This window comes from Crassostrea angulata, chromosome 4 (assembly GCF_025612915.1).
Source record: "Crassostrea angulata isolate pt1a10 chromosome 4, ASM2561291v2, whole genome shotgun sequence".
NCBI classification, from domain to species: domain Eukaryota; kingdom Metazoa; phylum Mollusca; class Bivalvia; order Ostreida; family Ostreidae; genus Magallana; species Magallana angulata.
In genome coordinates, this window is record NC_069114.1 from 43,694,029 (window position 1) to 43,766,117 (window position 72,089).

The 72,089-nt window shown below is 32.1% G+C and overlaps 1 protein-coding gene across 1 annotated transcript; it reads left to right on the forward strand.

Annotated features, from left to right (window-relative positions):
* The first annotated feature begins 25,204 nt into the window (after nucleotides 1-25,204).
* LOC128182282 (uncharacterized) lies at nucleotides 25,205-30,078 on the forward strand. Its single transcript, XM_052850870.1, has 2 exons — nucleotides 25,205-25,514; nucleotides 29,804-30,078. Exons 1-2 carry the CDS (start codon nucleotides 25,205-25,207, stop codon nucleotides 29,893-29,895), a joined length of 402 nt encoding a protein of 133 aa, XP_052706830.1. The 3' UTR covers nucleotides 29,896-30,078.
* Nucleotides 30,079-72,089: the final 42,011 nt, after the last annotated feature.

A 72,089-nucleotide genomic window follows, 5' to 3' on the forward strand; every position in this document is an offset into this window, starting at 1 on the left:
GTCAGTCAATTTTTGGGAATCTCAGTGGATTTTGAATTCAGTAGTGCTACAATGGCATTTCTGGATGAATTTACACCTTTTCTAGAAGAGATAATACATGTAACAACCCATCGCACAGTTATCATTTGTGGAGACTTTAAAATTCATTACAATAATGTTAATTATTTAGATACGATTGCATTAAATGACATGTGTGATGTCATGGGGTTGTGTCAGCTTGTTAACTGCCAATCACATCGATCCAGAAACACAATTGATCTAATCATGATATGAAACAACGATAAAATTGTTTTGTCCGAACCAATCGAAAATTTTCAGATTAGTGACCATAGTTTCAATAAAACCTATATATCTCTACCCATAGAAAACATATCAAATACAACAAATACAAGAACATCAACTCAAACATTAATGCACTTAAAATGTATAAATTTGTGTTTGGATTGATAGGTAAAACTAATAGTAATCCCATGCCGCCAAGCACAAGCGACGAATCACTAGCAGACGAATTTAGTTCATTTTTTATGGATAAAGTTTTAGCTATTCGCAAAACTTAAGATTATTTTGAAAAACTTGACCCAAATCTTGGATCTAAGTGCACAAACGACTTTCAACATTTTGATTTAGTATCTGACGAAAATGTATTAGATGTGATCAAAAACTCAAAGTCCACTACCTGCCCAACTGACCCAATCCCATCAAAACTAATCAACCAATTTTCCGAGGTGTTATTGCCAACAATTACTTCCATAGTTAATCAATCCCTAACATCGGGTGTTTTCGCAAATGAACGGAACACAGCAATTATTAGACCCTTATTGAAAAAGAACGGTTTGGATGTAATTTTGAAAAATTATCGTCCGGTGAGTAATTTAATTTACCTCTTAAAAATTGTCAACAAGTGTGCTTTAAACCAGTTTGTGAAATTGCTCGAATCGAATAAGCTACTGCCTGATTATCAAAGTGCATATAATAGGGGGTTCAGTACAAAACAGCTCTACTAAAATTATCATCAGACATTCTGTAGAAAATGGAGAGGAGGGAAGTCACTGCCTCAGTCGCATGACATTTTTCTGCTGCATTCGATGTGGTTGACCATTCTATACTTAGTAAAGTATTACAAAGTACCTTCAGAGTGTCCGAGTCAGCACTTGATTGGTTTTAATCTTACCTTTACTCAATGAGGGCGGAAGTGCACATTAATACCTCTAAATCTCAGCCTAGATGCCTGGACTTTTCAGTACCACAAGGCAGTATATGTGGAACTGTGTTCTACACTCTATACCAGGCTTGGGGTAATGCTAAATGTAATGGTAATGCATTACGATGCATTACATGTTTTCAAAGTAATGCTGGTAATGTGTAATGCCACAAAATTAGCATTACAAGTAATGGTAATGTAATTCATTACTTTCCAAAATCTAGTCTAATGCTAGCTTTACATGGCATTACTTTGCATTACTATGCATATTTATATGCATGTTCACTTTAAAAAATGTGATAAATAAATGAATAGATAAAATTGTATTTGATTAAAATTATTTTAGAGAAGAAAGAAATAATTCTTGAGATAAAATTGTTTTAGTTGGATTATAAAAAAAGATTTTTAAAAAGTTCATTTTATTAAATTGTAATATTACCAGATATAACAACACAATTCCATAACATTTGTAAGAGTGTTGTTAATAAGAGTTTAAAATCATTTAAAAAACTTTACTCCAATTAGTTTTTACTTCCATAAAGAATGTTTCAACAACACACTTTTCCCCCAGGATAATCTAACTATTAAAACAATCTATTGTTATAAGAAGCGCTATACCGCAATCCCCTTCCTTTGGCTATGTCACAATAAAAAAGAGGATAGCACTGTCCATCCATGATGGAAATCAAAATCACTACCAATATTATAACCCATTTGAAAATAAGTTTTTTCTCTCTCTCTCTCTCTCTCTCTCTCTCTCTCTCTCTTGTATATTAAGTACATAAGTTTGCCCTGATAGAAATTACAAGATTCATGTAATTTTCTATAATTGCACTTAACATATATCCTAAGATAAAGATTGCCATAAAGTCTCTCAGTCACAACTTCCACTGCTCCTGTAGAACAATTATTTAGTATACATGTAGCTGGAAAGATTTTTTAACCTAACAGGATGCAGTTCAAAGATGAACCCTTTGAAAATTTGATGATCATAAAGTGCAACAGCAATCTTTTGTCTTAAAATGTCCTCTGTAGAAAAAAAATTGATTACAATATATTAAGAAATATTACTGGGAAAACCCCTCTGTTTATAAATTAATACAATTAAGTGTTCAAAATTATAAAGATTTGTGTAATATGGGGAAATATCTTTATTTAGATATTAATAACCTCAACGTTACTTCCATAATTTGTTTTCTGTTATGCATGTACTTCTGTGTCTCTATTTCATACCTAACATTGTACCATGCCAATGTCTATAAATATCAATTTACTAACTATGTTGTCCATAATGCCATAAGATGATTACATATTGAGCAAATAAAGAATGTATCTTAAGTCATTAAATTTGAACATGATACTAAACATGAACCTGTAGATGTGTTAAAGAGTGTTTTATATTTGAAAAATTTGCAAAAACTCTTTATTTAGCTTTACTTTTTTAAAACAAAGTAATGGTAATGGTAGTGCATTACTTTACTCATGTAAAGGTAATGTAATGCATTACGTCAAGAAAATCAAGTAATGGTAATTTAATGACCAAATTCATGAAGTCATGGTAATGTAATGCATTACTTTTCAATGTAATTCGCCCCAAGCCTGCTGCATACGCAAGTACTCTACAACAGTCCCTCAACGACTCAAGGGACTTATTACTAAGTTATGCCAATGACCACTCCGTATATGATAGTTTCAATCCAAAGGCAATCGTAGATGAACGGTGTGTAATAACAAATTTAGAGAACGTCTTAGTTAATATAAATGACTGGATGAATCTAAACAGACTGAAACTTAACCAAAGTAAAATTGAATTTGTGTTATTTGGAAGTCCGCAGATGTTATATTTGTCTTCTTCCACTTCCATAAATGTTGTGGGTGCTAGTGTAAATTCATCTGTGTGTATCAAGTATCTCGGTTGTTATCTAGATGAACATTTAACTTTCAAGAAATTGTCAGCGAAAAATGCAAAACAATATCCTTGAAATTGTTCTTGATCAATAATATTCGCCAATAACTCACTGACGACTCGTGCAAGCAAATAGTACAGTCCTTCGTTACTAGCCATCTGGACTATGCCAACAGTGTCCTGTACGGATTGCCGGAATGTACCATCAACAGGCTGCAGTTATTGCAAAATCGCGCAGCTAAACTTGTGCTAAAAAAGAAGTCGACATAAAAGGACTACAGAAGCTCTTAAGCGATTACACTTGTTACCCGTCTATTTTCGAATTAGATTAACAATCGCGTGTGTTCTTTTTCAGTGCCTCAACGATAGTGAAAGCCCAATATACCTCAGAGAAATGCTAAGTATACGAGAATCACCATATAGCATTCGCTCCATAAGTAGTGTCACAAAAACACTAAATGTTCCTGCCGTCAAACGCAAAACCTTTGCTGCCAGGTCATTTGAAATATCAGGACCGACCGTTTTGAAAGAATTGCAGAGAGACTTGAGAACCATTTGTGATTTTACTTCTATTAAGCGCCAGATAAACTCTTCTGAGACATTTTTGAATTCTGCATGTATAGCAAATCTATGTATTTTATTTGTGAGGTACAGCGCCATTGATTGCATTTTTATTCGTAAAATTGTGCGCTTTATAAATTATAATAATAATAATAATAATAATAATCAATTAATCAATTAATTCGTGGAGGATGTAAATTGGTGGTAAAGAGGTATCTGGGAATTTCACGAAAATTGAGCCACCACGAAATCTAATGATTCCACAGTATCTAAAAACTGCTTTAAATTACATTTGTTTTGTGCACCCAATTAAAAAAATTAGTACTTAGTTATTCAATAATTTAACGAATGCAATGATCTAAACAGAATAAAAATTTCTATCAACCAAACTTAGAACAATTGAAACATTTCGACTGCTTTTGTCTCTGATAAATGTTTGTCATAACAGACCTTAAGATAGTCTTTAATGTGTCTGAATGTCAATTTTATCTGCAATGTTGGGGGTTTAAGTAATAAATGATAAACATTCGATTTTATTTCTTGCACATCCGATGAGATTCTTTAATGTATCTGATTATCGAAGGGTGTCATATTTATCTGCATATACAATGTAGAAGGTTTAAGCAATAAATGATTAACATTTGATTTTATTTCTTGCACATCCGATGAGTTCTATTCATTTTCGCATCTACATGTGTATTAATACAAACAAATGATCTATAAAAATGCAGCACTCTCTATTGATACATGCCAGCACCACTTAGATATCAATCTTACACTCATTCTCATCTGTTCCCTACTTGTCATTGCAGTGATGTATATCCAATGTGATTTGATGTTATGAAAACAAGAAACAAAAATGAGGAGTTATGTTTTTCAGTTATATTTTATTTTATCAAATTAAAAGTCCTGAAACATTCCACGTATATTCGCAAAAAGGCATCATCTTTATTATGCTGAAAAGCGGAAAAATCATGTTTACGTGATGACCATTTTATTTTTCATCTTATAAAATACAAAAGTGTGCAGTACTGTGGAATGTTCGTTTTTCGTCTGTGGCTTTCGTGGGATACCCTTGCGAGCGATTTTGTATCCCAACAAACCTATACATAATCACTTGTTTAATATTTATTAAAATTATCCAGAATACACAACCATCGAAATTACGTTCCCTTGATCGAGGAAAAATTTGGTTACCCACAATCATTGACACCCCCGAATAAAAATGATTCGACAGTTATTAATAATTTATAATCAAGGAGGTAAATGCAATAATGTCCATGGGAAAAAGCTACAGTTTAATAATGCCGGAAGCATTCTTGAAAAAGATATTCACTACTACCAAATTATATTCCAAGAACCCATATTAGTACAGTTAACGTTTATAGAAAACTTAAATTACATACAAAGTTTCTTTAATCTACTTATACTAAAATTTGACAATGAACCTCAGCATAAGTATAATATTTCAACTTAATTCTATTTTTTTCCACTTTTTTAAACCTTGCAATATCAGAAATATTGTTTATAAATGATTACGGTCATCAGAAGTCTATGATCAGGCTACTTCTGTAATGTAAATTTTATAAAAAATAATTGACGTATGGAATTTCTTTTAAAGTTTTTACTGTTTTTAAATACATTTATTCAAGTTTTGAGTCAAGAATTTTTACCTTTATGAGGAATCAGTATGTATGCAAAGTTGCGAGTAGTTTCAACCTTCCTAGTCCCTAATAGTAATGCAAACAAAACTAGGTCCATTTAGCGCAGGAATTGAAGCGACTTTTTGAAGCGGACTACCTACTTCACAGTAGTTTTTTTTTCAAGATTCAAACAGTCAAAAAAAGCGTAAATTTTATTTTTACACTCCTAAAATATTTTGTAGATCTAAGAAGGGTTGTAGTGACATGTACAACCTCTCAATATCAAAGAAAAGAACTTATCCAAAATCTGAAATAAAATGGATGTCAGAAATCGAATTAACTAAAAATCAATGGAGGACAATTTATACTCTATCCCTTTAGTGCACAAAGGATTCAAAATTACTATGGCTTCAATACCAACTATTACATAGGATCTAGCCAATCAATTATTTTTAATATAGAGCAGGGAAATTAAATTCTTCGTTGTGTTACTTTTGACAACAGACCCCTGGGACAATAGAACATATTTTTGTTGACTGTAATTTAGTAAAAGAAATTTGGATTGAATTGAAGAAATGGATGACAGATATCTTTGGTTTGCAAACAAAGTTTGATAAACATTAAATCCTTTTTAGAAAAATATGATAACAGAGCTATTCATAGGTTAGACAATTTAATCAATTTTTTTTTTACAAAACAATATATTTTGCAAAAGTAAAATGATAACATCATCAAGGCTAAATGTTAATATGATTAAAAACATTTTACTCACAATTTTCTTAGATGTGACAGCCCTTGAAATGCATTATTGTTAATCTGACTAATCTGGTTGGAATTTAAATACCTATCAATGAATACAATGCAATATATCAACGTTCGGGATAATAACACTGTTAAATTGAATGACTGGTAATGGAAAAACCAAAGAAACAAATACGTTCATGCAAATGAATTTTAAATCAATGCAGAAAATTAAAAAAAAATCTTAAATTTCAAGCTTTCATTTGTTTTCAAGCATATTTTATAAGAATTTTAAGATTTCTTAAAATATTTTATCCATAAATTAAAAATTTCTGTTAGAACCGCGAGGGTTATCTTTCCTGCGGTATCATCAAAATTTATACAGCATCTTCATATATGGACACAAAATCAACTTCGCCGGTTGTAACTAATAGATTTATTTCGGTAAAATTATGGGAGCGTCATTTCAATAGCATGGGTTCTTACTACCTTCAGAACACCGATTGCTAAGCATCGACAATTTTCAAAGCGATTTTTAAACCAGCCCCAACCCCAGCTTTCTATTTCTTGAACATGTATATAAAAAAGAGAAAATGTTATGTATTTTCATTTTTTTTAGCTTGGCGCTTTCAGACCACAAGGATTCTGTTTTTCATAAATTATCTAATCAATTACATCATTGAATAAATGAGTAATGGGAGTTATTGATGGCTTAGTTGTAAAAACTAATGGCATAAAGAATTAAATATTCATAACTTTATTATTTATATTATTTCAAGTTAATTAGTATTGTAATATAATCATATATTGTCATTTTCCTAATTATTTCGTTATATAATATAGTCACAAAAGTGGTAGAGTGAAACATACCTATCTGTTTTGTGACGTTTTACTTTAAAAAGGTGAGGGGCTAAGCGGGTTCAATTTCGAGCAGATAGAGATTCCATGGGAATATGAGTGAAATAATGCTATATGCAAGGTCAAGTTTGAACATTATCATTTATGGACAAATGTATTTTGTACAATTCTCGTGCACAAAGTTACTAAACAAAATATTACGAAACGCAAATCATAATTGGCTACTTAACTCAAACATTTTCTTCAATTTAGTATGTGAATCATATACATTCAGTATATCAAACCCTTAAAGCAAAACATTTTCTGCAATGCCTTACCAAAATATTGTTTCCCACTTATCTGTTTGCAACAAAACAATCCTGGTTTACTGTTTTACAATTTCGTGTTGTGAAAATCCGCTTTTTAATCTTATCTCACGTAGAAAAGAACATATACTTTTTTTAGTTATTGTCCATCCTCAACAGTAAAGTATATATTCACACGATGAATAATACAGTAACACTTTCTGTATACAAATATCATAGCAAGTAAGCTCGATTTAAATATAAAGAACTATCTTCCTGACGAGCTGTATTTCCATATTTCCAGTTTATACAAGTTAAGCATTCTTCACCCTGCTACTTACGTTTAAGAAATGTTTCATTTATTTAAATTCAGTAATTGGTAAAGTCACTGAAGAAAATTTGTTCTTAAATGAAATATCATTTATAATAGTATGACTACTATGTCTGGTCAATGAACCTTCAGTGCCCGATAAAGGTATAATAATGACGGATTCGAGTCAGCGTCTCCCAATCTTTAGGTATTGACATTTCGGGTCAAATATCAGAAATTAGACGCTTTTCATAATTAATCAGTGAAAATATTCTGTTTTACATGCTTAAATCTTAACAATTTTTAATACATTAGATAATTTAGTACATTAGATAATTATATATAATACTGATTAGCATTTGCATTCCTGTACACAGAGATAAAACACATATTCTCATCAATTACATACACAATGTTACATCTTATTGATGGGTCACCAGTAAAACAAATGGTTTACATTTTGAAGTCTATAATATTTACTTTACTTATTGTTACAGCCTTGTTTGAATGTATAATACAAGTTATACAACTTTGCTTCTTTACTTTGCTTTAATTGAGGAATAAAATGTAGTACGTAACCAATTGTTCTGCCCCTGTTTGGTTAATATATTATTTTTCATTTCTAATTTTATACATATTAACAAACGCCAAGAAAAATTCAATTACATTCGACGAGAAAGAAAAGGTCACCATTCGTATGAACGCATCACATGGTTTGGTATAAATCCGGTTTCCATAAACTAACAACTCTTGATAAAGTCACAATATCAACTATTAGTTCTGGACAATGACTCTCATTCTTCACTCACTATATGTATGTCATTTTAATTAAATTTCAACTCAAAGATACTTTACTGATGTTGAATTAAACATAATTTTAATGATTAAATGGAGACAAAAAACTATATACACACCTCAGTTGCGTTTTCTAATTTTGCACCAGGGCAGACAGAAACACGACGTTAGAATGAGGGAATAAACTCTCCTAGCAGGGAAGGGGTCAATTACAATGGAAAGTAATTGATTTAATTACAATTACTTGCTTAAATTTTTCAATTAAATTACCATTACCATTACAAGAGTTTTCAAATGTAATTAATTAAATTACAATTACTTTGCAGAAGTAATTAATTAAATTACAAATTACATTTTCATCAAAATTTACTAAAACCATGATTTATCTACAACACATAAACATTTCAGGAGGTATGTCTATAATATGAATAAAAGTTTCTCATAATCACAGAAATTTTACTGTTTGAGAATTTGCTAACTACTCTGATAAGTTACAATTTTTGGAAAGAAAAAATATGGTTTAATTGTTTATTTCAATAAGCAGGTACTGGTAGTCACAATATGGAGGTGTCCCATGCACCCTGATATTCAATAAACATTTAACAGTCATATCCCTTAACCTACACCTATCATGTCAACTAAAATATTTTCTGCATGCAAAACTATTATATGAAAACTTTCTCCTTTGCATTTTTAAACACTATTTTTTCTCTTTGTAAATAGAATGCCAAAGTACAAGTTAATCTCAGGTAGAGGGCAGACTATAATTGTTATCAAAACACAATTCACACCTGTTGTTCTCTATCTAATTATCAAAATGTTAGAAATAAGGGAACATGTCCCTGTGGACATGTTAGGCACCAAAAACTTAACACCCATTTGAAGCCATTCATTTTAGCTCTGTGTATTTAAGGCTATCAATTACAAAGCATGACTTGATAGTTATATAATTTTGATAACACTGATTTTGTTTGTAAATTAAACAGTATGTTTTAAACTAACTCAGTGACAATTGGCACACCAATTATTCTAATAAGAAGGAAAATAAGGTTTTTTTAAGCAAAAAGGGATCAAACCAATCATCAAATACATGTACTTAATTAAATTTTGGAAACTTATCATTAAATACTGAATCACTGAAAAAATCCATTTTGAAAAATATTTGGTATGATATATATAATAATAGTTCAATGCTTTTTAACTACTCTTCGAACTTGACCTTGTACCATTGTTAATGTGGGGAAAAATGTGTAGTGGACAGTTTTATATTAATGTGTACATCAGGGTGTAATTAAAAGTAATTGAGAAGTAATTGGAATTACATGCCTTTTTTGAAAGTAATTAATTAAATTACCATTACATGTAATTGAAAATTTGGTCAATTACACATTACTTCCAATTACATCAAAATTTGTAATTAATTACACTCAATTACCATTACAAATTACCATTACCCCATCCCTGTCTCCTAGGCTGGACAACCTTTTGAGACAATTTATGAATTATAATGCCTGTAAAAATGAACTCCATGTTCATACATGTACATGGAATCAACGTTTGACAAACAAGTACCATACCAGCAAATGCTTATTTTAAAGGAAATTGTTGCAATATTGAATGCGTAAACGCATATCGTTGTGATTAATGTACAGACAGTTACAAATCTTTTGCGCCTGGTACCCATCGCTTTACGACTCACTCATTATGAAACTACGATAGGACAAACAATCAATCAAGATAACAACAAATTAACACAAAGATGATATAGCGCAAAATCAATCAAAGAACCCACAACACACCATTATAACAATACACAAGTCCTTTGCATGGTCGGTTATCCCCCCCCCCCTTTTACACCATAGTCATACCCCTGGTATCTGACAAAAATATCCACGTTGACCTCATACACCTTTATAATGGCAACATTCTTTGACACTGTTCTTTGAAAAGTTAATAAAATCAGAATAGATAGAATTCTTGCTAAAATAGCTATTGAAATTTCATGTCATGTGCTGTGTGTATGTGGGATTTTGAACTTTAAATATTTTTTGTTTCGAAAGGGAATAAAACGTAGTATCTGTATGTTGTTTGCATAATATCGTGCAACACATTTTGATGAATTCTTCAATGTTTGGTTGCCAGTGTACGACAATAGTTTTAAATCTCTTATTTTGATTAGATAATACTAATAACTTATATAATAGTTTCAAATCTATTTTTCCGCATTATTCTTCATATGCATATTATAGTCTTTATTATTTGTAAGCATTGGCTGCAGTTTTCTCAATCGTCCATTTCGCCTGCCTCCATTTTCTATTATTTAAAGTTTCATGGGATGATAGGACAGGTTACGCAACATCTTGTATTTTTTCTTAGTCATGTTTAATATTCATACATTTACTTGAACGTTTGCTTTTTTTTTATCTTAGTATATTTAAAATTTGAATTAGGGAATATTTCTCTATTTTCGGTGTTTTGTCAGTTTATGTACCAACATTAAATTGATGTTTTCTAGTCAAGAACTGCTATTTCAAACTCAACAAAATTTGAGAATCAACTTCTAACCAGTCCTTAAAAGCGATAATACCGCTGTAAAAGTACGATGCACAGTTATACAATAAAACAAGTTAATGCTTAAGTTTGAAGTAAAAGCCTAGGGTTAAAAAACGCCTAATAAGCAGTCAAATTTTCGAAATCCTATTCTCGCAAATTCATGGTATTGAAATATTATCATTTGATTATATAGACATTACTTTTTTGATAGAAATATTGAAAATACTGTGATGCATTGTTAGAAATCACCATGGTCACTAGAGGGTTATGACCATTCTTACTGGAATGTGCAGTGACTGTTATTCTATCATGAGATGTGTTCCGAAATGGTTGACAATAACACATTCGGTGTATTGATAGCAAATGTTTAACAGCCATAATACAATTTATTGCATGTTCATTATTCCTTATTGAAAGACAAAATATATCAGTAAAGCATTCATCAGACCGTATTCATATCTTACTTGCTAACATGTTAAAGTCGACTATTACAAAATCAATTTATATTTCTTATTCAAAAAAATATTTCATCATCAATGAAAATTCATTAAAAGTTTTTTTTGTTTTTTATAATTTATTCACAAACTATGCATGTACAATCGTAACAAAAAGATGAATGAAATTTGAAACTCAAGTAACTAATATTTTTGAGATGATCCGCCAACTATCCTTGACCTCATTTTCTTTTCGTATGTTCAATGAATGGGAAGAGTAGATGTCAACATATCGAAAACATTTAATATATTCGAACAGTGATTTTGTAGAGGGTAAAATATATTTACATCTGTTAATATAAATAAACCTTTTTGCTAACAATATCAATAGATTAAGTGCTCTATATAATACAGGGATGGCATGTTTACATCCAAAAATTACTGTTTGTTCATTAAAACACACATCGATATTGCACAGGTTCTTTAGTTTTTCCTGTATTGTAATCCAAATGTTTCGTGCATGCAGACAACCATAAAAAAGATGACTTATTGACTCCTTAGTTTCATGGCAAAATGAACACATTTCGGTATCTAATATTTTGAATATAAATAAACGAGAGTTAGTGCACAGAATTCTATGTAAAATTTGGAATTGGAAACTTATCAATTTTGTGTTCATTGTGACATTATGAGGAATCATAAAATATTGCTCCCATTCGTTTTCTACAATATCTATAGACATTCTTTCTTCCCATTTGTGTTTTACATTTACAGGGGTTTCGGCGACAGATGATAAAAATATAGGGTAAAAAAGTTTTGATACCTTTGGCGCCTTTCTTAATTTTTCTATATTGCAATCAGATATTTCTTCTCTCGGGACATTCTTTATCAATTCTTTCCAATGTTTTGGGATGGCTGATATTAACCCATTATAAGTTAAAAAATTAGTATGAACATTGAATTTGTCTTGAAAGTTTTCGAGAGAAAGAAAACTGCCGTTGTCATTGATAAGATCATTGATAAAGAATATCCCCTTTTTGATCCAGTGAGATTTACCTGAACATTGCGCAAAAGAATCTATACAGTCAAGAGCGGCATTTAAACTATCTAGATCATCAGCCAACGTTAATGCTGAGTCATCTGCGCATTGGCTGATTAAATATTCGGTGTTATTTATATTTATCCCTTTTATGTTAGTGTTGTTTTTAATTGAAGCGCTGAGGAGTTCCACCGTTAAAATAAAAATATAGGGCGAAAGTGGGTCCCCTTGGCGAACTCCTCTGCTAATCTTAAAAAAATCAGTAAAAAAGCCATTATTTAAGACTGTGGATGATATATCCGTGTATAATATAGTGAACCAATGAATAAATGATGGACCAAATCCAAAAAATTCTAATGTATTTACGATGAAATTCCACTCTAAAGAATCGAACGCTTTCTCAAAGTCTAAGAGAATAAGTAATCCGGGTATATTATCGGCGTTCGCTCGTTCAATTAAATCGTAAATAAATCTGGTGTTTTCTCCTATGGAACGGCCTTTTAAAAAACCGGTTTGCGTTTCGCTTATAAGTTTATCTAGAATGTGTTTCATTCTATTTGCTAAATACGCAGATGCAATTTTATAATCGACATTTAAAAGTGAAATCGGACGCCAATTTTTTATAAACTCTTTTTGTTTTCCCTCTTTCGGTAAGCATGTTATTACACCTTGTCTCTGGGTAATCGAGAAAGATCCAGACTGATATGCAAAATTTAGAGAGTTAAGTAAAAACGGGTGCAAGTCTGACCAAAAAATTTTATAAAACTCCGCGGTGTACCGATCAAGTCCTGGCGATTTTCCGTTTTTGAGATTTCGAAGCGCTGATAAGCATTCATCTTTCGTGATTATTCCCTCGAGAGAGTCTGCCTCGTCTTTGTCTAGTGTATTTATATACGGGTTTTGTTTGTCGAAAAAATTGCGCACGTGTTGATCGAGTATGTCGCAGTCTCGTGATGTGTAGAGATTTTCGTAAAACGATTTTTGGATATTCATTATGTTTTCAATGTTCGTGAATTCTTGACCATGATCTATTAATTTAGTTATCATTTTTTCTATATAGTTTCTTTTTTCTAAATTACAAAAGAAATTCGTTGATCGCTCCCCTTCCACATTCCACCTGGCTTTTGCCCTTATAATCATTCCCTGTATTTTTTTATTTCGTATATTTTTCAGTTCATTTTCAACTTTGTCTATGTTTTCTTTATCTACCGTTCCCGCGTTTTCATCCCTATACAATGCAATTAATTGAGTTTCCAAAACTTTTTCCTGTTTTTCACTTTCCCTTTTTCGATAGGATGCATACGATATAGTTTGGCCCCTTATAGCAAGTTTTAATGTTTCCCAGAGTAGTTGGTCGTTAACAGAGTATTGTATCGTTTCACTGTTTGAGAAAATTTCATAGATAGATAGAGTGTAATTAATACATTGCTTTATAAGTTGCACATACTCTCTATCATACAATAAACTGTTGTTAAATTTCCAACTACCTTTTCCGCGTGGTTGATCTACATACTTAAAAGAAACTTCTACAGGGGAGTGATCAGATCGGTAAGCATACCCAATATCTGCATTAACAGTAAAAAGCTGAAGGGACGAGGAGACAAGGAAGTAGTCAAGTCGGGCCTGTTTACTCTGAGGGCCATGCCAGGTGAAGCGCGAAACGGAAGGATTACGCTCTCTCCACACATCTACAAGGTCGTGCTCAGAAATCATCTGTAGTACCCTCTCTCTTGCTTTTTGATTATTCTTTCTCCTATATAGTTTTGTATCACGGGAGTAGTCGAGCGGTACATTAAAATCTCCCCCAATAACTACAGACTCATTCCCGAGCGTTTCAATGTGTTTGGAAATAATCTCAAAAAATCCAGGTGTGTCTTCATTTGGACCATATAGCACAACTAATGAGTGCTTGATATTGAAATATTTTATATTAAGAATTAAAAAATTACCCGATTCATCTTTCAAAACATCTAGAACCTCAAATTGAAAAGAATTTTTTAACATAATAGCAACACCCCTGCTACTGCTCGAGTAGGAGTTAAAAAATGCTTTATAGCCCCACTCATTGACCCAAGATTGTTCGACTTCTGGTGAACTGTGAGTATCGACAAGAAAAGTAATATCATATTTATTTCGACATTATTCAAAAATATCTCGTCGTTTTATGTGATCTGACGCCAAACCCCGACAATTCAGACAACCAATCTTAATAGTACTCATGTTTACAGTGTAAAAAAAGATATACAAGAGACCTGCGGATCATCGTACTAGAATGTAAAAAAGAGTTGTACATGCAGTCATGCATAGTTTGATGCTTTTCTTTAAGTAACAAAATTTCCCTCCCCATTATTTCCGATTCCTGTACCATACAAAAATCGCACTTTCCCTCAACCCCTAGTCCCCGGTGTTTTAAGAAAAATAAAAGTCACCCCAGCATACAATACATATCTGCATGTAAATGTGTACATCAATGGGCGTGTTAAAGTATTTCGTAGAATAAAGTATAAAGGACACAATAATATAACCCAAACAAATAATTGTGCTTACTCAAATGTGACGGGCATTAGCACCAGTCAATGGATTTGACAGTCACTAGCAGAATGTACGCTTGAGTAATCACGATAGTATTTGTAAACACTTTTTTTTGGGTCATGTTTTGGTTTGTTTATTTATATATTTGTTTAACCTCTGTTGACCTTTTTGAGTGAGACGAATGGGAATTCTTTGGTGTAAATTAACTTCAGTTTTTTCCTTTCATCTTTGGGAAGAGCAAAACGTTCATTTAATAATTTTGAACGCAGGTCGCTGATTTCGGGTGGAAGATCAGGATAAATGCTCACACCTGTGCCAGGCGGAAGTTTGCGAGCTGCTTCCAGGATCTCGTCGCGGTCAATTAGGCTAACCATGCGGATGATGATATTCTTTTTCCCTTGTTTACCACTTGGTAATCGATGAGCAGCTTGAAACTGGATATTCTGCACCACACCCGTATCCATTTTCAACACATCCAATAATATTTTTCGTACGGACTGCACAGTTGTACGCGGTTGCTCCTTAGTTTCCCCCGATACCCCCTTTATAATCAGGTTCCATTTTCTTCCCCATACTTCTAGTTTGAGTCGCTCTTTTTTTTCTGAGGAAACACTTTCTTTGATTTCAGGGATAATTTTCTCATGAATATCCGAGATATCCTCATTGACTCCTTGTAGAGATGCTTCGATTTCCGCTATGTTTGTTTTAATACCACGAATTTCCTCTCGAACGCACTCAATCGATTTGTTGTGATTAATATACATGACTGCAAAGCATTCAGCCATGTCTTTTCCTTCAAACATTGCTTTCACTTGACGAACATCGTACTCTTTTTTGTTTGGTTGTTCCTTCTCTGTTTTTTCTGTTTTATTTTGTTTATCAACTTCCATTTCGACTGGTTGACTGAACACGAAGTTTTTATTATCGCTCGCCATTGTTCACGTGGAAGGAATGGCGGGGCTAACCTGTATATCTGGTATATAGCTCAAAAAAAGCACTGAACTTTATTTTTTTTTTGGTTTTGTGAGTTTCTTTGAGTTAGTAGTTGTCACAAAAACATTCTTTTTTCCGGGGTACTTATTAATAACGTTCAATAAAAAACGACTCACCGGAGACCAGTGGTGACACGTCCTACCCCTTCATTTGCGGAACCGGAAAAGTTAAAAGTTTACTTGCAGTGGATTGGGAACGAGAATTAGGACCAGGCAACAATTGGTTTTTTTTTCTTACAAAAAAATCGGCGGAATATTTTTTCCTAGGAATAATGCATTAGAGTAACAGACTTACAGTGTTTGAAGCTGTGATAACCCATGAAAAGCGTTGCTGTCGATCTTACTTATCTGATTGTCATAAAGGTACCTACATGAGTAAAATATCAATTAATTGATAAAATTAGACTTGAGAGGTAACAATACAAATCCAACAGAGAAACTTATCATGCATATCAAGAATAAATACAATAATGTAAGCAGGCATGTAGGGGCTCATATATCTAACATGGTTTTTTTCTCTGCACTTTTGTTAGTGTTTGTAACATTTAATATAAGTATGAAATTGATGTTTCCGATAGTGCTTCTTAAAACCTTTACAAATGTGTATTATAGACCTATGCAATAACATTTGAGAGAGAAAAAAGTAGCGTTGATCTCAGCATTGGCTAATAAATCTGACCGGCGAAGTGCATCCAGTGACTGTCATGCAGTGACAAAATAATTAACATTTAGGTGAAAATATATTCATTATGGGGCTCATTTAATTTATGACTAAAATATATTCTACCATTAGTAAATACGATATAAACAGGTACAAGCAAATAATTCTTATAAAAAATTAATCTCATCAATCAATTGTATCTTTTTAATGTGTGTACCCGAGATTTAAACATCATTCTTTTTATTCTAAATATAATCACAAAGAAGACACATTATTTAAAACAGACAAAATTCATCATTTTACTGTGGAATGATTAAAATTCGTGGGGACTGATATTGTGAATTGTAAAAACTTTATAGGTTCGTGGAGACGTAAAAGTGTGTATTTTATTTTACCTCCAAAAGGAAATATGACTTTATAATACAAATAATTAAATATTTAATTAAATCATGGATGATGTTAATTTGTGGTAAAGAGGTACACGGGAATTCCACGAAAATTGAGACAACACAAAATCTTTGATTCCGCGGTATCTAAAAACTGCTTCAAATTAGATTGTTTTATTGTGCACCCAATTAATATATCTGGTTCTAAGTTATTCAACAATAAAACGAATGCAATGATCTAAACAGAATAAGAATTTCTATCAACCAAACTCAAAACAATTAAACCATTTCGACTGCTTATGTCGCTGATAAATATTTGTCATAATAGACCATAAGATATTCTTTAAATGTATCCGAATATCAAGGTGTGCCATTGTATTGTTATCTGCATATAAGAGGTTTAAGGTTTGAAAAATAAACATTCGATTTTATTTCTTGTTCATTTAATGAGTTCTAATTATGAAAATACATCACTTTCTATTGATGCATGCCAGCACAATTTAGAAATCAATGTTACACGCGTTCTCATTTGTTCCTTACTTGTCATTGCAGTGATGTTCATCGATTTGATGTGATGTTATAAACACAAGAAACATATATGAGTAGTTGTGTTTTTTGAGTTATATTATATCAAACTAAAAGTCCTTAAACATTCCACGTATATTCGCAAAAAGGCATCAGCTTTATTAAGCTGGTAAGTCGGAAAATCATGTTTACGTGATGATTATTTTATTTTTCTTCTTATAAAATACATTAGTGTGCAATACCGTAGAATCTTCGTTTTTCGTGGGGGACCAACGTCTGTGGCTTTCGTTGGATACCCTTGCGAACGAATTTTCACCCCAACAAACCTATACACGATCATTGTCTTATAATTATTAAAATTATCCCGAATACACAACCATCAAAATTATGTTCCCATGATTTAGGAAAAATTTGGCTACCCGCAAACATTGGCTCGCACGAATAAAAATGATTCGACAGACATTAATAATTTATTACTTATAACCAAGGAAGTAAATGCAATAATGTCCACGGGAAAAAGCTACAGTTAAAGAATGCCGGAAGCCAATGATCAGGCATCTTCTGTAATGTGAATTTTATAAAAGAAAATTAACATATGGAAAATTTTGTTGGTTTATAACTTTTTTAAATACATTTATTCAATTTTTGAGTCAAAAATTGTTAACTTTGTTAGGAATCAGTATGCAGGCAAACTTGCGAGTAGCTTTAGCTCTTCTAGCCCTCCTAGTCCCTAATACTTATACGGAATTGAAGCGACTTTTTGAAGCGGTTTATATATAATTACCTATTAAACAGTATTTTTTTTTTTAAGATTCAAACAGTTAAAGAAAAGCGTAAAAAATATTTATACAACCCTAAAAATATTTTGTAGATCTAAGAAGGGATGTAGTGACATATACAACCTCTTAATATAAAAAAGGCTTATCCAAAATCTGAAACAAAATGGATGTCAGAAGTCGAATTAACTCAAAAACAATGGAGGAAAATGTATATTCTGCCCCTTTGGTGCACAAAGGATTCAAAATTACTATGGCTTCAATACCAACTATTAAATATGATCTAGCCAATCAAATATCATTTACATGATTAGGGATAGTAAACTTCTCGTTGTGTTACTTTTGTCAACAGACACCTGAGAAAACAGAACATATTTTTGTCGACTGTAATATAGTGAAAGAAATTTGGACTGAATTGGAGAAATAGAATACAGATACAGTGTATCTTTGGTTTACAAACAAAATTTGATAAATATTCAATCCTTTCTGGCAGCAGAGATATTCATAGGTTAGACAATTTAATTATTTAAAAAAAAAAACCCAATATATTCTGCAAAGTAAAATGATAACATCAAGGCTACATTTTAATATAATTAAAAAATCTATAACCAGAAGAAAGTTTGTAGAAAAATGATTTCTTTTGAAAATTGTAATTTTCATTCTTTTACTTATTGGAAAGATATATGTCAACATTAGGAACATTCATCTCCATCTATATTCTCTCCTTAATGTCCCTGTCTCATATTTTATTTTTGTACTTTATCTTTGAATTTTTTTTTTCTAAAAAGAAAACCATTTTCACATCTCTTCGGCACAAAACATTTCTTTTGTATTTCATTACTCTTCAAATGTATTAGATCATGGTCACTACCAACATACCGACCACACTTTTGCGTCGACCTCTTCTTTACATAGTTACTAGAAAAGCTCGTGACATCATGTTATAATAAATATTTCGAACTGGGTGTTTGCAGTCCGGACCGAAATGTAAAACAATATATCTGAAAATATATTCAGTATTATGAAATGTGTTTTAATTAAATTGAAATGTTCGGGAAGTTTATAACATAAACTTTGATAAAAAAAGAACCACAAACATTTTTTTCTTTAAAAACATCGATACGACGTAAAAAGCTTTAAATTTCTGTCTAAATAATTTGGATGCTTGTAGCCATTATCTAGATTCAAATCTTACTCAAAAAACTTAATCCCTGAACATATCAACAATTTTCGTTACATATTTTTGTTTTCAGTTTGATCTCGGTTTTAAACTGAGGCATGCTAAAAACAAAACTGTTGGGATGACGCATCCCGCAGAAAAATACATACTAGCGCAATGCACTTATCAACAGGCATAAATACTCTATTAAGGATTTGGATTTATATACTTTACAAAACCTTTTGACACGTTGTACTAAGCATTTCCTTATACGGGTTAAAAATATTATTGACCTTATTATTCTTATTAATGTAGCTGGACGTTTTCAAGAGAGCAATCATTACACCTAATGGCAGTAATGTAACTCTTTCAACACATTCTTCTGTGCAAAAGTGAATCCATGTGAATAAACTCAACAACGTGTACTCAAGTACTATCTCTAGTGATCTTTGCTTTATGCTGCACCTATTACATGTAGGTGTTATTACTTGTACTTAAAATAAATTTCTATTATGGCGTCTTTTACAGCAACGTTCATTCACAAATTGGAGAAGTAAACGACATCAAAAAGCCAGTCATAATCCAAGGACATATTAGTTATCAGTTATCTGATAAAGTATAATTCAAGAATTATTGTATATTGTGATTATGTTTTAAATCTGACTTTTCCACGAAATTTCAATGACATGATAAAATACTGTGTATTTCACAGCATTTATATCTACCGCGGTCATTTTACTTTCCATTTTTATTTTATTGAATATCATGTTTCTCTTTAATCTCACTTTCTTTCTTGGTGAAGAGAGGGGTGAAATATATTAGTTTAGTTTTATTACAATATGTTGTATATTCTACAAAGCTAACTACATTCGGTGTCTGATGTGTAATCATAAATGATTTTATAGACAGCATTTTTGCGCATAAAATAGTCACAGATCGGAAGTTTCTAATTCCTTTTTAATGGACGATGAGGAAGGAGTGTGTGCTTTTTGGGTGTTTTGTGGGAAACAGAGACTGGAACTGACCAAGATAAGATGTGTTTATTGAATAATGTTCCCTCATAGTAAACCTGGTTTGGGAGATAAACATTTATGTTAATTAGACGCATAATGTAAAACAAAATGGTAGTATACTCTCTAGGCAATTGCCAATCACTCTGTATTTATATGGATTTTAACAAACTGCATTGAAGCGGTAAAATACATGTAATGCAATGCTATCTTGGCATAATTATTCGGCACAGTGTTCTTTATATACATGTGAAACACATTATGGCTAGAAATGTAGCTAGGTAAGTGTTCCAGCGGTGTCTTTAAATGTACACATCAGCTATGGATTTGGGGATGGATCTAGAGTCAAAACATAAAATAATTAATTTTCATTGAAAAAAAGTGAAATAAATATACAAAACCTGAGATCCAGCTCTGAACAACTCATTTTTTCTCTAAAGTACTATTTGCTTAGTCTTCGAAGCTTAGTCACATCTACAAATGTGTTTTGATTAATTAATTTTAGGGGGACGACTGAAAGGTGTATACAAATACCTGAAACAGCGCTTGGCAATTCTAAATAAAAGTGTATTGAACTGTGACTAATATCCTTCACACGCACACACATTTACTGTTTTAAACAGATACAAAGCATATCTGGGATGACAACTATTACACCCGAGGACTGATAGTAGGGCTTTTGTTGCTTAAAAAGTCAACTGTGCAACAACCATATATATATATTATTTAAGGATTTTATATTCTTCTTAAAATGTTTGAATTTAGCGAAGAAGCATGGCTTGAACTTATGTAAATTGTTTAGGCATTGATAATTCCGAGAAATTTTGATATCATATAAGAAATTAAAAAGCGGATATCAAGCTTGATATTTATAAATAAATGGTCATAATTGTCATTAAAAAAAACACTGTTTTTTGTATTTAAACATAATTCTTTCTTTTACTACTACCATTCAGCAGTAATTTAATGTTACGGATGAATTATCTTTAAGCAGTGGACTAACAGATGCCAATGTTCAGCATTTAGTAAAAGTCTCGACTGATTTATAATTATTTATAAGGATGTATATTGCTTAGAGGTGATTAACAAAGATTTATAACGAGAACATACATTTCTTTAAAGACTGTGCATGTAAAAATGTCATTTATTATATCAGAACACAAATTTCAAAATTGAACCTATTCAGAACAAAGATATTGACTTTCTAATTAAGAGACATGTGAATAGATCTTGTAAAATGAATAATGATTGATGTAATGAATTAAATCACACCAAAATAACAACTTTCAAACTATCTATCTCTTTTAGATAGATACGCGAGTAGGTTAAGGCAACTCCGAGTGTAATGACTGTCGATATTATGATCAATTTAAAAATTGTTTATTTTTATGAAAACAGTGCTGAATATTGATATCAAGTGAATGTGTTCGCATTGATATTATTTTTTTCTACTTCGGAAGCGAGTCGTGCAATGTGATCACGTGACAGCTGAAAATAGATCACTTTTTTACCTTTACAAAAAATCGAAAAGTTTTACACTACCCCGAAGTTTATTTATATGTATGATACAATAATTCGATCGGAAATAAGATCATCTTTATTAGTAGTACTGCTAGAATTATATTGTAAATCGCATAAAATAAATATTGTCATAATTTATCGGAAACCCCTTCGACTTCAATTTTAATAAAAAAAAAAAAACTACGTATTTTAAATCACAACAACAAAGCACAGGATTCTAGCAGCACTTTTTAAGTAGTTTGGGTCATATGCTTTTGTTATTTGCCAAATTCAACTTTCATCATATTCGGGGTAGTGTAACACTTTTGCCTTTTGTGTACACACTGACAGAGGAAAGGCCGGTGAAGCCACATAAAAGTCTATCTGCTTACCTTATAACACTCGCTTAAAAAAAACTAAATATTCATGCCCGTATTATCCTGATTTGTCAAATCTAACATTCATCGAAATCTTGTGTATCAGTATAAAATAAGTATAATTTCGGCATTGTTTACATGCATTCCAATGATTTGTCTCCCGACATTTATCTTCTCTATTAAACATGCATGTGACGTCATCAACGATAATGATACGTAATACAGAAAAATCGAAAATATATTCAGTTAGAAGAGTTTCTAGAGACATTTTATGCTGGTAGTTTTTATAATTAGAACCAGAGATAAAGTAAGAATTAACATGTTTCTGATTAAGATATGACATCATGCTGCTTATTGTGACGTCACATCAATCAGATGAATTTAACTCAATCGATCGCCGAGAGTTGCTTTATTATATTCGCGTAATATGGTTGTATCATAAAGCACCTATAGGCATCTCTATTCATCATAAAACAAACGTGATATTCAAAAGATAGCCTATGTAATTTGATACATAAAGTTAAAAATATGGCTTCAGTATCTTAATATCCATTTACAAGTTTTAGAAAAAAAAGACAAAAGGTGAAATGCAGGAGGCAAAGTTATTCAGCATTTTTTTTTATTAGAACATCATACAATTATAATCTTCATTACTTTTGTACAGATTAGAGAGTATTTTATAGACTTCGTAGGGGTCTTAAATCTATCCATCTAGTAGGAATTTGTCATTCCTAAGTGTATATTTTAAATATTTTTTTTCTGATTCAATCATTCACTGATAGAGAAAACATGAGTGTTGATTTTAACTTTTCACTTAAATATTTGTTATTGAAAGTCGTATACCGATTCTCTTATTTAAATATTTTACCTCTTCAAATGACCCGTGTTGATTTAATAAATACCTGACATCAGAAACTTGCCTTTACTTTCTTGCCTATCCGTTTATATTACCGTTAATAATCTTGATGTGTTAGATATATAAATGTACTTTTATTTTAATTATCCTTAATTACTTCTCTTGTAGCAAGGCTGATTTTGTATTTTACCTTACTTTTATTTTCTCTGAAACAAGTTTATGTATATAATTAATTATGTAATTTTCCTTTAATTTGTTTAAGAAAGAGGGTACGTAGATGACGTAATATATTTTTGTTTACTTACAAGGTTTCAAGCTGTGATAATCCCTGAAATGTATTACTGTCGATCATGCTTATCTGGTTAAACTAAAGGTTCCTTAATGAGTACATAATGAAAAACATATGTCGATCACAATGTTGACAAAAAACATGCCCGAGGAAAAAATATCAAAGAGAGAGAGTTATTGCATTATGAAATGTTTCATATTCCAGTTAAAGTTAATTATTCGTGTTGAACTTCGTACATATTCTCTGCTTGCAGTGCATAATTACAAACTGGTATTTTTGTATATGAAAACGATGCTTCCATTGTATTGTGTGATGTATATATCAGTGAAACGAATTATTCTTATAAACCACAGCTTCATTACTTAATTGTTTAACGTATCCGCTCTAAAACATTAAAACATCCGCATTGAAATTTAAAATAAATACTTCAAAAACACTAGTCTCCATTTATATACAAAGATTCTGAACGGCATTATATAATACACTAGGTAACGGCGAGTGTGCAATGATATATGTATATTTATTTGAGCAAAAGACATTTATAGTCGCAAAATCATGATTACGATTTATAAACGAAGATTGTAAATAAAGATTTTAAATGATAAGGTAAAAGTAACAAACACTTTTTCTGTCATATTGAGTGATTGGAGATGACAATAAATTATATACATGTATTATATACACATGGGAATGACAAATTGTAAGATATACAGAAAAAAGACCCCTACCAAGTGTAGAATTAAGGCCTTGACTACTTGTAGAATTCGCAACCCACATATAAATGTCAAACATAAGCATTGGTAAGAAGGCACAATCATTTCATTATACCATTATTTTTTTTATCTTTGACGCATTGAGCAGATCATATATAAAAATTCAACTGTGTCTAAGACAAAATTGACAGATGAAAAATGCCATTTGTTTATCAACGTTATTGAAATAATTTTTTTTACTTCTTTATCAATTATGATAAGATTATATTAAGAGATAGATAATCAAAGCTGACAGAGCAATATGAACCCACAAAAACATGTATCATACTACATGGAAAGCGCAGTTTGATGTAAGTATAATCCACATGATTGGATATAGTAAATGTTAATTTATATCTTAGCAACCTGATATTTTTTTTAATTTTTGATACGACCATTTTCATTTGAAATTATGTAAATATCACATCATTAAAAATCTATTTTCTTTTAAAAAAATGTGTCAAATGTTGATAACAAGATATCATATCATTTATACAATGTTTTACATTTAATATAAATTATCAAACGACAAGATACAATACTGTATTATTTAAAAAAAAATACAATGTTGTGTTCGAAATTATATTGTATACAAAATGATGTCATTTACAATAACATCCATTCACAAATTGGAGAAGGAAACGATATTAAAAAATCAAATTTATCCCTTACAGATAAATACAGTTATTGAGAATAAATTAGGTAATTTAAATCTAACAAAATATCAAATTTTTCCGGAATTTTTTTTTCTATACATCATGACTGATACTTTATTTATTCCTGAGCATGCGCTCTTGGCCTTTTCATTTTAATCCTCGGCCGAGTGAACACAGAAATTGAGCAGCGGAAAAAATCAAATACCATCATTGAGGTAAAGTACCCATCCGATTTAATTTAAGCGTCGAAATTGAAAAAAGGACACATCAATTACATTTCTTCAATGTATTTTCATTTTATTGGCTAAAAAATCGTGGACGTGCACGCAGATTAATTTTCAGTTATAGATTAACAAATCGAGATTTGTATGTTAAGTCTTGACAGTTTTCTTGTTTATTTGCAAGAGAATGAGCACTGGAATGTTGAGAGCGGGACCTGCTCGATCAACACGATCCATGCCGGCCACGGACCAAGCACGTGGCCCCGCACTGGCCACAGACCAAGCACGTGCTACAGACCCCACCCTGCCCACAGATCAAGCTACGACGTCAAGTGTCCAAAACATCCCCCAAGTTCCAAGCAGTGTCCCTAATGCCTGTGGAATGTATAGCTCACCGCCTGCGCAGATGTCAACTATGCCTGCGTTAGAGCCTCAACACAGTCAACCGCAAGGAACCAGTATGTCTACTGTAACATCACCTCTGGTGGCTCAACACGGTACGCATATTAATCCGCTAGTTAGCATTACATCTGATCTTGGTGCTAATGTTTTACTGTCAACACAAGAAAAAATCTGGAATAAAGAATACATTGATCTAGCAAAGTTATTGCATTCAGACCCTGCAGCTGAAAATCAACAGCTTCTTGTATTAAAAGATGGGCAAATTAAGATTACAAACAAATCAAAAGATAAGAAAATAGCTTCCATTTCCGAATGGACAGATGCAATTTTAATTTATGCTGCTATATATCTGAAAAGGTTTCCCCAGCATGTCCAGGGTATAATCAAGTATATAAGTTCAATAAGACTAGGGGCATCACGCTCCACAACAATGGGGTGGAGGGACTATGACATACAGTTTCGGTTGAGAAGGGCAAAGAACCATATGATTAATTGGGAAAACATTGATGCAGAATTGTGGTTATTATATATGGGTCAGGGATCTGTGCCTGAACGGAAGCCTGCTTATAGCTTGCACCAGCAAAAGCGCTGTTATGATTTCAATTTGAAGGGTTCCTGTCTCAAAAGAGATTGTAGATTTTCACATAATTGTCTTAAATGTGGTCAAAACCACCCCTCCATTACCTGTTCCAATATTCAAACCACCCATAATACTAGTGTGTCCAAAAAGGTTTCCCACGGTGTAGGTCAACAAGGCAATGCCAATTTTCATGCGACTAGATTTCCGAGGCCATTTCGTCAATAAGCATTCAAGTCTTTGGGATTTAGGTTACACCCCAGTCAATGTTTCTGCATTAACCACTTTGTTACAAAACTATCCAAACAAAACTGTAGCAGATCAGCTGTTACATGGGTTTACATTTGGTTTTTCATTGAATTATACGGGTCCAAGGGGTCCTGAATCTTGTAAAAATATGGTGTCTGCTTCAGAAAATAAAGACCAATTGTTAGGTAAATTGAACAAAGAAATACAATTAGGTCGCATTGTTGGCCCATTTGATGTCCCGCCATTTAAAAACTTTCATTGCAGCCCAATAGGAGTTTTACCAAAGAAACAAGGTGGCTTTAGGTTACTTACCAATTTATCTGCTCCTCGCGGAAATAGTATTAATGAATTCATTGATCCTGAAATCTGCAGTGTCAACTATTCGTCATTTGATCAAGCTGTTAACATGGTACAAAACCTTGGTGCAAATGCACAGTTAGGAAAAATGGATATTTCTAATGCTTTTAGATTGTTACCAATAAGACCAGAGGATTTTAGTCTTCTCGGTTTTAAGTTTCTTGACAAATACTATGTAGATAAGTGCTTACCAATGGGTTGTGCCATATCATGTGCATTGTTTGAGAATTTTTCTACTTTCTTACATTGGTCAGTAGAACAGCATAGTAACTTAAATTCCATTGTTCATTATTTAGATGACTTTTTGTTTGCTGGAGCTCAAGGGACAGGCAATTGTTCAATATTAATGGATAGTTTTCAGCAAATTTGTTACAGGTTAGGTGTTCCTTTATCAGATAAAAAGGCTGAGGGTCCAACAACTTATATTGTATTTTTAGGTTTAGGTTTAGATTCAGTTAGTACATCAATTTTCATTCCAAAAGAGAAAGTTGAAGCATTAAAGAAAGATAAACTTCAAATTCAAGGAAAAACCAAAGTTACTTTGAAACAGCTTCAATCATTAGCAGGTTCATTAGCTTTTGTAACAAGGGCCTTACCGGCCGGTAGGACATTTACATGTCGCATTTATGGGCTTATGTCTGGTGTTTCTAAACCATATCATTTTGTACGCCTGACAAGAGAAATACATAGTGATCTTCAGATGTGGTTGAAATTTCTTAATGAATTCATTGGAACTACAAAATTTCCAGATTTACATTGGGAATCTGATAAAAACTTAATGTACCAAACTCTGATGACATTGATGCATATTGCTCAGCTCTTTTAATAAGAGATAATCCAACAATCCATATTGAATCTACAATATCATAAACAATAAACAATGCATGTATACATGTAGCAGTAGTTGCAAGCTGAATTGATAAGTAAACAAACTGCAGAAATGGTGGTGTTGTTAATTAAAGTTATAAAACATTCAGATTAAATTGACGGTTAATATGTAACCAACTCAGGTCTCAGGTAATGCTTATATGCATCTGAAGACCATCTCCCCCTTCTTTGAATTTCTTGTTCAGCTATGCCCAACATGTACATGTGTGTAGCAGCTCCTATTCTAAAAGAGTGTGTTTCAAATGTTTTTGTTTCAATACCTAAAAATGTCAGTGTTTTGTGCAATATGCTTGAAAACTGGTATGAAGACGGGGGACTGCCACTTAAATGGCAAAATAAAGGGCCATCATCCTTAGATCTGCATTGCAGAAAAGTCTCCAAGATTTCAAAACATACTAATGACTCTGATGATTTGTTTATATTTATAATAAAACCATTGCCACATTGATCTGTTTTAGAAAATCGGAGGTTTAGTATGATAGTATCTTTGGTTAATTGTAGATCTGAGTGATGTATAACATTTTTTGTTATTGTTGTTTGATGCAGATGTTAACTCACTAATGCGGAGAAGACCGAAAAACGCAACTGAAAAAGCAGATCCAAATAATAAATGCTCATACCTAGATTTTGTCACTGTTGGTAAAACCTGCAATATTTTGAGCATAAGTGGATAAGTAATGGGGCTTCTAATGTCTTTCACAGGCTTAGTTTTTCTTAAACCAGCCAACATTTTTTGGACAATAAAAGTTTTGAGTGGATTGTCTAGGCCAAGCATTTGCAAATTGTGGCTCAAAGCTGACAAATGAACTTTAGCTGTCGAATATGCAAGGTCTTTTGAAGCTAAAAATGCTAAAAAATTGACTATGTGATCTACTGGGGGTGGCCAAAGTGGTGGTAACCAATACTGTAACCTGAAGTCATGAAAAACATTAATGGCTTTGTCATAAGCAATCTTTGTGTTGCTTGAGAGACTCGCGTCAATTAAACGATTGACATGCCCTTCAAAAGGCTCCAAAATTGAGTAGGTACTGGATAAGGATGGCAGTCTGCCCATGGTGCCAACTGCCTGAATCTGCGCCACTGCAATCGAGAAATTGAATCTGCAATCTCATTTCTATAACCACTTATGTGAACTGCCTTAATCTGAATGTTGAACTTCAATGACAATAAGACTAATTCTCTCATGAATGTCATTACCCGCTTATTTTTGGAAGTTTTTTGATTCAAAATTTCTACCAAGGCTAGATTGTCAACATGGAGTATTAATTTCTTATTTTGCAACTTGTCAGACCACAAATAAAATCCAAAAACTATAGGGACAAACTCTAAGAAAGTTATATCATTTCTCATAACCGTGTTCCACTCCTCTGGCCAACATAAATAAGACCAAGAACTTCCAAAAATCACCCCACATCCTACTGACCCGTCAGCTCTAAGGCAATTTATTGAGGGTAAAAGTTTATGTTATCCAAAGATATGATCAAGAGTTAGTCTGGAACTGTTGTGGCTTTTATTATGAATGTGTCGAAAAATGATTTTAATATGTACATTTATATACACATTGTTAAGTCGATATATGTGAATGTTGCTATGGAAGCTTTAAATGGTCAAAATTAAACCGCTGTGATGGCGGTTGGATTTTATTCTGCATGAAATCCAATTGGCGCAATTTTGACATATAACCATTTGCTGAGGGATACTGTTGTCTCCAGGTCCCCCAGCTCTGATATGGTTTGTTGAATGAATAATTTGTGAATGCTATGCTGCCAAAAGCTTACAAGTGGTAAGATCGGCGCATAGAGTATGAACATGCAAGTGGCATGTTAACTGTGAATGTTGATATGAATAAAAAGCCATGACAGTTCCGCCATATATGTGTTTGAGTAATTTTTACACATGTAAGAGGTGATGTTGGATTAAATACAAATTCAATTGAAGATCAATAAATGCACAATATATATATATATGTATAATTGTGCAAGAGTGGTTCAATATTTATGCATTTCGAAATAATCAAATTTATCCCTTACAGATAAATACAGTTATTGAGAATAAATTAGGTAATTTAAATCTAACAAAATATCAAATTTTTCCGGAATTTTTTTTCTATACATCGTGACTGATACTTTATTTATTCCTGAGCATGCGCTCTTGGCCTTTTCATTTTAATCCTCGGCCGAGTGAACACAGAAATTCCCTCCCACCCCTCCCCTAGATATTATGGTTGGTTTGAACATCTATATACCTTGTTTTGTACGTTTTGCATAGCTATTCAGATACTTTTTGCTGCTGTGTATTTTTTTTCAATTCCAGATATCGTCATGGCGTTTAAAAAGTTTGAAAAGAAATCCATGGTTGTGGTGATGAGGACAGATACATTGATGAGAGTGTTTGCGCATTTTTGACATATAACCATTTGCTGAGGGATACTGTTGTCTCCAGGTCCCCCAGCTCTGATATGGTTTGTTGAATGAATAATTTGTGAATGCTATGCTGCCAAAAGCTTACAAGTGGTAAGATCGGCGCATAGAGTATGAACATGCAAGTGGCATGTTAACTGTGAATGTTGATATGAATAAAAAGCCAAGACAGTTCCGCCATATATGTGTTTGAGTAAATTTTACACATGTAAGAGGTGATGTTGGATTAAATACAAATTCAATTGAAGATCAATAAATGCACAATATATATATATATATATATATATATATATATATATATATATATATATATATATATATATATATATATATATATATATATATATATATATATTGTGCATTTATTGATCTTCAATTGAATTTGAATATATATATAATTGTGCAAGAGTGGCTCAATATTTATGCATTTCGAAATAACCAGTAATATTACTCGGGAATACGATTATACAATTTATTTGACTAGATTTCATTTTATATATTTTCACAAGGACTGCATGAGTATACCAAGTGTAGTATATACTAGTTAATTTTCTGATAAAGTACAATCAATGATCTATTGTAGGAAGAGATTGTGTTTTAAGGATTACTTTTGTGCAAAATCTCAATGACATGATTAAATTCTGTGTATTTTAACCGCATGCCGTTGCACCTCGGTCGTTTCTGTAAAGCTTTTCATTTCATTGAATACTATGTCTCCCTCTTTTTGTGAAGAAGAAGGGGATGAAATATATTAGTTTTGTTTTATTACTTTTTGTATTATAATATAAAAAGTTAGCTCCATCGGTCTCTTGACTAAGTGTCATTATAAATGGTTTTATAAACAGCACTGTCAATCATGAAATAATCATAGATCGGAAGTTTTCAATTCATTTCCATGGACATTGAGGAAGAATAGGGTGCTATTTGAGTCTTTTGTGAGATACGGTGACTGATGCAGACCAATATCAAATGTGTTTATTGAATGATTTTCTCTCATAATAAAACAGGTTTGAAAGATAAACACTTATCTTGATTACACGCATAATTTAAAACAAATAAGGATTATAACTCTTTAAGCAACGATCAATCATTTGGTTTAAATGAATTTATAGGAAACTGCATCTTAAGCGAGTGCATACCTTGGCATTGGCATAATCATACGGCACAGTGTTCTTTATATAACACACGAACACTAGGAATATAGCCAAGTCATTCCCCAGCGTGTCTTTACACGCATATGCTTAGGATTTGGAGATGGATATAGAGTTAAAAGATGAAAGAACACTTTTTACATTGTAAAAAAAAATAAATAGTGAAGTATATATTTAATACATGAGATCCAGCCCTGCACACCTCATTTTTGCATATTTGCAGAAGCTTAGTTACATCCACAAGACGTATTTGAGCTATACAATTTAAAGGACACAGCTAAAATGTGTAAACTTACATTGAAATACAGCTTGACAATGCAATGGAGAAAAATCTAGTTTAAATTCAATTGTATATTGAACTATGACTAATATCCCACATACACACACAATTTGTTTCATTTAAACCATATCGGGGATGACAACAATTTAACCCATGGGTTGATGATATCGCTTTTGTTGCATCAGAATCAACTGTGCAACAACCATGTAGGCCTATATCTTTCATTCTTGTTTGAATGTTTGAATTTATCTCAGAACCATGGCTCTGACTTAATTTATATGGATATTTTAGACAGTGATAAATCCAAGAATTTTTCATTTCACATAAGTACAATATTTTAAGAAATAGTACACAAGTGTCAAAGCAGAAAACAAGCTTGTTATTTAAAACAAAAATTGTAAAAAAGCATTGAATTTTTACTTTTGAACGATGAGGTCTAAAATCTGCAACATTGTGCACATACCGTTGCACTTATAAAACCACATTTTTCAAAAAATAACGATTTGATGTTTTGATATTTTTACAAACCTTTATTTCCAATTATGAATAATCTTACGAGTAATGCACTATTAACTGAAGAGCAGTTTGAACAGCCGAACTATGCTGACAAAAACAGTGCACAGCGCTTTAAATTCTAATTATTGAATTCGATTTTTCATTCTGTTCACCGATGGATATAACCTTAGCGATGTAATAAATTTATAAGTTGGATCCTTTTCACTGTTAACAAATATAATTTTATTTTTCATTTTGTAAACCGATGGATATAGCCTTTCAAGTGATAATGAATAAATAAATTAGATTCATTCAACTGTTAATCAATTAAACGTTGTCACCGTAGATATAATATCAGGTCTAGATTAAGTTTAAAGTTGCAAGAAGATGTTAAACATTTTCCTCGAGAAATACTGATTGGTATTGTATTCATAGGCACCAGATTTGATGATTGGGTCTTCTGTGATATGCGTAAATGTCACTCAACCAATCAATGCAATTCAATTGGAGGAGAGAAATTATTGATTTGAATAAACATCTATTATCAAACAATTCCCGTTACCTTCTCAGATATCCGTCAAACGATGCTTTGATTGTATTGTGTGGTGCATATATTAGTAAAAAAAATATTTTTTACAAATCACACCTTCATTACTAAATTCTGAAGGTATCCGCTCTAAAACCATTTAAATAAAAAAAAATTACCAATACACTAGTCTCTGTTCATATAAAAAGATAATGAACTGCATTTTATAGAAGACTAGGAAGGTAACGATGGATGTTTATTGAAATCAACATGGGCCATTTATAGTCGTAATATTATGAATGAGATTGATAAAGGACGAATGTAAACAAAGATTTTAAATGAGAAAAAAAATAACAATAACGCTTTCCATCACTGTGAGTGATTGGAGATGAAAATATCTCTAATATACACATTGGAATGACACATTGCTAGATACATAGAAATAAGACCCCTACCAGGTGTAGACTTAAGGCCCTGACTAGATCTCACAGACCAACCACACATAAATGTCAAACAAAAACATTTATAAGGAAGCACAGTCATTTCATTATACCTTTGTTTTATCTTTGCCGCAATGCGCAGTTCATGGAGAGAAATTCAATTTTGAACATCTTACCGTATGTGTCCCTCATAACTTACTTATAAGAGGAAATTGACGGATGAAAAATTCCATTTGTTTATCAAAGTTACTGAAATATAGTTAGGGCATATCTTATTTTTGAGTCAAGAGATTTGTTACTAGGTTCATAAGGAAGGAAAACAAGTTATGGTGTATGAATTTAATGGACGTCTATCATAATGGTAAAATGCGTCAGCACAACATCAAATGAAAGATTTAAAATAACTGAAGCCTTATTCTGGCTAGGAAAGTTATGATAGTAGTCGCAGCCTTATTCAGAGCTGAGCAAATCAACGAATCCCTCAAAATGAAAATAATCAGCATTTTAATAGACAGAGATCGCGTGACAAACAGAAAGCGACAGCTATACATATCCCCCTCAGTCCTCTATTATTAAGTATCTTAATAATGAGTAAGTAATAAGTACGAGGCTGAAACTTTAGCATGCCTTTTCTTGTATAAATCAAGGACAAGAAGATCCGAAAAGCCCAAGGATCAAGTTGGCTTATCATATATCACTGACGTGGCACGGGACAGTTTTTTTTTTACAATTCATTGTAGCCAGGTAATGTATGTCTTTGGAACTCTGCAACTAGAATCCTCAGTTCCCATTTAGCAAAAATACCTTTAATTCACTCCTTATAAAGCCAATCACCAATTTCTGAAGAAACTAGTCACAACCTGTCAAATGTTCTACATACTGGTCTCTCTGAGATTTCGACCCTTTCATATTTGCCCATATTTCGTAATTTTTTAGCTTTTTAGACCTCCCCCAGGTAATTCCCTGTAAAGGGTTGACATTTCGTACTGCGTGCATGTTGCACCATTACATGTCAGAAACTTACCGGTGTATAGTTTACAATGTCCCATTCAAGTACTATTCGTGTTATTTTATCTCCCGTATGTAACTTGCAATGTCACTGTGTAACGTCAACACAACAGTCATAGCCGCAAGTTTCGCATTTTACTTCTGATTTTCATGTACTTAAGGGCCTATATAATGCATACTAATTTACAAAAGACATAACTCTAACTAATAATAATCGTTAAAACTCATTTCATGAATTTAAGCAACACTCATAACCCTTCAGTTACAGCAATTCTCAATTTTACAAAAAAATATTGACGGCTCCTTTATCCGGGTACTTCATCCGAAACTGTGGTCTGCTACCTGAGGTTGCTAAACACAGTTTCGTATAAAATCCAGGGGGGGTTTCTCTGGGGAAAGGCACGATGGGTAAGGATTTTCCTGCTATTTTTATGCGGTATACATGTACATTAATTCTTTAAATTCTCAGTTGCATAATATAGTGGATTATCTTTCGAATACATGAAAAAAGTATGTAGAACATTTTTAAAAAATAAATTCTGTGAGACTTAAATAAAGGGAGGTAACTCCAAAATCATCCGGATTTTACACATGCAGAATTTCATTATTTTAGCGGGTAACGTAGCTCTTTAAAAAGCTGGCGAGGAGTGTACCCTAAAAATACTATGAAATGATGCCTAAGGACTTGTTCTTGAAAATGTACAGAAATAAAAATGACTGATTTAGTTGCATTCTGCTTTTAGGGAGGGCCTAAAATGCATGGGTGTACTGCATTTAGAGGCATCCTTTTGTCTAGTTTCCACATGTTTTGAGTGCCAAATGAATTATAGCATTAAGTTACATGTGCATTATTTTTAAATATTTTAAAAATTCACGATTTTATCTTTCTACTGATATATAGATATATATGTAACATGTTTTTACAATTTATTTTTTAAGGGGTCAGTTTAGCTTGCCCCTCATATGAAAACGTCCTTATAACGTTACATATAAAACTGTGTTTTGCACCCTGAAATAGACCTTCAAATCCTGGGAATAAATGACCAAGAGTTCATGGTCTGTGGCAATGCACTTTATATATACGAGGGTTGTCCCAAAATAATGCACACAGGTCACATAATTTATAATTTGTTCACTGCAATTTCATTCGACTTCTATGTTTTTTTCATTGATCCTTTGGCAAACAATACTGAAGAATTCCAATCTGTACTTCATGTACTTCTCGAGAAAATGAATAATTAGTAACAACAAGTTTTGTAAGCGACGCAATGTGCGACGTCGAAAATTTCCAGTTTTACGATATTGCTAAACCCTCCACATTGTTTACGATAACATTTACGTTTTATTTTCGAAAATGTCTTAGAAAAAATATCATCTTTGAATATGTAACTTGAGTGCACATTCAACATGTATTTATAGTTTTGTTTTGTTTTAATATTTTCTAAGTACAAACGATCTGTCGGCTCCAAACTTGCCCTGTATGACCTGTTGTCTAACGTCCGTCTTACCGAAATGTGTCGTTCTGCATTTTGACGTCCATTGATATCATTCGGGGTATCTTTTTTTCACTTTTTGCCATTATACTTATTCAAATATTTTCAATATTGTATGACTACTTATTCACAAAACGCATTTCAAACTGATTCTGTTGATTTCATTTACTTCCAAAGCCGCTTAGGATTTATGTCATTTGAAACTTTGAATAAGAATCCACCTGTCTTAGGTGGCAGTTTTCATTCTACCACAAATGATCATTTAAAATAGGTGCGACTTATTAAGAAGAGACCAAATTTTAGGAAAGTAATACATTTCCTCACATTTTTCAAGAAAATGATTTGAATATCAATTAAGAATGGACCGGACAGGGTTATGAATGGGAAGGCTTTATTTAAAATTATAATGACATATACTAAAAAATTAAAACATTCTGCCAATAAACTGTAAAAGTTAAGAGTTGACACATGCTGAATAAATAAAATAAGGCAATTCATTTCTTGAATGCGCGATTTAGCACGACCTTTGGCGAGAGAATGGGATAGAACTTTGCAGAACGGGGTGACAAGAACGCAGGTTGATAATTAACGAGAAATGTAATACGAGTTGACCATACATAGCGGGCAAATACCTTGTATTAGATACTTTAATACAATAACAGATAAGAAATATAATGAAACATTTAAAACAATTTTAGTTTTTATCAAACTATTTATTTAAACTAGATTTTAGTTTTGATTGAAAGTCCTTTCCAGAACGGGGTGCCCAGGAACACGGGTTGACTAAACATCATGGCGGAGAGTGTAGGACAGCTAACTATTTGGCAAATACTTTGGAACTGACAACTTTGGTTTATAATATGCGAAAAAAAACCTTTAGAAATTAATTTGTAAACAATGAACAGATGCTGTTCTACGTCTATATTAATAAATAAATCATGCATAAAACGGCGATTTTGAATTGTGGGGGACCCCCCCCCCCCCCCTCATTTTTTTTCAAAACAGTCTCTAATCTGAAATTTTTATTAAGGACAGTAATAAAAATCAAAGTCAATTTTTACTTAAAAAATAAATTCTAGACATACGACTCACTTAATTCCCACTCAGTGGTTTTAAATTAAAAAAAAGTTTGTTATTTTTATTTCCAGTCAGCTGCAACAAAAAGAATTACCTTAAGGCCATGTACATGTATATATCATGGATTTCGGTTTAGATTTTTCATCCGGCCCGCTTCTTTAAATACCCAGCCAAGCATTGGGGTTTTTAATTTAAATTTTAAGCAATAGGTCAAAAAACCAATAAAGAGAGAATTCGGGCACAGTATATACACAACAATTAACAGAAAAAATGGTTCAACATATTAAGCATTGTATTCTATTAATGTATAAAGTGTTAATTCTCGCGCTTGCGCGGTATATCATTTAGTATAATGAATGATAAAGAGGTGAAAATCAATTTTATAAATTTACAGATGTATTATGTTTCAGTAACTTATTGGTAATTGGTTAATTTATATTGGTAAGGTAAATCACTTAATTTGTTAGCATTATCGTTATCAGTTCTACATGTAGTAGAAATATACAATAAATATGAAAATGACTTACAGTTCGCATGTATCATTGGGTATCCCCGTCGGAACGTTTCCCAGGCCTCGATTGTAGCAAGACACATATTTACACGTATCCCCAACGCAAGAACAGTCAGCGGGACAACCATCAGTCATACCAGTTAAACACAACCCATACAGAAGAAACGTCCAAATGATACAGTAAGTTCCATTCATGTTAAGGCTTATAAAATAACTCTTTCTTGCTAAATCGTTATACCAGTATTTCAAGTTCCAAAACGTGTTATCGCTGATTTCCTTTTATATAGTGAATATGCGCAGTGCTTTTTAAGCGAAGATGCAGTTTGATTATCGAATATACTAGTGATCATATAACTACAAAATGTAAACAAATGAAATACAATCTCGATATGATAACATTAAAATGATTGGGTAATTTTAATGTATAAACGTTTTCAATGTGAGATCAGCTTTCGGAGCCAATTGGATTGCTTTAAAATAACAGGAAGGAGTCAGTAATGTAAAGTATTAATTGACATTTCAGGTTTTAATTAACTTCAGGAGTCACAGCTGAAATATACAAACTGTACGCGTATAATAAGGGATCTTTATAATAATACAAGACTAAAAAGTTTCTATTGTTTTCATTTTCTTTTCTCTTGTATATTTCCAGTTACGTAAATGACCCAGTCTATTGGGAAAGTGATTGCAATTGCGAATAATATTAAGCCACACTTTGATACTCAATGAACCCTTTTCTACACGACGAATCAACCCTGAATTGTTATGATTTTTACATGTCATGCATGATATTTCCTATGATAAGAATAATACTATGCAAAATAATCTTTTGGACTCCGTTCTAGTACAATTTATTACCATAGATGGCAATGCAATAAATACATCTTCAACAACATGACATGATGTATTAGTTGAATCAAAATTCGGTGGCCACACATAGTCACGGATTTTCTTCATACTTTACAGTTTGAGAAAGACTTTGTTGTTTAAAGAAAAAAAACTTAACACAATTTAGTTGTTGTTATGTGGTCCCGCTGCCATGGTAACTCAAGGTAAAGGTGTCTAAATTGCATTCAAATTCTTATTTAAGAACATATTTTGAGTAATAGAATTTCCTTTAATTTGAAATTTAAATGTCAACACCATTGATTTTGTGCCATACGAAATAAAAGTAAACATTCAGAACTGTTGCTATAGTAACAAGCTAAAAAACAAGTAAATTCTTAAAATATAAGGCATTTTTGATTGGGTATTAATCAATTATAAATATGATAAGATGATAATAATTGTTGAGAAAAAATCAAGTATGTCCTTAACCTAAGTGCAGCTTAAAAAATTAAAATTTTCCTTTAAATGATTGCCTTGCTATGGGCTTTTTACAAAGCAAAACAAATTAAATGTGTTATGGTACTTTAATTTCCATAGCAACAAAACATCTGTGTTGCATATCAAATCTTTTTGTGGTATATTATGAAATTGAGGTACATTTTAACAGGTATCATCAGAAAAAAATTGCTAAAAGTCTACTAAATAAGGAATAACAGCATATTAAAACAACCCTATTTTTTTAATTTATCGTATTTCATGGCCTTGGTACCATAGCAACGGATGTCATTTTTTATTATTAAAACTCATAGTGCATGGACACTGATAAGGTTGTAAAAATTAAATAGTTACCCAATTCGGTTTTTAAAAAATCGTAACGAAACTATTTCAATGATTTTAACGGTTTCCATGGTAACATTATATAAGTATTTAAGTATTTCTTCTATGATAATGGACGATATACCAAAGGCTATTTTATGTTTTATGTTTTTATTTGCTTAAAATAGTGGGCAAAACCTTATTATATGACATCAAATAAGGTTAGATTAGTTAATTTTTCATTATTTTGAGTGAAATTCAAAGTTCATGGTTTTGGCTGTTACAGTAGCTCTTCAATTAATTTAAACTTAACCACAGGATAATTGAGTGATTTTGAGCTACATTTCACATTAATTTTGCAAACATGGCAAGAATGTAAATATTAGCATTATATTCTTATTTTTCGATATCGTAGGTCCTATAACATACCAGGCCATGCAGACAAATTATCATACCGCGCTAACGCAGCATTCAATTTGCCTGCACGGCCTGGTGTATTATAGAACCAATATCCAATATCCAAAAATAAGAAACAAATGTCTTAATAAGTAAATGCTATCCTACTGCTTTAAGGTGAACTACAAAAAATCACTCTTTTTCTTTAATTGGACTATTGTCATGATGTTGACGGTGCAAGTAGATTCGAAGATGACGTTCACAATCCGAAAAATAACCTACCTTGTTTGGTTGGTTATCATTTGTTGTAACTTAAAACCTTTCGATTTTTGAAGCATGGAAATACCAGCAATAAAACAGATAATACCATTTTACATTTTATGTGCCGTTGAAAAAATTAAAATTTGTTAACCAAGATTTACACTACAAAAGGTAACTCATTTACCTATATTTTTACAGTTACATTGAGTAAACCTGACCTTTTGTAAGATTGTCCAGTGTATCCTCTGATAGAATGGAGAAAATTTTGTGTCAAGATATACATGTTCCGTATTCCATTTTTTGGGCTTGACAAAATTATGAATAAGTCTACCCGCTGTGCACCCCCCCCCCCCCCACGCCCACCCCCACTTTCAAAATCATGCTACATTCCTACCTCTTATAGTTAACACTTTTCAGACAAGTGTCATAAAGGTCGGGCAGACACACTATAAAGGTCACACCTTACTTCAAAGTTCCACTTTTCCAAGTATATTACATTACAGTATTTACAATGCTTTACCTATTCTAGATATTCATATTTGTTAGCTACAGTTTTAACGTCGGTGTTTTAGACATGGATCTATGCCCTTTGCAAAACATTTTGAGATAATGTACAGATGCAATAGCATTTCATTATTTGGATTCGAAAAAGTTTATTGATCTTAGCATTCTCATTACACTAGCTGGGCATTTTTAAGATGGTATTTTCAATACCTAATGACACCTGTAGGTATCTTTCATCTTATCATGCTTGTGAAATAAAACCTGTTTATCATAAGTGATTTTATGTTAAATAGACAAAAACATGTATTTAAACAATACGTTTAATAATTTTGTCCAATGCACTACTTATATTAGATGTTACATATTGGAGAAGTAAACGATATCAAACAAAGGACAAACACAAAATTACAACAATTTATTGGATATATTTTCTTGGTATACTTTTCATATTAATAACAGAAAATGCCAAAACTAGCATTCATTTGGCAAATCTCTAATAAACTAGAATTCATCAATGATTGTATTTAGTGATTATGTTCTGAATCTAATTTTTCCACGAAATCTCATGATGGAAAATTAAATATTTTAAGAGCATGGCCAATTATGTACATCTCGTTTCATTGAATATTGTGTCCCATTGAATAATTTATGTAAACTTCTAACGCATGTGCAACAGTTTTCATACCTTAGCAACAGCTAACCTAATACAGCAAAAGTTTAATTCAAACCATAGAAAGTTTGATTCCTGTTCAATCCTATTTTTTAAACATAGTGTTATATCTTTGTTATGCTGCCTGTACACACCTGCAGATTTTTAAAGTTAAAAAACTAGAATATCATGAGGAAAAAACATCAATACGTGCATTCAATGTTTCTTTGATATATATTTTGCAAAGCTAACTTCAGTCGGTCTCTCAAGTGTCATTATAAGTGGTTTTTATATACATTATACTACTATTCTCTCATGGAATTGTCACACACTGGAAGTTTCCAATTAAATTCTATGGACGATAAGGAAGAGTTGTATGCTCATTGAGTCTTTTGTGGGACACAGAGACTGGTACTCACCAAGACCAAATGTGCTTTTAAATAATATGTCATCATAACTAAAAGGGTTTAAAAGACAAATCAGTTATAATGATTAAAAGTATAATTAATACTTGATTAACATCTAAATACGAGTGGAAAACTCTCAGAGTAAGTATTTCCACACTCCTTTTTTCTGTAAATATTGCTGCTTGACATCAAACAAATGACAAGTTTTTAATGAACAACCTTAATTGTTTGTATGTAGCTAAGATACACTCACACTGTTAGCATTATTTTTACAACAACAACAATAGCACACTGGTTTGAAAGTAATATTGGTTACATTCAGATATCCATAAATATGAAAGAGCCACAGGGCGAAAAACAATCTTTAAGCAAGTCCTTAAAGGTGGCTTAAAGCTGGCGTAAAGGTGACTTAAAGGAGATACAATCTTTAAGCCACCTTTAAGTCACCTTTAAACTGAGCTTATAGGTCCTTAATGTCCAAACTTCTTTAAGTCACCTTTAAGCCATCTTTAAGCCACCTTTAAGCATCTTAAAGTGGCATTTACGCTCCCTTTAAGTTGTCTTTAAACCATCTTTAAGTTCCCTTTAAGTCAAGTTTGATCAAGCTGAACAATAAAAACATATATTAAATGCAAAAGCTCTTTTATAGGGATGGGAGAGGGTCATCTTAGTGATATTATAATTTCCAAGGAAGGGGGGGTGTTCCAGGCGGTTTTAATTGTCGCTCCATTAAACACATATCGCTATCATCAACACCGCTCCGATGGACACAGATTGCCGTTATAAAATTCTTTATATATTTTGGGGGGAGTTCAAAATTATTGTAGGGGTGAGCGCAGTCTCTGTATCTTTATATGTGCATAAAACTATTTAAAGTATGTTTGTTTCCTATTATAAATTAATCGGTGAAAAAAAATCTCTCTCTCTCTTTCTCTCTCTCTCTCTCTCTCTCTCTCTCTCTCTCTCTCTCTCTCTTTGTGTATATCTAATTAGAGTCTATTGTTTGTCCAACTTAAGAAAACCCCTGGAACTAACACAGAATATACAAGATATACACAACAGTTGTGTCGTGTGCCCAGGTGCATGTTTGTGTATATCTAATTAGAGTCTATTGTTTGTCCAACTTAAGAAAACCCCTGGAACTAACACAGAATATACAAGATATACACAACAGTTGTGTCGTGTGCCCAGGTGCATGTTTGTGTATATCTAATTAAAGTCTATTGTTTGTCCAACTTAAGAAAACCCCTGGAACTAACACAGAATATACAAGATATACACAACAGGTGTGTCGTGTGTCCAGGTGCACGTCAGGGTTTCTAAAGGCGTTGAATCTTAGTATGTACGAGTATACGATAAGTCTAGTGAATAAAAGTTAATTTACATATGTAATTCATTTTCAAAGTATTATTTCCTAGCTCTGGGTTTCAAAAATGTTACGTCTACAAATTAACGATACATGAATGTAAGAGTAAAATCTTGAGGCTAATTAATTAATGTACCGGTGATCATAAATAGGGGTTGATTATTTGAATATATGTATAAGGGAAAATATGTCACATACCCGGCCTGGCACATCATACAATTGTATGTACAAGTATATGTATACATCATTTGCAATTGCCACATGCAGTAAATACGTCACCGGTAATTGGTAATATTGTTTGTTATAGAATTGATAGTTTAAAAATCATGTACATACAATTACATGTATATATTTAAACATATTGGAACGGCGCCGCGATCAAAAAAACCGAGAAATTGCGGGAAATTGAACAATACCCTAATAGTATCAATGCATTTAATAAAAGAAATTATCTCATTTTCTTTCTTACATTTGTATAGCTATTTAGATGAACGTATATACTCGGTTTAAATTTATTAACTAAGAAAGCCTACTAGTGAACCTAACGGTTTCCATTTAGGTATAATATATTTTTGTTTACTGAAGACCAAGTTCCGTATTTCATTCTAAATACATGCATGCATGTAATTTATAAATTAGATATAATTGATTGTTACAAACTGAATGGTTTGTCAAAATCTTTTCAAGTAAACACATTCAATACATTGATTCAATATCCACTGATATATAGGATATAAAAACGCTCATAAATATGTAAGTTGCCGTGGCGCAGAGGAAGTGTGGTGATGCTATTATACTAAGGGTCCTGGGTTCAATTCTCGCCGTGGGCGGTTTTTTGTTTTTTCCATTTTTTTTTTCTAGAACAAAAACCTTTTTAATACCTTTTCTTTCATAAAGTTAATACATCTTGTTGGAAATTAAGCACAATATTGAATTACATTTTTGTTAATGGCTTAAAGGTGGCTTAAAGGTAGCTTAAAGATGGCTTAAAGGTGGCTTAAAGAAGTTTGGACATTAAGGACCTATAAGTTGTCCTTAAAGGTGGCTTAAAGGTGGCTTAAAGATAGTCTTTAAGCTGCCTTTAAGCCATCTTTACGCTTTCTTTAAGCCACCTTTAAGCAACACATAAAGCTTAAAGGTGGCTTAAAGATCGTCTTTAAGCTACCTTTAAACACCTTTAAGCTATCTTTAAGGAGGACTTAAAGATGGTCATTCATCCTGTGAGCATTCATATTCATATTCACTTAAAATACAGGTTCGACCGACACTGTATTTCAAAGGTTAACTCACTTTTTGATTTAAACCTATAACGCTATGATGTTATAAATGCACATAAAGATCGTTCTTGGAAGAATACATGGATAGAGATATTGTGTCTTTTATTGTTTATTCCAAAAAATGTACTTGTACATCACAAAACGGAGCTGATCGATTTAACCTTAAATTTTGTATCTGCTCATGATTATTCTAAATCTCTCACTTCATACTCATGACAGATGAATAGGAATGTACAATATGTGTAATTCTTTAAATTATTCTAAATGAATGATATTTAGCTAACTTAATTTGCTTTGTTTTTCAATTATTAATCATTGTATTAGTTATGATAATTTGCTGTATGTCTTATTACTTATCATAATAAGTAATAATGTTTCACTTTTTAAATTAATATGTGATTTTTCAATAAAAGCATTTATATACATTAATAGTACATCTGCCATTTCATCAGGATTTGTTTCATATTCCAGTTAAAGTTAATGTTTCGTGTTCATAACTTATATTTGCAATTTAGACACCCAAAAGCAACGCAACATAATAAAATGGTTTAATTTTATTATTCATAATATGTTTTACGGTGCACCGTTGTGGCGAGCGCAGCTAGTAAGAACTACACATATATTGCATCATTGTCATGATATTTAGTTATCAACTATACAAACATTGAAAGAGAGAGAGAGAGAGAGAGAGAGAGAGAGAGAGAGAGAGAGATACATGTAGAGAGAGCGAGAGAGAGAGAGAATCATAATATTTCTTAGTTTAAAAAATTCTTATAAATACATAGATTTGCTTCACCTGAAACCGTTCTTTACTTTTGGGGAGAATTGATCAGTCTGTCAAAACGTAATTTGTTTTTGATTTGCTCAAAACTGTTAAAGATAAATACAATATAATATTTTTGGTACCTTGTTCCTTACTGAATTATATCTTTAATATGTTTTTATTTGTTTATTTATGGTTATTCTAATTACATACCTTGTATCTGTGCCCCCGGTCCCTGTTTAGTTAATTGTAGGTGTGTAATTTCCCATTGTTCAATTTGATGGTTTGACAATACGCAATATCTTTATAGATTTTTCAACTGTTTATTTTTTCTCTTTGTTCTTTTTTATTTAGTTCAAAATGACCTTTTTTCTGATCTTCCCGATTTATATTTACTGAACATGCATGCAAAATTGGCTTAAAATTGGATTGATATGACAGTAAAGTATGATTCTTGCTAGCATATATTTAATCTCTCTATCAAAAACCAAAAAAAAATCAAAGTACTGAGGTACCGTCGGGAGTTGATTTTATTAATAATTATCAATTTTAAAATCAACAATATGTTATGCAAATTTTTATAACATGAACTCTTGAATTTTTCCGACTAGAATTTCGAGAAAATAAGCATGGCTTATATAGGACTTATTTTAACGTTCCTTTTTTAGAAAGCTCCCGCTCTTATTCAGAGCTGAGCAAAGCAATGATTCCCTCAAAATCAAAACAATTAAAGAAAAATAATTACAAAATTACAATTGAAATCGATAGTTTAAGTCTCTTGTATATTGTTTATAAAAATAAAAGTCCATTACAGATTTATTGACAGAATTTTAGAAAATCTAAACTGGGCTAAATGAAACGTATACATATTAAATGTATATGAAATACAATGGATACTAACATTATCTCACGTTTCTGAAGATTACAACTGTTTTTAAAGAAATCATGCGCTGGTTGATAATATATTTTCTGATGAAGCACACTTCATGTAATAACACCTGTAGGAAAATTCTCAAAATGCCGCAGGCTTTCTCCTGATTGTGTGTGCTGCGTACAATTAAGGAAATTCCTGACGAAAGAAAGTGAAATTGCTCAATTAATAATGAACAGAATAATTCTTTTTTTTTGGAAAACGGTAGCTTCAATAAATTTTACTAATCGGAGTCAATACATCTTGTTTAATTAATCAGTTATATGGATTATCTTTTATCCAAGATACACCAACAATAAGCAGCAAATGATATGATTTAAGGTTTGTTGATTATACAACAATAACAGTTTGCCGATCACAATCTAATCATGCATAGAATGTATACTCCGACAAGACCAAGGGAAGTGCCGCCTGGAAATAAATGACCTGGAGTTTGTGGACAGACATAAGAGCAATCTATCTTTTTTATATCCCCAAATACCATGAAATGAATTTGTCTTTACAAAATTACCCGCAATTCATAACATATTTTTATTTAAGTTTTAATATTTTCTTCCAACAAGCCACCCGTCATCCCTTATGCATATAAAACAATATATGTACAGTAAAACACGCTTATAACGAAGTCCCAGGGACGGGCAATTTAACTTCGTTATAAGCGTAATTCGTTATATCCGTCAAGTTTACAACATGAAATAGAGACATGGGGAATGAAATTCACTTCGCTGTAAGCGTCAATTCATTATAAGCGTGTTCGCTATATCCGTGTTTTACTGTAGTCAATGAAACTACAGTGATATCTGTTGCTGTCGTAACAAAAATATTTGCAGAATATTAAGCGACAATACCCAGTACATTTGGATGTGTGACATGATAAGAAAACATCTGCTTCTGAGCTAGAGAAGCACCCTTCTTAAAATAATTAATATATTTTTGTTAAGATTCTCATCGGCCCGTTTCTTTTTCATTTACTATATTAGATACGCTAATATCAGAATATGTTGCTCTTCTCCATACTCCGTCACACCTCAGCGAATCATTCCTCTGGACGTCTTTTGAAGACACATATTTTTAATGCGTTTGTTTCCATTTCCACGCATTTCTTGTCATTTTTAGCAAAGAAAATAAAGGCTATATTTATATGCTAGTGCCATGTAAACGTATGATTTATGAAATCGAATGGTGTAGTTGTAACTTTAGCCTGCCTACTCGTGTATGAAACAACTATTAAAGGATAACACTTCTAGGAATAGACAATTTAAAAAGCTTGCTTGGGGATCAAGTTGGTCAATTAGATACTATTAAAGTAACCTTCAAACACAGATCTTGAAGGAGGACATCACTGATACCCAACTATTAAAATAGAACCACTATTGAAATAAATTATTTACATAGTGGTTGGGAATGTATTTCATTAGAAAAACACTGTGCAACCACTATTGAAATAAAACCTGAAATAAATTATTTCAGTAGTTGGGGATGCATTTCATTAGGAGAATCCCTCTGCAATCACACTTCTATTTAGGTAATTATTTCAATAGAAGTTGGGGATGTATTGCAAATACATTTGTAAAATGAATTTTCTCATGTTAAAAAATTGATTGATCCGCCTCTCTCTACACAACATATGCGTCAAACTTTACAATATGATGTTACATTGACTCTTGCACCGCGATCAGTCTAATGTTTATATTTATCGTTGTTGGACTTATTTGACCACAAAGTTGCACGCATAGGTAACTTTAATGTAGTTTAATGTTTTCGTACCCATAACAACAGGAAATTACTTTATTTATTAGCATTTTTGATGACTTGTTGTTTTGTGTGCTGTCATAGTTAACATTTCCCGTACTTTCTGGTCGGCGCAACCACATAGTAAACTTTGACAGTGCTGCGTACAACCACTTCTGAAATAAAATATTTCAAAAGTGGTAGGGATGCATATCATTTTTATGCCTATTATTCCGTCTGCGTAGAAAGGGTTTGGTTATGGGAAACATGACCATAGAAAGGTAAAACAAGTCATAATTAAAAAGGAATTCATCATTTTACAATGTATGTCATAATTCTTATATTAAAAAAAATTCTCTACCGGACAGGAATGTGTTATACACAGACGGAAAAATAGAAAAAAATTGAAATGCACCCAAACCATTATTGAAGTACTTTATTTCAATAGTGGTGGTAAGAAAACGCACCTTTAACCAATATTGAAATAATTTTTTCAATAGTGGTTGAAATGAAACGCATACCCAACCACATTTAAAATAATTTCTTTAAATAGTGGTGTAACGTGCAAGGGGGTCACTGCCTGTGATCCCCGCGGGCCCATACACGAGATAGAATCGGATAGCCATGATTGCTGCCAATATTTACAAGTGCAGACTTGAATCACTGCTTCTGCACATCTATAGGGACTCAACGTTACGCAGGCAGGGATGACCGCACACCTACGCAACTGAACAGGTACCAAAGTTAACGCAAGCAGGGATGACCGCACACTTGCGCCAACAGCTCTACCTAACGCAAGCAGGGAGTGCCGCACACTTGCGCTAGAAAGGCCAGAACACCAGCAGGGATGACTACACACTAGTGCTCCGCCGCAACCACCACCAATACAAGCAGGGATGACCGCACACTTGTATTAATGCGATACAAAGCAGGGATGACCGCACACTCTTTATCGTAGGTTAGATTACACGAAGATTAGAAAGAGCAGGGATGTCCACACACTTAATCTAACCGTATCTGTTCAAGTTTAACCCCAAACAGTCGTTCTCCGCAACGCAATATACACTGTCCCTATATATGTGCCGGCCTAAAATAATTCATACTATCAAAAACAGGAAATCAAAAATAAACAAAATAATCCGGCCTAACCCAAAACTACTTATGCATAACAACCTATTTACATATACTATCTATTATTGTATAAAGATAATTAGCAAACTCATTGGTCATTATTGGGAACATTAATTAAATAAGAAAAAATCAATAAATCAAAGGGGAATAACTCTTGCTAAAAAAAATACATTAATAAGCTGCCCGCTTCAGTGGTTGTACGAAAACGCATCTCTAACCAATTTTGAAATAATTTATGTCGAGAGTGGTTGAAATGAAACGCATCCCCAACCACAATTGAAATAATTTATTTCAATAGTGGTTGTATTTCAATTGTGTATGCAAAGTGATCCTATTAATGACATACGTCCTCAACCATTATTGAAATAATTTATCTCAATAGTGATATTTATAAAAACATTTTTCTATAAATAATATTGAACTGTAATTTGCAAATTGCAACTTATAATGGAATAGATCCACGGCCTATATGGAAATAATTTATCATAAATGTAATATGCATAAAGAAATTTATTCCAAAATTTATCAAGCTATAAATGATTTTTAATATACGGGGGGGGGGGGGTGGGGGTGAATAGAAGTTCAGGCAATTGACAAGGTGTTCACTCTTGTTTAAATAATTTACATGAATATCTGTAAAACCGTAATTGTTCATTAGATAAAGTGTTTCTTGCATTTGAAATTAGTTTGCAAAAATGATATCCAACTTCTGTCTTTCCGAATGTGTTGCAATAGTGATAACAAAGTAATATTTATAAAAGAAATTCATTCTCAACTACGATTGAAAAAAAAAATCTAAAAGTAGTTGTACTTCAAACGTGTCTGTACAGTGATTCTAATAATGAAATACATCCCCAAACAATGTTGAAATAATTACTTCAATGGTGGGTGTATTTCAAAAAAGGTTGCATAGTGATTCTTCAAATGAAATACATCCCCAACCACTATGAAATAATTTATTTCAATAGTGGTTTTATTTCAATAGAGGTTGCAACATTGGTATCCTAAATACATCAGATGATATTTTCTGTACCAAAGCACTTGCGTTATAAGTCTCTGTAAATTTTATTCATTTCACTTAACAAAATTAATAATGTCTTTAAACGTTCCATTATAGGAGACAATAGTCAAGGAATAAGTAACTAACACCATTTCTTTCTTTGTCGTCTGAAATTTCAGTTACATGTACGTATGTTTCTGTTGTGAACAATAATGTTTCATATTCCCTCTTGTAGAGTATTAAGCTATGCTGAATATCCAGTACATTACAATGTTAACGCTATATCAAAACATCTGTCTCTGGGATAAAGCATAGTAACTATGCGCAAGCATTACTTTGTCTTCTTGAATAATACAAACAAAACAAATCTATGTATTTAAGTTAGCTAACTTCATCATGGCATGAATACGTTTTATGACACAATGTCACAAAATGACAATTTAACTGCCTTACAAAGTTGTTTATATGTACCAATTCTGTTTCTCTTTGCTACCCGCTATCCTGGTATCTGCTCGTTTTCCTCTGAGTTGAGAAACTATTGAGAAGTTATTAAGGCACCTTAAAACGATTTTAATACAGTCGCGCCTGCTGATACGACCACCTTTAATCAGCTGCCAGTTTTAATCCTGCCCGTTTAGTTTGTTTAACTATATTTTAACTATTTTCTATTTTTTAAGCGGCCACCTTTCTATCGCGACCAGCGGCCAGTGTTTTTAGGTGCCGTGCTTTTTTCATGTTTGTTTATAACGGCCATGTTTAATAATAATATCAATAAGGAATACATTATATTGACCCGACAGAGTTATGAATTAGAAGAAATTATTCAAAATTATAAAAATCTGAACTTAAAAATTAAGACATTTTGCCAATAAAGTATGAAATGCCTGCACCAGAGTAACTGCTTGTACTGTTCGTATTTCAACACGTGAAATATGATGTCCTTAGGCTACAGTTGAATTTCACCTGATACGTCATTATAGAAATTAATTAAAAACCCACTTTGATTCTCGATAAGCTAGCCCGAAATAGCAAAAATGAAGGGAGGTAGTTAAACCGCTTTGGCGGATTCCAGTCAGTGGGAGTTTGCTTCATATTTTATACTTGCAATAACATGATGTTGAATGATATCGTAATAAGTGAATATATTTACTGAGAACTTACTTAGAGTACACATAGAATTAAAAAGTTGACAAATGTTTAATAAATAAAATAAGGCAATTCGTTTCTTGAATGCGCGATATTAGTTTTGATGGAGGAAACCCATTTGTTTGCAAAGCACGACGTCCAATGAGAAAATGGGATTGAACACTTTCCAGCTAGAACGGGGTAACAGGGTAACAAGAACACAGGTTGACTAATTAACGAAAAGTGTTGGACAAGTTCAGCATGCATAGCTGTCAGATACCTTAGACCGGATTCGTTAACACAAAAAAATTAATAAAAAATGGAACAATTTTATACGATATTAGTTTTGATGGAAAGTACTTTCCAGATGGGGTTCCCAGGAACACGGGTTAACTAAACATCATGCTGAATTAACCATTGTAAGGCGAACTAACCATTGGGCAGGTACTTTGGATCTGACAACTTTGGTTTAAAACATGCAAATAGAAACAGTAGACATTTACTTCTAAACAAAGAACAGATTAATTGTGTTCTACATCTTTATGAATAAATGATGCATGCATAGAACTATGAGTTTAAATTGTGGGGGAACACACCTCCCCCTCCCTCATTGTTTTTCAAAACAGTCTTTTATCTGAACTTTTAATTTATGAAATTGATAAAAATCATAGTGAAATTTAACATAAACTATGAGTTTAAATTGTGGGGGAACACACCTCCCCCTCTCTCATTGTTTTTCAAAACAGTCTTTTATCTGAACTTTTTATTTATGAAATTGATAAAAATCATAGTGAAATTTAACATAAAGAATAACATTTAGAGATACGACGCACGTAACACCCACTCACTGGTTTAAAATAAAAAGTTGTTTTTTTCCAGTCATCTGCAACAAAACGGAAAAAGACCATGTAGATGTATATACTATCCATTTTGGTTTAGATTTTTCATCCATGCCCGCTTCCCTAAATATTCAGCCAAGCATTGGGTTTTTTAATTTCAATTTTAAAGAATATGTCGAGAAAGCAATTAAAAAAGAATTCGGACACAGTATATATACAAAAATGAACAAATCCAAGCATTGGGTTCAACATATTAGGAATTTTATCATGTTAATGTATAAAGTGTTAATTCTCGCGCTTGCGCGGGATAGCATTTTGTATAATGAATGAAAAGAGATAAAAGTCAATTTTATAAATTTATAGAAACATTTTGTTTCAGTTACTTATTTGTAATTGGTTAATTTTATATTTGTTACGTAAATAAATTTATTTGTTATCATTATCGTTTTCAGTTCTACGCGTAGTGAAAGTATACAGTACATATGACAATGACTTACAGATAGCATGTAGCATTGGGTATCCCCGTTGGAACGTTTTAAAAGCCTCGACTGTAGCAGAACACAACTGTACATGTTCCTTCATTACAAGAACAACGAGCAGGACAACCATTAGTCAAACCAATAGAACACAACGTAATCAGAAGAAACGACCAAATGATGCAATAACTTCCATTCATTTTAACGTTCATTAAATAACTTTTCATTCCTAAATCGTAATAACAGCCTTTCAAATTCCAAAACGTGTTATCATTTATTTACTTTCATTTAGTGAATATGCGCGGCGTATTTCAAGCGAATACACTGTTTGGTTATCGAATATACTAGTGCTCATATAACGACAAGAGGTAAACAAATGAATTACAAACTCGATTTAATAACATTAAAATGATTGGGTAATTTGAGTGTACAAACGTTTTCAATGTGAGATCAGCTTTATGAGCCAATAAGATTGCTTTAAAATTACAGGAAGGTGTCAGTAATGTAAATAATTAATTGACATTTCAAATTTTTATTAGGTTCAGGAACCAGAGCTGAAATTTAAAACTGCGCGCGTCTAAAAAACGATCTTCAAAATGATACAAGCTTTTTAAAGTTTCTATTTTTTTCGTTTCCTTTCCTCTTGAATATTACCAGTTATGTAAATGACCCAATTTGTTGGGAAAATGATTTCAACTGAGAATAATGCTAGGCTTGACTTTGATTTTCAAGTAATCTATTTTACACGACGAATCTACCCGGAACTATTACGATCCTTGCATGTAACGTGATGTTTCCTATAATAAGACTAATACTATGCAAACTCCGTTCTAGTACAATTTATTACAATGGAGGAAAGCATCAACTGCATTCGGCCAATGCAAACATGCTTCGTTTTCCGTCATACATCAACAGATCGACTCGTATTTTCTGCAAAAAGTTTATTACAAGTAAGGATTGTAGACTTTAAGATTATATTAACTTGAATTACTGTATGTCGTGAAAAATATTAGTAAATCTTGATACTGAGTTCTAAGAACAGTGACAATTACAAAAGCTTGTATCGGAAAGGGAGGAACTTTGGCCATTCGTACTAGATCCCCAGAGAAAATGGACATTGTACCATGCAGCGCTAATGAAAAACTAAAACTGTTCCGTAGACCATGTGATGAACTACAAACTGTACTATACATCGGCGAGGGATCTCAGCCAAAAATACCAGTAAACTGCATTGAAGAATCCAAGATTGTGCCGCAAAAAAGACACATTGCCAGGTATTTCAATTCGTCTATTTTGTTATGTTCATTTTTTTTTTATAATTTGTTAATTCATTTTATGTAAATCTATGTTTTTTTGATTTTGTGACTAAATGTTTTGTTTAATGATTATCTTTGTTATCTTTGATTTATGTAAATTCATCAAGTTGTATAAAATTTATCATCACATACAATTTTCCATTTTTGTTTAATAAACATTTGCAGCAGAGGAAAATATATATAATAAACCATTTTACTATATGATTGATTAATTCTTAGCTCTCTGATTTGCTCATATCCAATTAACTAGTGAAAAAAAACTATCAACTGCATGTGACCTCGGAAGTCAATATCACATTTGACTTTCTCTACATTGGACTAAAAATAGATCGTCCAATGAAATACCTCGTTTCACAGTTTCTTCGGCTATAGTTTCAAATTCAAATATTCGCTTGTTACACTCAATTTGATATGTCGGTTTCGATATCTCACTGAATCATATGATACAATGATTATTGCTGGGTTTTTTTCGATCAAAAAGATGATATAGTTTCCCCTAAAATTTAGGTACAATATTCACTTCACCTTATATCAACCTCTAATGATAAAACACCGCCTAATGATAAAAATATCATTAAGCGTTGCAATTGCAACCCCTAATACTTTGAATTATTGCATTAATAGTTGACAACATCAACCGCTAAAGATAAATCGCCGCTTAATGTTACAATTTTATCATTAAGGGTCGCTAGTTTACAGCAGACCTAACACTTAATGAAACAAGCCAAAAGCTACATGCTCAACCCCTAATGATGCAAACATTTTTATCATTAAGCATTGCATTTGCACTCTTAATGATATAATATCCATACTAAATTGTAGAACTCATTTTTTTAAAAATATTTTGAAAGAAGCACAAGGATTGATGCCATGAAAATAGACAGACATAATGTTCAGGGTTTTTTTTTCAATATTCGCCAGGAAATTCAAAAGTTTTTTTTTAATCTAATGAAAATACACATATACTATCTTGAATATGTGTGTATACAATGTACCAAGTTATACACTTCTATCTTGTTTCTAGCAATACTCATGACTTCAAAATCGGCATTTTTTAAAGATTAAGTTTAAAGTGAAGTAACCGGCGCATTTTTCAAAGAGGAAAATGTGTCAGCATAAATCGCCCACAATGGAATTAATATGTTATAGTGTGATATCACATTATAAATTTATAATGTGAGTTCCATCGTGGGCAACAACTGCGGACACAGTTTTCTAAAAAAAAAAATTTCTCTGGATACGGTAGGTAGCGTTTATCAATTCAGGGTAGACATGGATTGTAGATAAAGTTCACATAAAAGTCACATTGACAGCTTTTCACTTGTTTTATCAATGTCAGGGAGTTAATGCACTTTCAGAATGAATTTGTGTATTATAAAGATAAAGTCTGCTATATATATTAATTTCCAAAAACTAATTTTGAATGATTGTTTTTTTTATATTATTGACCAACTAATAAACAAATTTTTCCTGCAAAGAAATGATTCTTTAAAAACATTTTATATTAGAAATCAAAATCCTTTCAACTGCATTTAACAGTTTTTAAACACCAACATATCACGAAATAAGAGGTCTATGGGTCACATCACTCACCTAAGCAACAAAGGCTAACACCAAATTAATGGTCTTGAAATATTATCATTTGATTTTATAGACATTACATTTTTGATAGAAATTTAGAAATTACCATGATCACTAGATGGTTATGACCATACTTACTGGAATGTGCAGTAACTGTCATAATGCAAAATATATCAGAGAAGCATCGCTCGGACCCTATCTATATCTTATTTGCTAACATGTTCTGCTCGACTTTAACACAATCAATTTAGATTTCTTATTGAAAAAAAAATATTTCATCATCAATGACAATTGAGTAAAAGTTTATTTGCAGTAGATTAGAACCGTGAATTAAGACCAGGCAACAATCTTTTTTATCTAACAAATAAATTGGCGGAATATTTATTCTTAGGAATAATGCAGTAGAGTAACAGACTTACAGAGTTTGAAGCTGTGATAACCCCTGAAAGGTGTTGCCGTCAATCCTACTTATCTGATTGCCTTGGAGGTACCTACATGAGTACAATAACAATAAAATGATAAAGATAGGCTTGGAAGTTAACAATAAAAACCAAACAGAGAAAATTATCATGCATATGTAGAATAAATACAATGATGTAAGAAGACACGTTGGTTTCATATTACTTTAATGTTATTTTCTTCCCTGCACTCATGTTAGAGTTTGTAAGATTTAATATAAGTATGAAATTAATATTTCCGATGAATGCTTGTTAAAACCTTTACAAATATGTATTATAGACCTGATGCGTTGATCTTAGCATTGGCTAATAAGTCTGGTGAAGTGCGTCCAGTGACTGTCATGCAATGTCATGATAATCAAGTAAACGTTTGGTCGAAAATATAATCATTATGGAGCTCATTTTTAATTTATGATAAAAATATATTTTATTATTAGTAAATACGATATAAACAGGGATAAACAGAGAGACAACAGCCCAAAAATTAAATTAGTACATAGTTAGGCGGGATCACAAAATATATATAAGGGGATTTTTTTTTTTGCACATCACCAATGGTCAAATCATTTTTTCAATGTGTGTATTCGAGACTTAATCGTCATTCATGTTATTTGGAGTTGATTTTAATCAATTCTCCTATGCACTTACTAGGGCAAAGCGAAATTGAAAGTGTTTGGACCTAAGCACAAATCAATACCGCAGACAACACTTAGTTCTTGAAAATAATCGATAAATTCGATGCTGAAGCATTGTTTTTCAAGAAGACTTATTTATTAATACCATGAAAATAATAAGATTTCAAATTGTACAAACAGTTTAGATATTTTTAAAAGTTGTATGTATTCCTACGCCAGAGTTCAATGTTTTCTCGTTCAAACAGACGCTTGGTTGTCTCCGTTGATATCCGACAAAACAGAGTCTCTCTTGCTTGTCGGAAATAAACGGAGACAGCCGAGCGTTTGGTTGAAATAAAAAGAGTTCAATCTTGCCTGGATCCATACAATATCTAAGAAATATTTCGATTACTGATACTACTTGCCATGCAAAATCACATATAGTTGATTTTGAATAAATGCTGATCGATAAAATCAACTCCTGTCAGTACTTCAGTACTTTGATTCTAAATATAATAACAAAAAGGCAACAACATAATTTATATCAGACAATTTTCATCAGTTTACTGTGGAATCATTTAAATAATGGGGTCAATTTCCGTGGATTGCTAAAAATTTAAAGGTTCATGGAGACGTAATGTCGTGTGTTTTCTTATACCAACAAAGGGGAATATGACTTTATAACCTTAATCAATTGAATAATTAATTTATGGAGGATGTTAATTCGTGGTAAAGAGGTCCCACAAAATCCACGAAAGTTTGACGACCACGGAATCTAATGATTCCAAAGTATCCAAGAACTGATTTAAAGTAGATTTTTTTTGTGCAACCAATGAGTACGACATAAATTATTCTTAGCTATTTAATACTTTAACAAATGCAATGATTTTAAAAAATAAGAATATAATTTCTATCAACCAAACTCAGAACAATTGAAAAATGACGACTGCTTTTGTCCCTGATAAGTCTTTGTCATAATAAACCTTAAAATATTCTTTAAATGTATCAGAATCAAAGTCTTTCATTTTTATCTGCATATTCGAAGTACACGTATTGAATATTAAACATTAAATTTCGTTTTTCTTGAAGCAAGGCTGCTTTGTATTTTAGTTGAATTTTCTCTTAAACAAGTACATATCAGTATGCTCAATTTGTTACAAAGAAAAAGGTAGGTAAAGGGAGTTATATATTTTTATGACTTACAATGTTTTAACCTGTAATAATCCTTGAAAAGCATTCCTGTCGATTCCACTAATCTGGTTGTTACGAAGGTCCCTTATTGAGTATATAAAAAACCCTCATATGTTAATCACAGAGTTGACATAACACATATCAAAAAAAAAACATTGCATCCGGATATGTTTCATATTCCAATTAAAGTTATTATTCGTGTTTACATGTATAGCTAATTTTTGCAATTTAGATATAAAAAAAACAACGCTACAGTATACACTGGTTAAACTTCAATATTCATATTCACATTGCAACAGTTAAGTTGCAAAAGAGTGTTCAAAGATTAACATCCATATCACATTTAGTAAAAATATATATTTTCATTATCCTAAACTATTTAAGTCTGATAAATATGACACTTAAAGCAAAAAAAGGTTTCATATCTTTGGTTAACTAGAAAAAGCCTCAAACAATTTTTGTAAAGTTGAACTTTGTTCATATTCCCTGTTTGTAATACGTAATTTCAAACTGGTATTTTTTGTATATGAAAACGATGCTTTGATTGTATTATGTGATGCATATATCAGTGAAACGAATTGTTTTTTACAACCCACACCTTCATTACTAAATTGTTTAAAGTATCCACTCTATAACATTAAAACATTCGCAAAATTTAAAAAAAAATACCTGAAAAACACCAGTCTCTATTAATATACACAGATAATGAACGGAATTATATAGAACACTAGGTAACGGCAACCGTGCAATGATATATGTTTATTTCAGCAAGAGCCATCTATAGTCGTTAAATCAAGAATGCGATTGATAAACGAAGATTGTGAATAAAGATTTTAAATGAGAAGATAAAAGTAACACACACGTTTTCTGACATATTGAGTGATTGGAAATGACAAAAAATTATATACATGTATAATATACACATGGAAATGACAATTTGTTAGAGATATAAAAATAACACCCCTACCAAGTGTAGAATTAAGGCCTTGACTATATGTAGAATTCGCAGCCCAAAGATAAATGTCAAACCTAAGCATTAATATTGGTAAGGAGGCACAATCATTTCATTATACAATTTTTGTTATCTTTGACACATTAAGCAGTTCATAAAGAGAAATGGAATTTTTAACTTCTTACCGTATATATCCTTCATAAGTTATTTATACGGAATTGACGGATGGAAAAAGGCATTTGTTTATCAAAGTTATTGAAATATAGTTAGGGCATATCTAATTCTTGAGTCAAGAGATTTGTTACGGGGCCCGTTTGTGTGACGGATAACACTTTAGGGTGTATGAGTTAAATGGAAGTCTATTAAAATGGTAAAATAAATCAGCAAAGGATCAAATATAAGGTGTAAAAAAGTGAAGCCCTATTCTGGCTAGGAGGTTTTAAGTTAATGGTTGCAGCTTTATTCAGGCTGATTGACCATGGATTATTCAGGACTTAATTCAGCGTTCTTTATTCAGGAAACCCAGCTTTAATTCAGAGCTGAGCAATGCAATAAATCTCTCAAAATCATAAAAAAATGAGCATTTATATAGACAATAATTACGTAACAAACTAAGACGACAACTATACAATATCGCAATTTACACAATAATTACAGAATTACATTGATAGTAAAAAGTATCGATCATATTGTTCATAAAAAAGAAAATTCCATAACATATGTATTGAGGTTGTTTAATAGTTTAGTATGATATATGTGTTTAAAGGTGTGGGCAGTTTAGCCCCCCTCAGATATCTCAATCATGTTAAAGACCCAAATAGTGTCATAGAGCGTTCGCTGAAAATTGTAGCGCGTCATACAAATCAGTCAACATACTGCGCAAAATCCGTACTGCACTGTTTTTAAGATCCGTACAGTCGAGTACACGTACAATAGAGAATGTTACAATATCTAAACCGGGCCAAACGTACCGTATAAGTGTTGAATGTATACGAAATACAATAAATTTTAACAACTACGTTTCTGAAGATTACTACAATTTTCAAGACATCATGACTTTTTTTGCAAGCAAACCTATTTTCAGCTATTGGAAAAAGTCTCAAAAAGCGCTTTATATAGAACTTTCTCCTGATTTTGCATCTGAACAATAGCAGTGCTGTGTACAATACAACACTGTAAATAAACCTCTCAGGGAATGCCTGACACAAAGAAAATGCAATTACGCAGTAAATAATGAATAAAATACATCTTGTTTGAATCATCAGTTTTATGGATTATATTTAAGGCTAAATACACCAATAATTAGCGGCAAATAATATTTCTGTTTATATTTTCACCCAAACGAGCGCCAAGTAAACATTTATATATCTAAAACAGTATAATCGAAACAACAGTTACGAAATAAATAAATATAACTATTTATCCATAAAACTACAGTGATGTTTGTTGCTGTTGTAACAAAATGTTTTCAGAATGTTAAGCAATGCTTAGAATATCTAGTGCATAACGATGTGTGACATCATAAGAAAACGAATGCTAATTTGCTATAGAAGAACCGGTAAAAGAATTCATATATTAAAGTTTATAAACTTGTCCTTTTTTTTTCATTTACTAAATTTCAAATAGATAGGCAACTATATAATCTTCTCAATACTCCGTCACACCTTACCACATCATGCTACTAGACGTCTTTCTGCCAACGCGCTTGTTCATTTTGCATGCGTTTCTTCTCATTTTTTCCCGCCAAAATGGTATGTGTCAATGTATATTAGCGAGTGCTACGTACACGTATAATTAAGGACATCAAGTGCTGTAGTTGTTACTTTATTATGCCCCTCTTGTATAAAACAACTATTAATGAATAACACCCCTAGAGATAGACAATCTAAAACGCTTGCTCGGGGATCACGTTAGTCAATTAAATATAATTCTCAAACCCAGAGTTTAGCGGATGGCATCACTAAAATCCGTCTCCCAGGTATCCCAAGTGCTTCAAATGAACTTTCCCATACCAAAGCACTTGCGTTTTAAGTTTCTCTGTAAATATTAATGCCATCCAACAAGCCATCCCTAAACATTTATGCACCTGAAGATATACTCGGTTATGTTCTTAAGCGTACCTTTATAGAAAACATTTAAACTATGCTGAATATATAGTGCATTACGATGTGTTAAACCATAACAATAATCAATCATGGTCCTGTCTTCTTTAATACTATTAACACAAACAAATCAAAACAAATATATCTATTTAAGGTCGCTCATTCATCAGGGATTAAATACTATTTACGACACAATGTCACAAGATGCTTTACGAAGTCGATATTTTTTTTTACGCATCTTTTATATATTTGGGATATTACCCTGAACGCGTGACGTCACAGACTCCCTGCAGATCATCTTATCAGTCGCCGCTTTAAATTTTAACCACCCACCCCTTCATATTTTCAGTTGCCCTATTGAATTTTATGTTATTTCAATTGACAGTTTAATTTTTAGTTTATATATATTTTCTAATATTTAAATTTTCATTTTTTTTAAATTTTCATTTTTGTTATCTTTAATTTATATATAAGTTCATCAAGGTGTAACATACATCCTCACGTGCATTTTCATTTTTTGTGTTTTGTTGAACAAACATTTATTATCACTTTGAAAGTCATGAGCGCTGCGGCAAAGGAAAAAATTTACAATACATTTTAAAACCATTTTAGTTGTCACTTAAAAAATCATTTTTTTTTAAATCCCAGATTGTCACTGAAAAGGAACGCCATACGTTGATAACAAAGAATGAACCGCCGTTTGACTAATTGTTGTTACATGGAGCTCAAATTGTATTTTCGGAATAGACAATATGCCTGTAGATTTTAATTTTATATTATTCTGTTGATTTTTTTTCCAAATTAAATTTTATCCTAGCAAATCACGTGGATAGCAATTTTACCAGTCGCAAAAAAGCCGATGAGTTCCGAATAACATAAGCGATACACCTATGAACGAATGGGTTTAATGTATTCCACCACGATATCGATATGTTCAGAACCTTCCAGATTGATGTGCACAGAAATGATAGACAAAATCACCGGAACAATATTTCAGAGTACATTATAGTTTTTAGCATATTGCCGCAATACAGCCTCAGCGCCTTCCTTTGTCTTCTTGTGGTGTAATATGGTTTTTTAAAGAATTAGTTAGATATACAAATGAATCGCAACAATACTTGTTTCAATTGCATCACAGCCTTTAATCATAAAACAGAGAAAAACAATTTGGGGTTCAGAACGCGATTTTTCGATTTTGTACCTACATGCTTTTGGTATATGTTAGAATACAAACCAAGCCAACTTTTGATAAAAGAAAATTTGTTACAAGTGAAAATTTAAGGGTTGACAGGCGATGTTATGCTCAATTTAGCATGGCTATATTTCTCTTAATTTGGAAGAGAAAGTAGGTCGACTAATCGAAGGCCGATATCGAATAGACATTGACAGCAAATAGATTATATATTGCAGAATTAGCATTAATAAGCGTTATGCTAACGATGTTTTTTCCCATCTAATTTTTTGCTATTTGATAAGCATTCGAAACTAGTTAAGGAATTTTATCTAAATTGGGTATATCCCTCTAACTATTTTTAGAATCGGTAGGACAACAAAGAAGTGCCTTTAAGCAAAATAGTCCCTGTACTTGCAGAGTGTATATACATTTATTGGGACATTTTAAATCAGAATGTTTGACACATGTCAGAGAAGAGGATTTGCAATTTTTAAAACAAGTGTCAAAATTGAATTATCATTTGAAGAAAAGAATTGAAATTGTTTGATGTACACCCTTTCCAAAACTGAGAAATTCCCTACTTTTACTTTCATTTTCAATACAGACGCATTTTGCCGGAAAACGAATCTGACTTCAAACCACGAAATTTTAACAGGAAAGAGACAATTTGATGAGCTTTCATTCAAGAGGTCCCTTGTTGCTGAACGAAAATTAGGGCCGGAGCTATGAACCCTAACGTTAACATTACCGCCTATGGAAAATGTACATTTATTTTTAACTATATTTAACTTTACCTTTTGCTAGCCCTTTTGTGTCTTCTGATGGCGAAAACATATTTTTGTGTCAAGATACAAATGTTACGAAGGATTTGTACATCCTATATATACATCGTAATCCTTCGTAATCAAAGATTTCATCTGACCTACTTCCATTATTGCTTTCCATAATGCAGAAATGCTCCAGTTTTAATTCTTTTGAGGATATTGAATGACATATACAATAAAACCAAATCTGATACCTATTTCTAGACATTTTCATGAAATGTCTTGCATATTGTTTTACTACTTGATCATATATGATAAGATTATATTAAGAGATAGATAATCAAAGCTGACAGAGCAATATGAGCCCTAAAACATGTATCATATTATATGAAAAGCGCAGTTTGATGTAAGTATAATCCACATGATTTGATATAGAAAATGTTAATTTATATTATCTTAACAACCCGATATTTTTAATTTTTGATACGACCCTTTTCATTTGTAATTATGTAAATATCACATCATGAAAATGTTTTTTTTTTAAACGTATCATATTTTGATACCAGGATATCATATCATTAATACAATATTGTACATTTAATATAAATTATCAAACGATATGATACAATATTGTATTATTTGAAAAAAATACAATGTTGTGTACGAAATTATATTGTAAACAAAAATGTTTAGTGAACTTTCTTTAATGCACTTATTATTAGTTACTATTTGAAAAAAATATTCATCATGACGTCATTTACAATAACATCCTTACACAAATTGGAGAAGGAAACAATATTAAAAAAACAGTAATATTACAAGGGAATCGGATTATACAATTTATTTGACTAGATATCATTCATATATTTTCACAATGACTGCAAGCTGTTAATTTTTTGATAAAGTACAATTAATGATCTATTGTATGAAGTGATTGTGTTTTAAGGATTACTTTTGTGCAAAATCTCACTGACATGATTCAATTCTGTGTATTTTAACCGCATGACATTGCACCTCGATCATTTCTGTTAAGCTTTTCATTTCATTGAATACTATGTATCCCTCTTTTTGTGAATAAGGGGTGGAGATGAAATATGTTAGTTTTGTTTTATTACTTTATGTATTATAATTCAAAAAGTTAGCCCCAGTCGGTCCCTTGACTAAGTGTCATTATAAATGGATTTATAAACAGCACTGTCAATCATGAAATATTCATAGATCGGAAGTTTCCAATTCATTTCCATGGACAATGAGGAAGAATTGGGTGTTATTTGAGTCTTTTGTGAGACACGGTGACTGATGCAGACCAAGATCAAATGTGTTTATTGAATAATGTTCTCTCATAATAAAACAGGTTTGAAAGATAAACACTTATCTTGATTGCGCGCATAATTTAAAACAAATAACGATTATACACTCATAATCATCCGGCACAGTGTTCTTTATATAACACACGAACATTAGGAATGTAGCAAAGTCATTCCCCAGCGTGTCTTTACACGCATAAACTTAGGATTTGGAGATGGATTTAGAGTTAAAAGATGAAAGAACACTTCTTACATTGGAAACAAAAAATAGTGAAGTTTATATTTCAAAACATGAGATCCAGCTCTGCACGTCTCATGTTTGCATATTTGCAGAAGCTTAGTTACATCCACAAGACGTATTTGAGTTATACAATTGAAAGGACACAGCTAAAATGTGTATACTTACTGTTGAAATAAAACTTGACAATTCAATGGGGAAAAAATATAGTTTAAATTCAATTGCATATTGAAATATGACTAATATCCGACATACACACACAATTTGTTTAATTTAAACTATATCGGGGATGACAACAATTTAACCCGTTGATTGATGATAGCGCTTTTGCTGCATTAGAATCAACTGTGCAACAACCATATATACCTTTCATTCTTGTTTGTATGTTTGAATTTATCTACTAACCATGGCTCTGACTTTATTTATATGGATATTTTAGACAGTGATCAATCCAAGAATTTTTCATATCACATAAGTACAATATTTTAAGAATTAGTGCACATAGAGTGTCAAAGCAGAAAACAAGCTTGTTATTTAAAACATAAATTGTAAAATATTTAAGCATTGAACTTTTACTTTTGAAAGATGCAGTCTCATATCTGCAACATTGTGCACATACCGTTGCACTTATAAAACCACATTTTCCAAAAAAAATATCGATTTGATGCTTTGATATTTTAACAAACCTTTATTTCCTGTTATGAATACTTTTACGAGTAATGCACTATTAACGGAAGAGCAATTGGAACAGCCGAACCATGCTGACAAAAACAGTGAACAGCGCTTTCAATTCTAATTACTGAATTCTATTTGTCATGCTGTTAACCGATGGATATAACCTTAGCCATGTAAAATATTTATAAGTTGGATCCTTGTCACTGTTTTAACCGTTGGATATAGCCTTTCAAGTGATATTGAATTAAAAAAATTGAATCATTCAACTGTTAATCAATGAAACGTTGTCACCGTAGGTATAATATCAGGACTAGATTAAGTTTAAAGTTGCAAGAAGATGTCAAACATTTTCCTCGAAATATACTGATTGGTATTGTATTTATAGGCACCAGATTTGACGATTTGGTCTTCTGTGATATGCGTAAATATCACTCAATCAATCAATGCAATTAATAAGGAGGACAGAAATTATTGATTTGATCGAACACTTCCCGTTACCTTCTCAGACATCTGTCAAACGATGCTTTGATTGTATTGTGTGGTGCAAATATCAGTGAAAAAAATATCTTCTACAAATCACACCTTCATTACTACGCGGGTATGATAAGGCAACTCTCAGCGATCAAATTCCTCTGATCGATATGACGTCACAATAAGCAGCATGATGTCATATTTTACTCAGAAACTTGTCGATTTTTACTTTATCTCTGGTTTAAATTATGAAAAATACTGGCACAAAATATCACTAGAATCTCTTCTAACTGAATATATCTTCGATTTCTCTCTATTACGTATAATTATCATTGATGACGTCACAAGCATGTTTAATGGAGAAGATCATGTCGGGAGACAAATCATCGGAATGCAGTGTAAACAATGCCGAAATAAGACTTATTTAATACAGATACCTAAGATTTAGATGAGTGTCAGTTAGGATATAATCATGATAATACAGGCATGGATATTTTGTTTAATCAGCTAGTGTTATAAGGTAAGCAGATCGACATTTTTATGGCTTGACCAGCCTTTCCTCTGTCAGTGTGAACAAAAAAAGGCAAAAGTGTAACACTACCCCGGATATTATGAAAGATGACTTTGGTAAATATCAACGTTATATGACCTAAACAACTTGAAAAGTGCTGCTAGAATCATGTGCTTCGTTGTTTTAAATGAAATATACGTAGTATTTTCAATGAAAATATAGAAGTTGAGAGGGTTTCCGATAAGTATTTACAATATTTATTTTATGCGATTAACAATAGGATTCTAGCAGAAATACTAATAAACATGAACTAATTGCCGATCGAATTATTGTAGCAAACATACAAATGAACTTCGGGGTAGTGTTACACTTTTTGATTTTTTGTTAAGGTAAAAAAGTTATCTATTTTTAACTGTCACGTGATACCATGGCACGGCAGCTTCAAAGATCGAGTCGATTCCGAAGTAGAAAAATAATATCTTTGTGAACACATTCACTTGGCATTAATATTCCGCACTGTTTTCTTAAAATTAAACAGTTTTTAAATCGATCATAGTTTTGACGGTCATTAAACTCGGAGTTGCCTTAACCTACCCGCGTAAATTTTAAAGGTATCCGCTCTAAAACCATTTAAATAAAAAAGTATTACCAATACACTAGTCTCTGTTCATATAAAAAGATTATGAACTGCATTTTATAAAAGACCAGGAAAGTAACGATGGATGTTTATTGAAATCAACACAGGCCATTTATAGTCATAACATCATGAATGAGATTGATAAAGGAAGATTGTAAACAAAGATTTTAAATGAAAACAAAATAACATTAGCTTTTTCCATCACTGTGAGTGATTGGAGATGAAAATAAGTTATATACATCTATAATATACGCTTGGGAATGACACTTTGCACGATACATAGAAATAAGACTCCTACCAGGTGTAGACGTAAGGCCCTGACTAGATCTCACAGACCAATCACGCATACATGTCAAACATAAACATTTATAAGGAAGCACAGTCATTTCAATATACCTTTGTTTTATCTTTGCCACAATGCACAGTTCATGGAGAGAAATTCAATTTTCAACATCTTACCGTATGTGTCCTTCAAAACTTATTTATAAGAGGAAATTGACGGCTGAAAAATTCCATTTGTTTATCAACGTTACTTAAATATATTTAGGGCATATCTAATTTTTAAGTCAAGAGATTTCTTCCGGGGTTCGTTTGGTTTGAAGGGTTTTGTATGATATATGTATTTAAAGCTGCGGGCAGTTTATCCCATCTCAGTCCTCTCAATCATAATATATACCCGTCTTGTGGCATAGCGCGTTTGCTGATTGAAGCGCTTTGTACGAATCAGCAAGCCTACCGCGCAAAATCCTTACTCTACTGGTTTTTAAGATCTATACGGCCGAGAAAAGGTACAGTGAATACATTTAGAAAAACTAAACTGAGCTAAACGAACCGTATACATGTTGAATGTACTAGTATATGAAATACAATGAATTCCAACATTGTTCTACGTTTTTAAAGATTACTATTGTTTTCAAAACACCATGCGCTGGTTGATAAAATCTTTTCTGAGGTTGCAAAGTTAACCGAATTAGATCTGTAGGAAGAAACAATGCAATATATCGCAGACTTTCTCCTGATGTTGTGTGCTGCGAACAAAAAACACTGCAAACAATGAATGAAATGCCTAACACAAAAAAAGTGCAATTGCTCAGTAAATAATGAAAAGAATAATTTTTCTTTCATTTTTGAAAATGGTAGTTCAATAGGTTTACTTAATCATTTCCCATTCAGCACAAATACCTTCAATATACTCCTTATAAAGCCAATCACCAAAATCTGAAGAAAATTACTAGTCAAAACCTGTAAAATGTTCTACATACTGGTTTTTCTGAGTTTGATAGATACTGGCTTTCATATTTCGCCCTTTTTTCGTGATTTTTCAGCTTTTTAGACCTCCCCAGCTAATGCCCTGTAAAGGATTGACATTCCGTATTGAGTGCATGTTTCACCATCACAAGTTAGAAACTTACCGCTGTATAGTTTACAATGTCTCATTCACGTACTCTTCGTGTTATTTTATCTTCCGTATGTAACCTGCAATTTCATTGTGTAACATCAACACAACAGTCATATCCGCAAGTTTCGCATTTTACTTCTGATTCTCATTTCCTTAAGGGCCTACATATTGAATACCAATTCAACAAAAGACATCACTCTTACTAATAATAATCATTAAAACTCATTTAATGACTTCAAGCAACACGCAAAACCCTTCAGGTACAGCCATTCTCAATTTTACAAAAAAGAATATTGACGGTTACTTTATCCGGGTACTTTATCCGAAACTGTCGGTTGCTACCTGAAATAAACTTTCAAATCCTGCGAATAAATGTCCAAGAGTTTATGGTCTGTGGCAACGTACTTTGAACAAATTACGCACAGTTATTTTTTTTTAAAGTGCGCTAAATCTTTGGATTAAGTTTTCCACTTTGAAAAAAGAAATCGTTGCGAAGGATGATCAACACTTTTTAGTATCGACACTCATACCGCACTTTGAAAAAATATTTCATATTAAGATAAATCTAACCTCCGATTTTTTTTCCGGTGTGAATTGTCGAAATTGTCTTATGAGAAAATAAAAAAAAATTCATCTAGAAACTGTTTATCAAGTTAACTGAGAATGCAATGAGTTCTTTTTTAAATATATCAATCACACATATACAGGTTTATATTGAGAGAGAGAGAGAGAGAGAGAGAGAGAAAGAGAGAAATTGGCCTTATTGGAGCTCCACCTCCGCCCCGGCCGGGGCTTGAACTTGCGACCTCTGGAACCCATTCTCCTACCAGAGAGCGGCCACCGAGCTAACCACTGGGCCATCTAGGCAAGACAAACAAAATCTTGCTTTTGATGACGAAGGGAAACTAGCGCGCTGGTCGCTCACTACATGGTCGTTTGAGAGACAGGTGGAAAGCAGTTAAACGACAAATTGAGAGGATCGGAACGATACTCATATGCATTGCATAGATATATACATATAATAAGCACAAACATTGCAATAATTATCAAATTGACATATACCTGCTTTATGAAATTGTTCATATCGATCTTTTTTTGTCAAATTATCATGTGGTTAAAGTATTGCGCTTGTGAACCGCAGATCTCGAGTTCTTATCCAATTGGTCTTTTGTTCTTATCTCCTGAATTAAATTTGAGACACCCATACCTTGTTTCATCAAATTGCTATTTGACATATATATAATACTTCATTAAGTATCCTTTCTGCTTCTGTTTCCTACCCGCTATACCGTTATCTGCTCGTTTTCCTCTGAGTTAAGAAACTGTTTCTAGTTATTTAGGCACTTTAAAACGATTTTAATACAGTCACACCTGCTGATACGGCCACCTTTAATCAGCGGCCACTTCCTATGAGCTGCCAGTTTCAATTCCACCCGTTTAGTGTTTCACTATATATTAACTCATTGAAGCGGCCGCCTATCTAACGCGGCCAGTGGCCATTGTTTTTAGTTGTTTATAGTCTTGTGTTAAACATGTATATAAGCCCTATTGCTAGTATTATTCATTTCTGAGTAAGATTCACGCATTCTGAATAAATTTATGTGAATAGAAAGAAGAATGATATCTTCCAAGTTAGAAAATAAGACCATGGATGTAGAGCTTGGTAAACAATGCATGTCCATATTTAAAATATTGGAGATTGTGTCATGATTTTGTGTGACAATAATTTGTAAATATAACATATGAGTTATCTCCACAACACGAAATAAAATTTAAAAAAATATATATGAGGAAAATGAATAAAACTTTAATAAAACATAGATAAATAATAAGACTTTTTTTCAGAAATATGTTTAAATAAAATGATTTTATGAGACTTATAACTTCTTGATTTGTTGAATGTATCGAAACTATGTTTAAAATGAACAAAATCAGAGATTTTAGGGATTTTTCTTCAGTGATTTGATACTTGGAATCAGAGTACAGCTGTCTTAGGTGGCAGTTTTCATTCATTCTACCACAAATGATCATTTAAGACAGGTGCGACTTATTAAGAAGAGACCAAAAGGAAAGTAATTACATTTCCTCACATTTATCGATTAAGAATGGGTTATATGGACCGAACAGGGTTATGAATGGGAAGACTTTATTCAAGATTATAATAATCTATACTAAGAAATTAAAACACTTTGCCAATAAACTATAAAAGTTAATAGTTGACACATCATGCTGAATAAATAAAATCAGGCCATACGTTTCTTGAATACGCGATTTTAGTTTTGATAGAGAAAACTCATTCGTTTGCGAAGAACAACCTGTGGCGAGAGAATGGAAAACAACTTTGCAGAATGGGGAAGTACGCAGGTTGATATTTAACGAAAAGTGTAGAACGAGTTCATCATGAATAGTGGGCAAATATTTTGGATTAGATACTTTAATACAATAACAGATAAGAAATAAAATGGAACAATTAAATGCGATTTTAGTTTTTCTTAAACCATTTATTTAAACTAGATTTTAGTTCAGATTGAAAGTACTTTCCGAACGGGGTGTCAAGGAACACGGGTTGACTAAACATCATGGCGGAGAGTCTAGGGCAGTCAGCTATTTAGCAAATACTTTGGAACTGACAACTTTGGTTTATAATATGCGAAAAAAACACATAAGAAATTAATTTGTAAACAATGAACAGATTCTGTTATAAGTCTATATTAATAAATAAATCATGCATAAAACGGCGAGTTTGAATTGTGGGGAAACCCCCACCCCTTCATTGTTTTTTTTCAAAATAGCCTTTTATCTGAAATTTTTATTTAGGACAGTGATAAAAATCAAAGTCAAATTTTACTTTAAAAATAAAGTCTAGAGATACGACGCACTTAATACCAACTCGCTTTTTTAAAATTAAAAAAAGTTTGTTATTTTTATTCCCGGTCAGCTGCAACATAAAGAAATACCTAAAGGCCACGTACAGGTATATATCATCCATTTCGGTTTAGATTTTTCATCCATGCCCGCTTCCTTAAATATCCAGCCAAGCATTGGGTTTTTTAATTTAAATTTTAAACAATAGGTCAAGAAAGCAACTAAGAGAGAATTCGGGCACAGTATATACACAAAAATTAACAAAAAATGTGTTTAACATATTAAGCATTGTATCCTATTAATGTATAAAGTGTTAATTCTGGCGCTTGCGCGGTATATCATTGAGTATAATTAATGATAAAGAAGTAAAAATCAAATTTATAAACTTACGGAGACATTATGTTTCAGTAACTTATTGATAATTGGTTAATTTTATATTTGTTACGTATATCACTTTATTTGTACATGTATCATTATCGTTATCAGTTCTTCATGTACTATAAGTATACAGTAAATACGGCACTGACTTACAGATGGCATGTATCATTTGGTATCCCCGTTGGAACGTTTTCCAAGCCTCGACTGCCGCAAAACACATATTCACACGTTCCCCCACTGCAAGAACAGCGAGCGGGACAACCATCAGTCATACCAATAGAACACACAACCATCAGAAGAAACGACCAAAGGATGCTATAAGTTCCATTAACTTTAAGACTTATGAAAAAGCTCTTCATTTCTAAATCGTTATACCAGCATTTCAAGTTCAAAAACGTGTTATCACCGATTTCCTTTCAAAAAGTGAAAATGCGCAGTTTTTTAAACGAAGACGCAGTTTGATTTTCGAATATACTAGTGCTCATATAACGACAAGAAGTAAACAAATGAAATACAGTCTCGATATAATACTATTTAAATGAATGGGTAATTTGAATATACAAACGTTTTGAATGTGAGATCATTTGAGGAGCCAATAGGATTGCTTTAAAATTACAGGAAAGTGTCAGTAATGTAGATACTCAATTGGCATTTCAGGTTTTAATTCAGTTCAGACACCACAGCTAAAATTTACAAACTGTGGGCGTTTAATAAGCATTTTTTGTTTATAATGATGCAAGCCTATTTAGTTTATATATTCTTTTCGTTTTCTTTTCTCGTGAATATTTCCACTTACGTAAATGAACCAGTGTATTGGAGAAATGAAATTTCAATTTAGAATAATGTTAGGCATCACTTAGATATTCAAGAAACCTTTTTTACACAAAGAATCAACCCTGAATTGTTATAATCTTTGCATTATATTTTTTATGATTAGAATAAGACTATACAAAATACGGTAATCTTTGGACTCCGTTCTAGTACAATTTATTACCATAGAGAAAAACATCAACTGTATTCGACAAATGCTTCAATTTCCGTCATGCATCAACGGATGGCGGTGTATTGAATACATTTTCAAGAACATGAAATAATGATACTAGCTGGTTAATATTTTCATGAATTCTCATGTACTCACATTGCAGTTCAGACACACATTGTAAGATAAATAATATTTTAACAATATCATCAATGTAAGCGTATGAGGTTATTTCCTAAAAAAATAAATAAAACGAAACCATGTCTCTATCAGTTGCATTAGTTACGACTCGTACTTTCTGCAAACAAATTATTACAAGTAAGAGAAAAAAAGCTGATCATAGACTTAAAGGTTAATTCTATGTCAGAATCAACTTTCGGCGGTTACACACTGCACGAATTTTTCTTATTCTTTACAGTTTGATAGACTTTCTGTAAAAACATTTGATTGCGCCCATGAGAAAAGGGTTCTTATGACGTTTTGTATAAAACAGAGAAATAACGTCATAAAGAAATGACGTTACGTAAAAGAAAAAAAAACTCGTTTGATAGTACAAAACAGCGGCGCTGTAATTTTTTGTTACTTTGATTATGAGCACGTGTCTTTATAGGAAAGCCCTATAATGCAGTATCTTTTCTTATAAATAAAATGAACATATTTATATTTTTTTATATTTTACTCATAACTCACGATCGAATGTAGATTACGTGCTTGTTTGATACTATCAAGAAAAAACTCTTGATCATCGGCATAAAAAAACCCATGTACATTTGAAAGAAAATTTACATTCCGAAACAATTTACATTGCGGTATCTGATATTGAATGTTTTTAATATAAATTAATTTGAAAATTACCGGTTAATGAGAAATCATTATATTCCCGACAGCGTTTTAGTTACCGATAAAAACTTGTTGATGCACCCGTTAGCATCTGTTTACTCGCGCGGCCGACCTTAACTTCATTCAGGTCTACCATTTTCATCTATATAAAGACTCTTAATTTCTGACGATTCGGGTCCAAAAGCAAGCTTAACAATCTAGATGACACCCATAGCCTTTTTATTGCACGATAAATACTTTAATCAC

What these genes read in the sequence shown, in the direction of transcription:
- LOC128182282 (XM_052850870.1), top strand. Translation starts at nt 25,205, where the DNA reads ATGAGCACTGGAATGTTGAGAGCGGGACCTGCTCGATCAACACGATCC. An exon ending in ACCTCTGGTGGCTCAACACG is followed by an intron (nt 25,515 to 29,803) that starts GTACGCATATTA and finishes TTTCAATTCCAG; the next exon opens with ATATCGTCATGGCGTTTAAA.